The 69,629-nt window shown below is 53.8% G+C and overlaps 2 protein-coding genes across 8 annotated transcripts; one reads left to right on the forward strand and one right to left on the reverse strand.

Moving 5' to 3' along the window:
- Positions 1 to 9,655: 9,655 nt before the first annotated feature.
- On the reverse strand, positions 9,656 to 21,869 carry LOC140902400 (uncharacterized). 6 transcript variants are annotated; one of them, XM_073322409.1, is made up of 7 exons: positions 21,786 to 21,869; positions 19,586 to 20,551; positions 16,306 to 17,414; positions 15,974 to 16,100; positions 14,107 to 14,718; positions 13,452 to 13,609; positions 12,797 to 12,887 (listed from the first exon to the last, which is right to left on the reverse strand). In XM_073322409.1, exons 2-7 carry the CDS (start codon positions 20,214 to 20,216, stop codon positions 12,879 to 12,881), a joined length of 2,646 nt encoding a protein of 881 aa, XP_073178510.1. In that variant the 5' UTR covers positions 20,217 to 20,551; positions 21,786 to 21,869; the 3' UTR covers positions 12,797 to 12,878. The 6 variants fall into 6 exon arrangements, with proteins under 6 accessions (XP_073178514.1, XP_073178510.1, XP_073178512.1 ...); XM_073322411.1 differs by having other exon boundaries at positions 21,782 to 21,851; XM_073322410.1 differs by lacking the exon at positions 21,786 to 21,869 and adding an exon at positions 21,624 to 21,764.
- A 283-nt stretch (positions 21,870 to 22,152) lies between these two features.
- On the forward strand, positions 22,153 to 39,356 carry LOC140902446 (uncharacterized). 2 transcript variants are annotated; one of them, XM_073322532.2, is made up of 7 exons: positions 22,153 to 22,259; positions 23,518 to 24,243; positions 24,458 to 25,572; positions 25,778 to 25,904; positions 26,542 to 27,165; positions 27,724 to 27,881; positions 29,226 to 31,147. In XM_073322532.2, the coding sequence occupies exons 2-7, from the start codon at positions 23,670 to 23,672 to the stop codon at positions 29,232 to 29,234; spliced, it is 2,607 nt and encodes an 868-aa protein (XP_073178633.1). In that variant the 5' UTR covers positions 22,153 to 22,259; positions 23,518 to 23,669; the 3' UTR covers positions 29,235 to 31,147. The 2 variants fall into 2 exon arrangements, with proteins under 2 accessions (XP_073178633.1, XP_073178631.1); XM_073322530.2 differs by lacking the exons at positions 27,724 to 27,881; positions 29,226 to 31,147 and adding an exon at positions 38,660 to 39,356.
- Positions 39,357 to 69,629: the final 30,273 nt, after the last annotated feature.

Below are 69,629 nucleotides of genomic sequence, written 5' to 3' on the forward strand. Positions count from 1 at the left end.
CTTAATGCACTTTGAGCATTTTCTGTGGGGACACACACACTCGAATATATAAAACCGATTTTTAAAAAACCGACTTCTATAAATTCGACCTTATTCCGTAGTGTGGACATACCCTCTGGGTGGTCGGCCCAGGCTCTGCGCTGACTCAGCAAGTGTGGCTGACACCCGGGGCAGCTGCCTCCTCTCTGGGCGGTTGGCCCAGGCTCTGCGCAGACTCAGGCAGTGTGGCTGACACCCGGGGCAGCTGCCCCCTGTGACGTAGTGGGGATTTTCCCTTGTTATGTTGTATGTGAGTCTTATTGTTTGCATGAATGCTGTGTGTGCCTCAGTTTCCCTGTACATTGCACCAATGTCTAGGTGGTGGGAATAAGGGGGTGTGACTTTTGCAGAGGCTGCTCCAGCTGCCTGCACTGATGATATAGCTGCCCCTTCATAACCTGAGACCCAGGAGGGGGATGCAACTAGGTGACTCTTGGCCCAGGAAGCAAGACAAAGGCCGGAGGAGGCACAGCGAGCAGGGCAGGAGCCAGGCAGCTGGAAACGAGTCAGTCTTGGCTAGCTTGGGGTGCAGGGGGAGGACCAGAGCCCTGGCTCTGGGCTCCCCTCCCCACAAGATGGACTTGGCTGAAAGTCACTGATTTCTGTGCTAACAAGTTTTGCCCGATGCTATGTTCCTGTTGACTAATAAACATTCTGTTTTACCGGCTGGCGGAGATTCACTGCTGGCTGCAGAGTTGGGGTGCAGGGCCCTCTGGCTTCCCCTGGAGCCCCGCCCGGGCAGACTTGCTGTGGGAAGCGCACGGAGGGCAGAGGATGCTGAATGCTCTGAGGTCAGACCCAGGAAGGTCAAAGCTGTGTGAGTTTCTTGCTCTGGAGGCAGTATGATCAGAGACAGGAGGCTCCCCCAGAGTCCTGATTGGCTTCGTATGGAGTCGTTCCAGAGCATTGTGTCACAGACTCACAGGTTGTGCCCACTCTTGGCCCCGTACAGTCCTTGGGGAGAACCCCCTCCAGTGTGACAGCCCTTCTCGGGGGTCCACTCTCGGGGGTTAAGCCCCTCCACATCCTGGAACCACACTTCTCTGAGCCTTAGCATGCCTGTCTCTTGCCGTGGGCCTCCTCCGGGAGTCCACTTGCTCTGGACCTCCAGGGCCTCCACTCCCAGAGGGAATAATGCAACCCTGAACTCTAGACCGGAGTGACTCTCAGGCAGCATAAAACAGGAGGGTTTATTGAGCGTCTGAGCACAGCATAGGAAACTCTCCGGGCCTCAGGCCTGGCCTCCCTCAGCATTGTACATCTAAGTTTCTCCTGCATCCACGTGGGCTCTGCCTGCTATCTCTCTCCAGTCCCGAGCCCCCGCCCCGTGCTTTCGAGCTGGGCATCCGATATCACCTCCCGCAAGTCCTGCCTCTGTCCATTGTCTTCTATCCAGGTAAACAGGGTTGTTTGAGCCTCCTCTCCTCTTAGCCATCCTTTGCTCCCCTCTGGCTGGAACTGGCTGGTCAGGTCACTGGGGTTGTCATAAATATAAAGGGAAGGGTAAACCCCTTTAAAATCCCTCCTGGCCAGAGGAAAAATCCTCTCACCTGTAAAGGGTTAAGAAGCTAAAGGTAACCTCGCTGGCACCTGACCAAAATGACCAATGAGGAGACAAGATACTTTCAAAAGCTGGGAGGAGGGAGAAAAACAAAGGGTCGTGTCTGTCTGTATGATGCTTTTGCCGGGGACAGAACAGGAATGGAGTCTTAGAACTTAGTAAGTAATCTAGCTAGGTATGTGTTAGATTATGATTTCTTTAAATGGCTGAGAAAATAGCTGTGCTGAATAGAATGAATATTCCTGTCTATGTGTCTTTTTTGTAACTTAAGGTTTTGCCTAGAGGGATTCTCTATGTTTTGAATCTAATTACCCTGTAAGGTATTTACCATCCTGATTTTACAGAGATGATTAGATGTGGATAAATTGGAGAGAGTCCAGCGAAGGGCAACAAAAATGATTAGGGGACTGGAACACATGAGTTATGAGGAGAGGCTGAGGGAGCTGGGATTGTTTAGCCTGCAGAAGAGAAGAATGAGGGGGGATTTGATAGCTGCTTTCAACTACCTGAAAGGGGGCTCCAAAGAGGATGGCTCTAGACTGTTCTCAATGGTAGCAGATGACAGAACGAGGAGTAATGGTGTCAAGTTGCAGTGGGGGAGGTTTAGATTGGATATTAGGAAAAACTTTTTCACTAAGAGGGTGGTGAAACACTGGAATGCGTTACCTAGGGAGGTGGTAGAATCTCCTTCCTTAGAGGTTTTTAAGGTCAGGCTTGACAAAGCCCTGGCTGGGATGATTTAACTGGGAATTGGTCCTGCTTTGAGCAGGGGGTTGGACTAGATGACCTTCTGGGGTCCCTTCCAACCCTGATATTCTATGATTCTATGATTTTTTTTTACTTCTATTAAAAGTCTTCTTGTGAGGAAACTGAATGCTTTTTCATTGTTCTAAGATCCAAGGGTTTGGGTCTGTGGTTACCTATGCAAATTGGTGAGGATTTTTACCAAACCTTCCCCAGGAAGTGGGGTGCAAGGGTTGGGAGGATTTTGGGGGGAAAGACATGTCCAAACTCCGTTTTTTCAGGAACGCAGATAAAGTTTGGTGGTGGCAGTGGAAATCCAAGGGCAAAGGGTAAAATTAATTTGTACCTTGGGGAAGTTTTAACCTAAGCTGGTAAAAATAAGCTTAGGAGGTTTTCATGCAGGTCCCCACATCTGTACCCTAGAGTTCAGAGTGGGGAAGGAACCTTGACAGGGGTCCTCTCTTTGCAGCCTATTGTCCTCCCACTGGCCAGAACCGACTGTGACTCCTGAGCTGGGCCTCCCAGTCACCAGGTCACCGGTTGCTGGGATACCCATTCTCCAGGCCATGGCTGGGGTCCCAAGTTCCTTGGTTGGTCCTCTGTAACAACAAACTCCCTCTCCCATCACCTTGTTAAACCAGTAACACCCAGGGAAACTGCGTCCCACCCCGTCTACATGCAAACCATTGACAAAACCAAGAAAAAAACAAGAATGATCCGGTGACTCCATGACACCCCCTCTCCGGGCAGTCAGCCCAGTCTGTGCGCAGATTTAGGGAGCATGGGTCACACACAGGGCAGCTGCCACCTCTCCAGGCGATTGGCCCAGTCTCTGCCCAGAATTAGGGAGCGTGTGTCACACCTGGGGCAGCTGCCCCTCTCCAGGTGATAGTCCCAGGCTCTGCGCAGACTCAGGCAGTGTAGCTCGCACCTGGGACAGCTGCCCCCACTCCAGGTGATCCCCCAGGCTCTGCGCAGACTCAGGCAGTGTAGCTCGCACCTGGGACAGCTGCCCCCACTCCAGGTGATCCCCCAGGCTCTGTGCAGACTCAGGCAGCATGGCTCACGGTCAGGGAATCTGCCCCCTTTCAGGTCAATCGACCCAGGCTCTGCACAGACTCAGGCACTGTGGGGCACATTTGGGGCAGCTGCCCCCTCTCTGGGCCATTGGCTCAGGCTCTGTGCACACTCAGACAACATGGCTGACACCTGGGACAGCTCTCCCCTCTCCGGGCGATTGTCCCAGGCTATGCCCAGACTTAGGGAGTGTGGGTCACACCCAGGGCAACTGCCCACTCTCTGGGCGATCGACACAGGCTCTGCGCAGACTCAGGCAGCATGGCTGACACCCAGGACAGCTGCCCCCTCCCAGGGCGATCGACCCAGACTCTTTGCAGACTCAGGCTACATGAGTTACACTCAGGGCAGCTGCCTCCTCTAGGGTGATCGGCACAATCTCTACACATACTCAGGCAGAGTTCATAGAATCATAGAATATTAAGGTTGGAAGAGACCTCAGGAGGTCATCTAGTCCAATCCCCTGTTCAAAGCAGGACCAACCCCAACTAAATCATCCCGGCCAGGGCTTTGTCAAGCCAGGCCTTAAAAACCTCTAAGGACAGAGAATCGACCACCTCTCTAGGTAACCCATTCCAGTGCTTCACCACCCTCCTAGTGAAATAGTGTTTCCTAATATCCAACCTAGACCTCCCCCACTGCAACTTGAGACCATTGGTCCTTGTTCTGTCATCTGCCACCACTGAGAACAGCTGAGCTCCATCCTCTTTGGACCCCCCCTCCTTCAGGTAGTTGAAGGCTGCTATCAAATCCCTCCTCATTCTTCTCTTCTGCAGACTCAATAATCCCAGTTCCCTCAGCCTCTCCTTGTTTAAGTCATTTGCCCCAGCCCCCTAATCATTTTCATTGCCCTCCACTGGACTCTCTCCAATTTGTCCACATTCCTTCTGTAGTGGGGGAACCAAAACTGGATGCAATACTCCTGGTGTGGCCTCACCAGTGCCGAATAGAGGGGAATAATCACTTCCCTTGATCTGCTGGCAACGCTCCTACTAATGCAGCCCAATATGCCATTAGCCTTCTTGCAACAAGGGCACATGCTGACTCATATCCAGCTTCTTGTTCTCGGTAATCCCCAGGTCAGGTCCTTTTCTGCAGAACTGCTGCTTAGCCTGTCGGTCCCCAGCCTATAGCGGTGCATGGGATTCTTCCTTCCTAAGTGCAGGACTCTGCACTTGTCCTTGTTGAACCTCATCAAATTTCTTTTGGCCCAATCCTCCAATTTGTCTCGGTCACTCTGGACCCTATCCCTTCCCTCCAGTGTATCTACCTTTCCCCACAGCTTAATGTCATCTGCGAACTTGCTTAGGGTGCAATTAATCCCATCATCCAGATCACTGATAAAGATGTTGAACAAAACCAGCCCCAGGACCGACCTCTGGGGCACTCTGCTTGATACCAGGTGCCAACTAGACATCGAGCCATTGATCACTACCCGTTGAGCCTGACAATCTAGCCAGCTTTCTATCCACCTTATAGTCCATTTATCCAATCCATACTTAACTGGCAAGTATATTGTAGGAGACCTTATCAAAAGCTTTGCTAAAGTCAAGATATATCACATCCACTGCTTTCCCCATATTCACAGAGCCAGTTATCTCGTCATAGAAGGCAATCAGGTTGGTCAGGCATGACTTGCCCTTGGTGAATCTATGCTGACTGTTCCTCATCACCTTCCTCTCCTCCAAGTGCTTCAAAAGTGTTGGTCATGGGGTTCACTTTTGGAAGTTTTCTTTGCAGCCAGGAGTCTTCCCCACAAAGCAATGGGAGAACAGGCAGCAGGGGAAGCAAGGTAAGGCAACTATATCTTTGAGGTTTTGTCCCTGTGTAACAGTCCTGGTGCACAGGAATGCTCCAGGGCCTCAACACAGCCCGGGCTGGGACCAGCACAGCTGCTGGTGGTGCGCTAAGCCAACTCCCACAGCCCAGGACAGCGGAATGGAGACGGGGAACAATCAGAAGCAGGAAGTGTGGGATCCAGCCTCGGGAAAGATGCAGAAGGCTGGGGTGGGTGGCTAACAGAGCCATGAGTGCCATGTGGTGATCCCACTGGGGAGATTTGTCCTACAGTGAGTAGAGATGGTCCCTCATAAGGGATAATATTACAAACATAGGAATTTATAGATGTGCCCTGGAGTTGGGGGTTGGGAACACAGCATAGACAGTGGACACCAGCTGGAGGTGGCTGGAGGGCTGGCTCCCTGTAGTAGTGTGCTACTTATGGTGTACTGAGCATGCTCAGTAACATCCACTGAAGCCACTGCCCTTCACCCTGCCCTTATTAGCCATAAGATTCTGCAGAGGTTTAAAAGGGGCAAAGGGGGCAAATCAGAGCAGGGAGGTGGCCAGGGTCTGAGCAGGGGGCGGAAATTGACTAGTCATGGGGGTCAAGCAGTTGGAAGCAGGGTTAGAAGAGGGGCCAAAGGCAAAATCAGGGAGGGGGAGGAAGGAGCTGGGGTTGATCCCAGGGGTGAGGCACAGCCAGAGGGTGACAGAGGGCAAAACCCTGGCACTGGCAGAGGGGGTAACAGTTACCCCAGTGGACTGAGACACCAGTGGGGGAAAAATACAGTGCAGGGAGCAGAGGGGCTGTTTTATTTCCCCTCCCACAGACAGTATCTCTCAGCAGGGCTTCCCAGCGCTGGCTCTTAAAGGCACAGGCATTCCAATGCCCTTTTCTTAAAGGCACAGGTATCCGAATGCCTAGTCACTGCAGCTCCTCTTTGTCTGATGTAACCTACTGAAGTGCTACAACAGGGGACTTAATTCAGTAATGCCAGGCCTTCCCTACACCACCCCCTCAATTTCACCAACACCCCCCATTGGCCAACTAGTTACATGCAGTGTTGCCAATTTAGTCATTGATTGGAAATTTGAATTGAAATTGAAACATTAGGTATCCATTTGGGCAGCACAGCTCTGTCTGCTGATCAATTTTGGCTGGTTTTGGGAGTTTCTGTATTAAACATTTTTATTATAATTTTTACATGAAAACATAAGAATAGCCATATTGGGTCAGACCAGTGGTCCATCTAGCCCAGTACTCTGTCTTCCAACAGTGGCCAATGCCAGGTGCTTCAAAGGGAATTAACAGAACAGGGCAATTATTGAGTGATACATCTCCTGCCATCCACTCCCAGCTTCAGGCAAACAGAGGCTCTCAGAGCATGGTGTTGCATCCTGGCTAATAGCCATTGATGGACATATCCTCCATGAACTTATCAAGTTCTTTTTTGAATCCTGTTCTAGTTTTGGACTTCACAACATCCCCTGGCTAAAAGTTCCACAGGTTCACTGCCTTGTGTGAAGAAATATTTCCTTTTGTTTGTTTTAAACCTGCTGCCTATTAATTTCATTGGGTGACCCCTAGTTCTTGTGTTATGTAAGGAAGCTTTTCACTTTCTCCGCACCAGTCAAGATTTTATACACCTCTATCATATCCCCTCTTAGTCATCTCTTTTCCAAGCCGGAAAGTCCCCCAGTCTTTTTAATCTCTCCTTACATGGAAGCTGTTCCATACACCTAATCATTTTAGTTGCCCTTCTCTGTACCTTTTCCAACTCCAGTATATCTTGTTTGAGATGGGGCAACCAGACCTGCATGCAGTATTCAAGATGTGTGCATACCATGGATTTATAGTAATAGTGGAGGAGCTTGGTTTACCAGACTGATCAGCAAAGCCAAAGCTGATAAACTATGTGAAAAGGCTGCAAACTGTGAAATCCTCTGGATTGCATCACCATGCAGAAAGCCTTATAAGCCAGTAATTGTCAAAGCCAATTTTAGAAGTACTTAAAAAGAGACTGTTAAGAATGCTGGAGCCACAACACAGTTTATGCAAACAAAATGACTGTCACATCATACTTGCTCTTAAAGCAAGAGATACCATGCACACTACAAACTGGAGGCCAATGTTAAGAGCATTGTCATTTGTTAATCCTGAAGTTGGACACTGGTTCCAACCAAGACCAGCAAATGCTCACTATCTTTCTGCAAGAAACTCAGCTGACTGGTTAGAAGCATGCGGTGCTACAGTGAAAGACTGAGCAGTTGAAAAAGTAAAGAACTCTGTCACCGCATTCAGAAAATCTGCATACGTGGCTGATGAACACACCGATGTAAATCATAGAATAGAATCATAGAATATCAGGGTTGGAAGGGACCCCAGAGGGTCATCTAGTCCAACCCCCTGCTCGAAGCAGGAAGATAAATAGGTGTTGTCACGGACTCACAGGTCGTGCCGACTCTTGGCCCTGTACAGTCCCTGGGGGGAACCCCCTTCAGTGTGACAGCCCTTCTTGGGGATCCACTCTCAGGGATTAAGCCCCTTCACCTCCTGGAACTGCACCTCTCTGAGCCTTTAGCACACCTGTCTTTTGTGTGGGCCCCTTCAGGGAGTCCACTCACTCAGGACCCCAGGTGTCAAGTATTAAGTCACTGCCTATGCTATGTTGATATCAGTGGTAGGTCAGTAGATGAATTTCTAGATGTTCAGGTTATAGAAAACACATTGGCTGCACCTCTGACAGAGCCTGGGCCTGTGCAGAGCCTAAGCTGATCGCCTAGATAGGGGGCAGCTTCCCCTGTATGACCCACACTCCCTAAGTCTGTGCAGAGCCTGGGCCGATCACCCAGAGAGGGGGCAGCTGCCCCTGGTGTGACCCATGCTGCCATAGTTTGCACAGAGCCTGGGCCGACTGCCTGGAGAGGAAGCAGCTTCCCCCGTGTGTCAGCCATGCTGCCTGAGTCTGCGCAGAGCCTGGGCCGATCGACCTGAAAGGGGGCAGCTGCCCCAAGTGTGACCCACACTGCCTGAGTATGCACACCCACATCTGAGAAGAATTAAATGCTTGTCAATTGAACCCCAAACTGATATCTGTTTGTGCATTTGATGGAGCTGCAAACTTCTCTAGAAGACATAGTGGAGCACAAGCTTTGCTCAGAGAAAAGTAACTCTAATCTCTCCAATACACACTACAGAGGCCTTCTACTCCAACTAGTGCTAGTACAAGCTGCAGAATCTTCAAAAGGCATTTAAAAAGCTATATATTTAATGTTTTCATTATCCCCTGTTTCAGGACTAAATGTCTTGTAAAATATAGAAGATGCATTGGGACAGAAGTTCAAATTAGTCCAACCTGGGAAAATCAACTGGCTTTCTCATGAGTGATCCCTGGCTGTTGTCTTAAAATTACTACAACCATTATTGGCGGCTTTGGAAAGTATCTACTGAGATGGGACAGATCTAAGTAGTAAGGCTGGTGGACTACTTTTCCTACTAAATTCAGAGAACACAATCGCCACTCTCTCTTGTAAGTCTACTGTTGAAACCACTTAGGTCATTAAACAATGGCATCCAGGCATCTGCTACAATAGTAATAGATCTCTGTCCAGCACTGGAAGCTACACTTGGATCAGAGTGATATCCATTGAAAATGTACTGGAAGAAGCAAAGACTTCAGTTCAGAAGTTGACTAATTAAGGCACTTATATTAACTGCTTAAATGAAGAAGACAAGAAGTGTTTGTTAAGCCAGCTGAAAAAGTAAAGTACATGGACTTGATTCTTACATCTCTACACAACTACTTTTGGATTCCATCAACCTAGCTTTTACAGATGCCTGTCTTATAAAACACCGACAGTTATGTGGAATGAGGCACTACCAGCAATGGGGCTGCCATATGACCACTACAGAATAGAGAATTTGAACACAGAGTGGAATATCGTCTGATGAACGAATGTAGATTTGATTTCAACTTCATCATCATCATCACTAATGGTTCAACCCAATTTTTGTGCGGTTTCCTGGGATTAAAGAAGTAGGAATTCATCTCTTTCTACTCCCAGTCACAACAGCTACAGCTAAGTGTTCCTTTTCCTCATTGAATAGAATTTTGTGTTCTGAAAGAAATCGCCTTCTGCCTGATCATGAGCATATCATGAAGGACTGAAAGTACCTGACACGAGAAGCCACCAAAAATGAAAGCACTGCATTCGAGAAGGTCATTAACAGAGTTGTGAAAAATTATAACAAACCAAGAAGGATGTAGATATAGTGCTTCATAGTAGGCTTGTATAGCCAACTTTAATTGGTGTTATGATTTAAAAACGAGTTAAATCTAATAAAATGGTTGTGAAACATTTTTCAGTTTTTACTATGGTGCCATATAGCCCATCTTTGCCCTAAAAGTCTCACCCCTCATCAGTCCTCCCCCTGTATTTTTGAACACACCCCCTAATTTCAATTTCTGTGGAAAACACTGCAGTAAAACATTTTTTCTGTGCGATATTTGTTTATATCACATTCTGTCAGTTGCAATATTCAGCATCAATTATCCTCCTAATGTAAATAGCAGGGTAGGTTTGTTGATTTTGCTAAGCTGCTTCCATGGGAGAAGCCTGAATGGGGCCAGGGGTTTCCCTCCATGCACTCCTCCTGCCTGCAAGCACTGTCCCCACAGCTGCCATTGGCTGTGAACAGGGAGCTGTGGGCAATGGGAGCTGCGAGGGTGGTGCTTGCAGAGGGGCAGTGCAGAGAGTCACATGCTGTCCAGCTCCCTTTCCCCCCAGAGGCTGCAGGGGGCCATGGAGGGGCTTGTCTGTGCTGGGGGGCAGTGTCCCAGAGCAGTGAAGCCATGCAGACTTCATATGCCTGCTCGGAGCTCTGGGGAATTCCTGCAGGGGGCACCCCCGCTGAGCACCTCCACGGCTCCATGCCCATCGCCGTGTGTTGCAGTCGCCCCCCGCAGCTGTTCTGGGAGCAAAGCAGCGGTGGAGGGTTGGGGGAAGCAAAGTATTATCTGAGGGTGGAGAAATAGTTCCCTCCCCGCACTTATGTGGACCAGCCCCACCACGCCTGGCAAGGCCCTTCTGCACTACACCAAGGTCTACTGCCCCACTTGGCTGGGCTCCACTGGGCCCTCCTGCCCTGCCCAGTTCCACCCCACCTGGGGTCAGAGTCAGACGTTACCCTGCCGCTGGTTTGGAGAAACTCCCCCTCACCAGTCACGTCTCCAACTCCTCTACTCCTGTGAGGGGGTTAACAGCCACCAGTTAGCACAGTACTAGGGTGTTTCCCTCTGGCTGAACCCAAAGAAGTGTGTTTGCCATGGGGCCAGTCCAGCCAGGCATCCTCTGGCTGTGAAGCCCGGGTGGGCCAGAGGGGTGCTACAGGCCTGCAAGAGCATCTCTCTGCAAGAGGCCAGGCTGGCACAGTAATGACTGGTCCTAAACTCTGCCCCATGCACCTAGAGCCAATGTCCCAGTGCCAGGCAAGCAGGAGGCAGAGCCCTGGGCCAGCACGCTCCCTCCAGCACACCCTAACCCAGGCAAAGGCCCCAGGAAGGAATGTGTCGGCTGGACAGCTGCTGGCCCGCCTCCGAGGCAGCCAAAGTGTGGCACTAACCCCAGCACAGCCTGAGAGCCAGGTGGGTGTGTCCTCTCAGCTCTGAGCCACTTGAATCTCTTCTGCAGCCACAAGGGAGAAGTGACCTGGGCTGGAGAGAGCTGTAACCAAAGGGGCTCTCTGATGTTCCTCTGGGGGAGTCTGAGGGGTCCCTTCCCCCTATCTGCCCCACACATGGGTGATGCTCCTCTGGCACAGGGAGCCAATGGCATCCCTGGAATAAATGTGGTGCATTCTCCCATGCCACCACAGACCAGTCACTTTTAATGGGCAGGGTACTTGACTGGCTAAGGTTCTAGTGGGGTGTTCTGGGGGCTCTGGCCATGTGCTGGGGTCCATGCTCGTCACTGCAGGGGCCTTGGTTTGCAAACACCCTTCAAAGTCCATTCTCAATGAGGCCTCATGGTTTTGTTCCCACTCACTGCACTGCTGAATAGATCCCACTTTTACAACCTCCCTCAAATTGAATAACAAACGCCCTCCATGGCGCTGGCGGGGATTTCCCAGCCTTCCACCTAAAACAACATCCCAAAACACCCACCATGCCGCTGGAGGGATTCCCCAGCCTCCCCACTAAGCCAACGTCCACTGAACCACTGGGGGGGCGCGGGGGGAATTTCCCAGCTTCACCACTAGCAGTGTCCGAACCACCTGCTGTGCCACTGCAGCAATTTCCCAGCCTCCCCCCAATGCGGCCTCCAAAACGCCCGCTATGCTGGGAGAGGGATTTCCCAGCCTCCTGGCTAACACATCATCTGGAACCCCCCACCATGTCGATGGAGGGATTTCCCAGACTCCCAGCTAATGCAGCCTCCAAAATGTCCACCATGCTCCTGGAGGGATTTCCCAGCCTCCCCGTGAACACAGGCTCCTGCTTCTCTGCTCTGAAAAACATGACAGAGACGACACCACGTGTTGGTGGGCCATGCTTAACTCGACAGGCTCAACAAGCACCAGCTGAGTGGCTGGTGGGGGATGGATTGGCATGGAGCATGGTTAATTGGCAGGGAGAGGAGGAGAAGCAGCAGAGAGCCAGGACCCCTTCCCCAAGTCATCTGCTTTAATCCCAGCCCCTCAACCATCGGGGTCATCAATACCAAGGCCAGAAGGGATCATTGTGATCACCTAGTCTGGCCTCCTGCATTGCTCAGGTCACGAATGACCCCAACATTAGCCCTAGAACAAGAGCGTTTAGAACAGCCCATCTTGATTTTCAATTGACAGCAAGGGAGGAGCCACCATGGCCCTTGGGAAACAGTCCCTTGGATCTTTACTGTCACATTAAAAACTGACACCTTATTTCCAGGATGAATTAGTCCAGCTTCAACCTCCAGCCCCAAAATGGTGTTGGACCTTTCTTGGCCCTCTGCACAGTCCATTGCTGTAGAGTTGTTCCCCACATAGGTACAGACAGGCAGGGCTCAAGTCACCCCTGAACCTTCTCCTGGTTGAACTAACTGGACACTCCCCTGACAGGCTCCCTCCCCCAGCAGCGGCCAGTGGTGCACTCTGGCTGGGGGCTTCCCTCACCAACTGGGTGCCCAGAAAGGCAGGCTGGGTGCTGAGACCATGCCCTGCCATACCCAGGGAGATCAGGATGAGCCATGGTGCACTCGGGAGTCCCTGACACAGCCACTTCCTCCCATTTGCAGGCACCACGTCCCCGGGCCTGGAGCTCTGTGCATTGCTTTATTGAGACCAACCTGAGAAGTGAAGGGGAAGTAGAGGGTTTTGGGGACATTGTATCAAAAAGCTAGCGGAGTAGGAAAGGCTCCCTGGAAAGTCCAGTGATGAGACGCCAGCTCCCCTGGCTCAGCACAGGCCCCGCTGGATCCAGCTCCCAACACCCCCAGGCAGTCAGCCCAGTGCCCCATAGGTTCTGTCCAAGGCCTCCCTGCTGCAGGCTCTGCCACGAGTATGGGGCTTGATGTTAGCAGCTCTGGGATCTAGTGGGAGGTTGTCACCTTCTCCCTGGGGCTGCCGACGCTGCTGCTGAACGTGTGGGCTCCTTGGCGGTGGGCCACGGCCAGCTGCTCATCAGGCACTTGGGCTTCAGGAGAGCTGCGGGGAGTGACAGAGTGAGAACAGGAGTTGCCAAGCCTAGCCCATCAGCCCCCCGCTGGGCACTGGGGTCAGGTAATGAGTGTATCCCTGGTCATCATGCTCAGAGCCCTGCATCCACCAGCCACCATGCATGTCTCTGGGGGGAGACCGGCCCATGCTGCCGGGGGTCTCCCTGGCAGGGGAAGTTGATGATTCTTGGAAGCAATTGGAAAATTTTCTGTCAAACCACTGGAAATTCAGAGGAGAAAAGTCTCAAGCCCCTTGGCAGCAAGGGGCTTGGCAGATACCTCCCGGCCTCATGGAGTCTCATGGGCCCTCTCAATGCGCCTGGAGGGCGGGTTACTGTGGCACCACCATGGCCCTCCCAGGGGCTCCCCAGGCTGTGCAATGGCTGCTGGCCCTGCAGCCCAGAGGGAGAGCTGAGGCACTGAGGTCAGAGCCAGTACAGCAATTTGTGCACTATGGTGCCTTGCGCCAGGCTGGCCCCTGGCAGCCTTGTGCCCCAGCGTGCTCCTGCTGGGCAGGGCACCAGGGCAGCTGTTTGTCTGGCCAGGCACTTACATGTGTCTGTTGGGGTACAGCCATGCCGGGGCTCTCGGCCGCACCCCAGGGGGGTTTGTTCGTTGTCGGCCTCCTGTCGTTCAGGATGCGCGAGATGGTGCCCAGGGCCTCAGCCAGGCCCTGCAAGTGGGTGCCGCTCAGCCCGTACAGGGTGGAAGCTGCAGGACAAACACGCTGCATGGATCTTGCCCCGTGGCTGGGAACAGAGCCCAGTCCCATCAGCCCTGGGAAACAGCCTACTACTGCTGCCTGCTGATGAGAACCAGCAGATCGCTCACCATGCCCTGCTCAAATACTGGGATAACCACCCGCTACCACTGCCTCCTAATGGAGATACTCTGTTAGTGCATGTGCCAACTTGGGGCTGCGATTCTGTCTCTTTATGGACTGCCCCAGTGGTACCCCTATGGAGTAAATCTCTGAGCTCAGAAACCCAGGGCTGGGCCTTTGGCACCAAACTCACTCCCAACCTTGGCAACAGTGTCAACCTGGGCCTGCTCACCAGAGGTGCTGCCTCTTCCCTGTCCTGGCCTAATGGGCCTGCAGCTGCTGAGCCCCTCTGGGATCTGTTTGCTGCTGTCAGGCCCTGGCTGGTGACAGAGCAGCCCCTGATGGAAGCCTTGACCCCATGGGCTCCCCAGGGACCAGTGCCTACCTTGGGTGATTCTCAGCTCCTCCCGCGTGGCATCCAGATCAGCCCGCAGTACCGTGCAGCTCAGGCAGCGGGGCTGTGTCCCCAGACATGCTGTACCGCCCTCCGGTGCCCTGTCTGTGCTGCCCTCTCTGTCCCATGGGGAGTCCAAGGACGTCTCCAGGAGGGTCCCGAGCACGGGGCCATCCAGCTCCGGGGATGCACAGCCGGCGCTCCTGGGCAAGGCGCCGCAGGCCCTGCCGCCCTTGGAGCCGGTGCGCTCCATCCGCACGAGGCTAGCAGGTATCTGCTGCTCACATGGAGCCCCATTCTGAGCCTCTGAGATGCTGCTGCCCCCTTGAATGGTGGCTCTGCCCTGTAGCACGCCGTCCGTCCCCACATGCCCTCCTGGGCCAGCAACGCATAGCTCAGTCGCCTTCCCAGCTGCTGGGCGTGGCACTGGGGCAGTGTTCTTCTCTGCTTGCTGCAGGTGCCCAGCGCTCTGCAGCGGCTCTAAGCCATTCTCCACTTGCTGTCCCTGCCTGGAGCCCGCTCTGTTGCGCAGGGGCTGGGGAGCAGCTGGCTCAATCGCCCCCAGGCTTGGTCTCCGCACCAGCGGGGCACACGGCGTGGCAGCTGGGAGAATAAATCACCAAGAGTTATTGCTCGAGAGAGACAGGGTCCAGTCCGGGGCCAAGGGGTTGGGCATCAGGGAGCTGAGTTCATCTCGGCTGTGCCCAGACCTTGGGCCAGTCACAGAGGGTCACTGGCCTCAGCTCTGTAACGGGGATGAAAGCATGGCCCTGCCTCATGGGAGAGTCAATGCAGGAGACTTGGGACCTTCACACCACACAGGAACCGCCTGGAAAGCCCAGACCCCGGCAAGCAGGTCTATGGCACTCTCCTCTCCCTCAGCACCGGGAAGGACTTAAGACACCAGGGTTTCATTACAGGCGGAGCTGGCAGCTCCCTCTATAGCTATAGTTGCCCAACACTTCTCATTACAGGACCCTGTTTTCAGCTGCATGTATCTTTGCCAAACTGCAGGTTTCCGGGCTGGGGTTTCCTTGCAAGCTGCCTGACTCCCGCTGAATCCAGCGGGAACCGTTCAACCCTTTCCAGAAACGAGAGTGGGAAAACAGCCTGCTTCGCTCAGTTACCGAACCGGCCATAATATTCACATTGCTCCTGAGCATAGGGTGCCAGAGGTCCTAAGGCCAGAGACTGGGTAGGGGGTGCTGGCCCCAGGGAGGTGCCTTTGGCTTTTTCTATGAAACCCTGCTCACGCCCAGCCACATCTGAGCCTCTAGAAAGTGTCAAGTTTGCACATGCTCAGTAGAGATCTGTTAGAACTCAGTTGCTAAAATTACTAACATTCCAGTTACCTCAAGCACACTCCAGCCTTCCATACGACCAGCCTGTGCATGCTCCATCCCCTCGCATGACGGAGCACGTTTCAGCACCTTGAGCAACCAGCCTGTGCATGCTCCATCCCCCAGAGCACACTCCAGCCCATGTATGACCGGCCAGTACACTCCAGCTGCAGCGGTAAGCAGGACTTCCCTTGCTATAGCTGCTGCAGGCTGCCAGAGGCACTGTGGCTCCAAGCTCCAGAACGGAGAGCAGGGAGACATCTCCCCATTCTGTCTATGCTCCAGGGCCTTCAGCCTCAGTACAGTGACAACTACTGCAGCCTGTATTGGGGCAGAGGAGCAGGTTGGGTGCTGAGGGCACACCCAGCCAGCATGGGGGTGAACTCAGGGTATCTCCTGCTAGTCCCCCTGGGACCCACCCAGGCTGAGCCCCCAGAATCCAGAGACCAGCCCTGCGCTGGAGCCCAACCAGCGCTTCAGAGACAGCCGGATCCAGTGCTGGGGAACGGAGGCCTCACCCAACAAGCCGCAGTTCCAGCCGTTCTCCTGCCCGCTGGCCCTCTGGGGCGCCCTCTGCCGCTCGGCCGGCAGGGCCCGCTGCGCTGCACCGACATCCCTGGCCCCTTCCTGGGCTGGCACCCGCGCCTGAAACAACAGGTGTCTCTGCTTAGTGCCAGCTAGTCCAGGCACTGTCCCCAGCACCACACGGGCCCATGCTGTGGAGCCACAAAACGTCCCCTGCACCAAGGACCAGGCACAGGGCAAGCAGCAATCCTGGTGCCATCACCCCCCACACCACTCTGCTCCCAGGGGGCGAGGCCATGGGATGTGCAGCATCCCATGTGCTCACCTGGGGCTGCCATCCGGGCTTCTGGGGAACAAGCTGGAAATCCTCTGCCAGGGCCACGGCCTCCTGGCCGCTCTCTGGGCCACGCTCCCGCACCCAGCTCTGCATTTCCTCAGGCAGGAGGCTCAAGAACTGCTCGAGAACCAGCAGCTCCAGCACCTGCTCCTTGGTGCGGGTCTCTGGCTGCAGCCAGCGATGGGAAAGTTCCCACAGGCGGCCGTAAACCTCCCGCGGCCCTTCGGCGTCCTGGTAGCGGAAGCCCCTGAAGCGCTGGCGCTGCGTCTCTGTGTCGTGGCGGCGCAGGACAGCTCCCTTCACCTTGGCACCGTCACTGGCCTCACTGGCATCCAGGCTGGCGTGGGTCTGTTGGGCTTCCCCGCCGAGGGGAGGGAGGAGTCGGGCTCCCCGCAGGCCTTTGGGCCCCTGGCAGGTGTCAGTCACTCGTCTGGAGGAGGTGAGATCAGTCTCATTCTCACCCCCTTCTCCATCTCCCCGTGAGGCCAGGGGGCCCAGCAGCCCCTCCCGACACCGCTCGCCCCAAGGCTGCTGCCCATTCAGCGGTTGCTGCGGCACCAGCCAGCGCAGGATCTCATCTGCCGTCCAGTACTGCACGGCTGAGGGTACTTTCCCTGCTCGCTCCAAGGCTCCCGCAGGGGCGGGGCCGGCTGTCTCAGCATCCTGCCCCTTGGCCTGCACTTGCACTGCCTGCTCCAGTAGAGTGTGGAACTGGAGCCCAGCTCCCTCCCGTGCCACTGGCTCTGGCTCCTGCAGTGGGGGTGCGGGCTGGGCCAGGGCCCCCACCATCTCCAGCTGCTTCTGGAAGAGCTTCTCCAGGAGCTGGGCCTGGAACTCCCGGTCCTCCTGCCGCATCTCCCGGTCATGCTGGATGAACTCGGCCAGGCTCTGCCTCTCCTCTGCCCTCCAGGCGCCAGCACGCCTTGTCCGCTTCAACTCCAGCTGGCTGCGCCCATGCTTCTGGGTGGGGCCCCGTGCAGTCTCCAGTGGCCCATCCTCCCGCGCTTTGCGCTTTCTGGCCCGGAGGTGCACGAGCCGGTCCAGCGCCGAGACCAGCTTCCGGGAGGCCAGTTGGGGCTCCACCGATGCCGATGGGTCTGGAGAGAAAAAGAATGCAGAGTAAGGGCCCACAGCACACCTGGCTCGGCACAGACCCCGTTGTATTGGTATGGCCCACCCCTGCAGCTCCCTTTACTGTACAGCGTCTGCTCCCAGTCAGGCTGGGGCACCAAGAGCGATGGCGCATGGAAAGAGGGGCACAGTGCTACCCTCAGATGAAGCCGATGGTGCCCAGAACAAGGAGAGGGAAACTCAGGACCGCTTTCCCCCTGTGGGCAGGCAGAGGAAGGCCCCAGACACCAGGCACAGTCCAGTTGGGCCAGGCAGGGTGGCGGAACCATGCACACAAGCCAAGGCTAGTTTCCAAAGCATGCCAGGCCCTGGCACACTGAGTGACGATGGCCAGGACAGGAGAAGCACAGCCAGGCTGGATCGGTGCTAACACAAAGGGCTCGAGCTCCATGGCTTGCAGACAAGAGAAGACTGGGACTGGAGAGTAATGGAGTGGCCTTGGTGTGCCAGGGCTAATTGGTGCCAGGGTGACAAGTGGCTCTGTTCCGCCCATGCCCCCTTCAAGGCCTGCTCACAGAGACTTGGTGGGGGCAACAATACGGATCCCCGGGACTTCTAGGGAAAGGCTTCAGCCCAGAGCCTCTGCCCGCCACTGGTAAACCTTGTTAGTATATAGGTCTGTTTGTTACCCTAGGCTAGACTTTGGGTTTGACTTTTTGATACTCTTATGCTAAAATGTGTAAACAAGGGACAAAGACACTGATATTGCTTCTGCCTAGTCAGCTGGATTTGTTAGTACAATGGGAACAGGTAAGAGCTGTTAAAGTGTTACTCCAGAGCACACTAAGATTGTCTCAACCACTATTTCAAGGCAAAGTCAAGCAACTAGTCGGGAGGGGCAAAGGGGCTTGGGGGGTGGGAGGGGTATAAAGCACTAAAAGACTAAAGAAATGTGCATCCCTGACCAGAGCACAACCTCACTCCTTACCCCTCCCATGGGGTACAAAAAAGGGGTGGGATGAAGACCCCAGACACAAAATGGAACATGACCCTAAGTTGTAAGGGCTGGGAATGTGAGCATGCATTGCAGGTATATTTGGGCTTGCTAAGGAGGAGGTGGGAAATGCGGATTAGGGAATGGGGACACAAGCAAGGCTCTGCGGTGTCAGAGCTGGGAACGGAACACTGGGAAACAGACTCTGCTGGTGTGTAGAGCTATGGATATGCTTATTTGGAACTAATCCCAATAGACATCAAATTACCTGCACTTCGGACTTCTGATTTCTGTCTGCGTGACAAGAACCAGAGGAGAGCGTGAACGGAAAGCCCTCTAACAAACCTCAGGGTCCTCTGAGACACACAGACCCCAGCATGCTCCTGGGAATTCCCGGCCAGCACTGCGGGACCCCAGACTGATATACGAGACCCTGCTCTGTCTTCCCCTTGCTTGTATGTCCCTTCCCATCCCCCACTGGTCATCTCGTTGCTCCACTTTGACCCCAATCATGCTGCAGTGGAAGCCTGACAGGCCGAGATGGCCCAGCCAGCTCTGCCAGCCTGTGAAAGACAGGAAAGGAGAGGGGCCTGCTAAGACCAGCCAGGTGATGTCCCCCACCAGGGGTATGGTGAGCCAGAGGCTGGAGAAGAGCTGTGGTGGCTGATTCACCTGCCCAGCTCAGCCGCCTGCCTGCAGCTCCATCCAAATTAATGTAACAGTTTCCCTCCTCCCCCCACGTTTCTCTTCAGATGGCCTGGGGCTCCCTCTCCTAGCAGTAGGGGACTGGGTCCCTCGGAAAAGGACATGGCCCCAGTGCTGTGGGGGAGGGCCCCTGTGGAGAGCTCCCAAGAGAACCAGGCCAGGCGATGGCAGCGAGGTTACCCCACCCCCTCTACAGAGTCCCCTGGGCTAGGCACCTTAGGGGGAGCAGGGCTTAGCTGCACCAGCCCACAACAGGGGCAGTTTGTGGCCCCATGGAGCTCTGGTCTCAGCCTGCCTGCAGTTGTGGGACCCAAGGACCCCAGCTATGTTCCTACCCTGGGCCATGTTCCCAGCCACGAGGCCCTGACACAGAACTGCTGCTTGCCAGGATGGCAAGATTCTGGCATGGCTAGGACTCCAGGAACCAGGGCCAGTGGGCAGGGTCGGGCCCCTGGTGTGGCACCTCCCAGCAACCCGTTGCCAACAACAGGGGCTTACCAGGCTCAGGCAGCAGTTCATCTGCGGACGCCTCTTCCTCCTTCACCTGCACGGCCTGCACCTCGCCCAGCAGGGCTTGCGCCTCAGGGAGCACGTAGCCCAGTTCGTCAGCTCCCTGGCTCTCTGAGGCTGCAGCTTGGGACCCCCAATGGTCAGAGGCCGAGGCCTGGGACTCCCAGTGCTCAAAGGCAGCAGTGGCTTGGGAATCCCATGGCTCAAAGGATGGTGCTCCCCAGCTCTCCGGGGCAGCTGTGCCCTCCTGCCTGTCTGGGGCGCCAGGCCCCTCGCCACTCTCTGCCAGGAGGCTGGAGCGGGTACTGTCGCAGCGCTGCATGATCTGGTCCATCTCCTCGTAGAATGGGCAGCGCATGGGCGGCCTCCCGGCTGCATTGTTCTCTTTGGCCTTGCGATATGTCACCTTGAGGCCTTTCATCTTCTCCCGACACTGGTCCCCGGTGCGATAGATGCCCAGCTCAGCCAGGCGCTGGGAGATGCCATCATAGACAACCCTGTTCCTGCCACGGGAGCTCAGGTCATGTGAGGTGGCCGCCTCCGCCCACAAGGCAATTAGCACTTTGATGTGATCAGCTGGCCAGCTGGCAGCCCGTTCCTGAGGTTTGTCCCGACGCATCGCAGCAGGCGGTGGCTGGACCCGTGGAGGATCCCTAGGGAAAGGTTCCAGTGCCCAGCACCAGGCCAACGCAGGGACCTCACAACACGACACACCACGACCCAGCAAAGCCAGGCCGCAGGCCTGTGCTCTTTGCCCCTACTCCAGGTGTCAAACTGCACAGGCTGGCCCCAGGGTCCTCATGGACCAAGGCTAGGGAACACCAAACACAGGAGGTCCCTAGCACAGGGCTGGTGGTTCCTGATCCTCAGATTGGTATCAGCCCCAGAGACGCTACCATCGGTGCCAGTGCCACGGACACAAGCAGGACAAGGAGAGTGGCAGGAATGAGCGTCCTGTACAGAGCAAGAGAGATGATCAGTTTGCAGTTGCTGCCCGTTGCAGGCTCTGCTCACCAATGGCCAGGCCAGCCCCCTTAGGTGCAGCCATGCGGGCCCCAATGTGTCAGACCGAGTGGAAGAGGGGAAAGCTCGTATGGGGCCAAGTGCTGCGGAGCAAGGAGCCAAGCTTGGTGGGTCGGCGAGCTTGGTGCAGTGCCTAGCTCCCTTACCTGAGAACAGACAACTGCCTGCCCCCTCCTCACTTAACCCAGCTCCCTGCCTCACAGCAGACAACTCCCTGGCCCGCAACTCAGCTCCCTGCTCCCCAGCAGAGTCATCCTCCACTGTAACCCAGCTCCCTGCCCCCAGCACAGACAAGTCCAGCCCCCACACCCGTTGCCCAGCTCCCCGGCCCCAGCACAGACAGGTCCAGGTCCAGCCCCCGCACCTGCCGCCCAGCTCCCCGCCTCCCTGCACAGATAGGTCCAGGTCCAGCCCCCGCACCCGTCGCCCAGCTCCCTGCCCCCCAGCACAGACAGGTCCAGCTCCTGCACCCGTCGCCCAGCTCCCTGCCCCCCAGCACAGACAGGTCCAGGTCCAGGCCCAGCTCCTGCACCCGTCAGCCAGCTCCCTGCCCCCCAGCACAGACAGGTCCAGGTCCAGGTCCAGGCCCAGCTCCTGCACCCGTCGCCCAGCTCCTCACACCCCAGCACAGCCGAAGGCGCCCGTGTTCCGAGTCCCGTTGGGGGCTCTCTCTCCCCGGCCCCTGCAGGGCCGTTGCTTTACCCCCGAGTGCCCCGCTCTGCTCCGACACAGAGGAGCGGGCCGTTTCGCAGCCAGGTGGCGCGGGGCACGGCTACGCGAGCAGAGGCCACTGGGCCTGGAGGGCCCGCCCGGAAGTGGGGCAAGCCGCGCCCGGCAGCCCAGCGGGACTCACGCGGGGCCAGGGCCCCGCGGCTGGGGCCGGCTCCGGCCCGGGGCTCGCGGGGAGGGCAAGGGCTGGCCGGCCCGGGGCGGGCGGAGGGAGCCCGCTCGCCCGGAGCCCTGGCGCCTGGCCTGCCCGGGAGGGCGAGGGAGGAGTTCCTGCCTTGGCCCGGGGCACTGTCCCCACCGCGGGAACGGGACCAGGCCAGCGGCTCGCGGGGGGCGATCGGCCCCTGCGGAGCCGCAACAGTCCCGGCCGGGGCCTGGCCCCGGAGCCGCCCGCCCGCCCGCCGAGCTTGGGCAGGGCAGGACAGGACCCACCTACCGCAGCCTGAGCCCGCTTGAGCGGGGGGTCATCGCCTGCCCCGGAAGCTCTCAGCAAATGCCGCCGCTGCCAGGAGACCACCCGCTATTGGCTGACCAGTCATGAAGGAGAGGGAGCGTCGATTGGCTGATCGAGCGGCCAGTCAGGGTGCAGGGGCGTAGCGAACGGTCTTGTCCCTCTGTCAATTTTTGCTGACACCTCGAGTGAGGAGCTGGCAGAGATAGGTTGATCTTTTGGAGTTCATCCGATCAGCGATTGGTGAACAGACCTGTCAGAGAGGCGAATGTAGGCAGCGATTGGACAGGCTCTCGTGTCACACCGCGGAAGGGCTGGACTTCTCTTTGCCCGCCCCCCTCACCTCCCAAGAGCAGCAGCCAATAGGCAGAGCCGGGCCTGTACCTCTCGCTGCCTTGGGTTGAGGCCTGCCCCCGGAGACCAGGGGACCCCCCCAGGTCACCGCCTGGAGCCCCCCAGGTATCCGCGGGCGGGGCTGGTCTGCGCTGGGGCAGTGAACTGGGCGCTGGGGTGGGGAGGGACCCGTTTTGGCCGGGGGGCAGGGAGCTGGGCTGTGGGGGGCAGGGAGCTGGGTCGGGGGGCAGGGAGCTGGGCTGTGGGGTAGCGGGCTAGGAGGTGGGTTATGGGGTTGGGGCAGGGAGCTGGGTCCGGGGTGAATGGGCAGGGAAGGGCATGGCTTGGCCGGGGGTCAGGGAGCTGGGTTATGGGTGAGCCGCAGGGAACTGGGTAGGGGGGCTTGTCATGGCCAGGGAGTTGGGTTATGGGGTAGCGGGCCAGGAGGTGGGCTATAGGGCAGGGAGCCATGGGACGGGGCAGGAAGCTGGGTTATGGATTCAGGGAGCTGGGTATGGGGGAGGATGGGCAGGGAGGGGCATGTCTTGTCTGGGTGGGGGCTGGAAGTTGGGTTATGGGGTAGCGGGCCAGAAGGTGGGCTATAGGGCAAGGAGCTGGGTTGAGGGTCGGAGGAGCAGGGAGCTGGGTAATGGGGTAGTGGGCCAGGAGGTGGGTTATGGGGCAGGGAGCTGGGAGAAGGGGGGGTATCTATGGTGGAGGACAAGCAGTGTGGCAAATGTTGGCTGAGCTGTTCTAGCCTTTTCCTGAGTGTCCTGTGCTGATTCCTGAGTGTTTCCATCCCTCCTCTAGGAGGATGCTGCATTGGGCAGGAGAAGTGCTCCCTTCTCTCCGGTTGGCCTGCTGTCTATTTGTCCCACAGTTCCAGTCCTGCGTGGCCCAGCAGGGCGTGCGGCTGGTCGGGCTCCCTGAGTGCAGGTTGCATGTCTGGCTAGGAAGCTGCGGGCTGATTCCAGCCCCTGCTTTGCCATGGGCTGCAGCTGATGTGGTGCAGCCGAGTGCAAGTTTGCAGGCAGGGCAGGGCTGACTCAGGGTTCAAGTGACAGCTTTTCCCTCCCCTTGACTGGATCAGGGCAGGTTTGTAGGTAGCAAGCAGGGTTGTTAGGCCTCTGAGTGCTAGCCCTCACTGCACCGGCCCCTGCAGAGAATCCGTGTGGCTGCCTGGCGCTGCCCAGGGCCGGCTATCTGGATGCTTCCAGGTTACCTCCGTGTACCTGCCCTGCTGCCACCCCTGGGCATGCATCTTACTTGCGCGTTCCCCCCTGCCTCCCACTGCTGCTCCCAGGCACGCACCTTTCCTGTGCATACCTCCACTCTGTAGCCTCCAGCGTGTGCCTTACCAGCACATATTCTCTTTTCCCCCAAGGTGTACGTGTTACCAGCAAATCCGTCCTTCATTCTCCCAGTGTCTGTGTTACTAGCACAGACCCTCGTATCCCGGCCAGGTACAAGCTGTTTCCACAGCAGCCAGCTCCGTGCGGTGCCACCTGCTGAGTGATTCCAGTCCCAACCCCTGCGATGCGTCGGGACCGGCCCCCGGAGCGGGCGGCCAGCTGGCCGGCTGACCATGTCATGGTGCTCATCTCCTACTGGGCAGAGGCGGCTGCTGTGCACGATCTGGGCTCCCATGGTAGGAACAGGGTTGTCTACGATGGCATCTCCCAGCGCCTGTCCAAGCTCGGCATCTACCGCACCGGGGACCAGTGCCGGGAGAAGATGAAAGCGCTGAAGGTGGCTTATCGCAAGGCCAAGGAGAACAACGCAGCCGGGAGGCCACCCATGCGCTGCCCATTCTACGAGGAGATGGACCAGATCATGCAGCGCTGTGTCAGCACCCGCTCCAGCCTCCTGGCAGAGAGTGGCGAGGGGCTTGGCACCGCGGACAGGCAGGAGGGCACAGCTGCCCCAGAAAGCTGGGAAGCACCAGCCTCAGCCTCTGACCATTGGGGGACCCAGGCCACTGAGAGCTGGGGATGTGAGGAGCCAGGCTATGTGCTCCCTGAGGTGCAGGACCCACTGGGCGAAGTGCAGGCTGTGCGAGTGCAGGTGAAGGAAGAAGAGGCATCCGCGGATGAGCTGCCACACGAGCCCGGTAAGCCCCCTTGTTGGTGAAGGGTCGCTGGGTGCTGGGAATCCCTCCTGCACTGCATTAGAGGTTTGGGGTCCTGCGGGGGATCCCGGCCTGTTGCATAGAGGGGTTTTTGTTTCCCTGGCCAAGATGTGGGGGTGACCCATACTGGTACAGTGGGCTGCGTGCCAGGCCAGGTGCACTGTGGGCCCTCACTCTGCATTTTTGCACTCCCCAGACCCTTCCCCATCAGCATCGGCAGAGCCCCAACCGGCCTCCCGGAAACTGGTCTCGGCGCTGGACCGGCTCGTGCACCTCCGGGCCAGGAAGCGCAAGGTGCGGGAGGATGGGCCACTGGAGACTGCACGGGGCCCCACCCAGAAGCATGGGCGCAGCCAGCTGGAGTTGAAGCGGGCAAGGCGTGCTGGCACCTGGAGGGCAGAGGAGAGGCAGAGCCTGGCCGAGTTCATCCAGCATGACCGGGAGATGCGGCGGGAGGACCGGGAGTTCCAGGCCCAGCTCCTGGAGAAGCTCTTCCAGAAACAGCTGGAGATGGTGGGGGCCCTGGCCCAGCCCGCACCCCCACTGCAGGAGCCAGAGCCGGTGGCGCGGGAGGGAGCTGGGCTCCAGTTCCACACTCTGCTGGAGCAGGCAGTGCGAGCACAGGCTAAGGGGCAGGAGGCCGAGGCAGCAGGCCCTGCACCCGCTGGGGTCCCGGAGCGAGCGGGGAAAGTACCCCCAGCCGTGCAGTACTGGACGGCAGATGAGATCTTGCGCTGGCTGGTGCCGCAGCAACCGCTGAATGGGCAGCAGCCTTGGGGCGAGCGGTGTCGGGAGGGGCTGCTGGGCCCCCTGGCCTCACGGGGAGATGGAGAAGGGGGTGAGAATGAGACTGATCTCACCTCCTCCAGACGAGTGACTGACACCTGCCAGGGGCCCAAAGGCCTGCAGGGAGCCCGACTCCTCCCTCCCCTCGGCGGGGAAGCCCAACAGACCCACGCCAGCCTGGATGCCAGTGAGGCCAGTGACGGTGCCAAGGTGAAGGGAGCTGTCCTGCGCCGCCACGGCACAGAGACGCAGCGCCAGCGCTTCAGGGGCTTCCGCTACCAGGACGCCGAAGGGCCGCGGGAGGTTTACGGCCGCCTGTGGGAACTTTCCCATCGCTGGCTGCAGCCAGAGACCCGCACCAAGGAGCAGGTGCTGGAGCTGCTGGTTCTCGAGCAGTTCTTGAGCCTCCTGCCTGAGGAAATGCAGAGCTGGGTGCGGGAGCGTGGCCCAGAGAGCGGCCAGGAGGCCGTGGCCCTGGCAGAGGATTTCCAGCTTGTTCCCCAGAAGCCCGGATGGCAGCCCCAGGTGAGCACGTGGGATGCTGCACATCCCATGGCCTCGCCCCCTGGGAGCAGAGTGGTGTGGGGGGTGATGGCACCAGGATTGCTGCTTGCCCTGTGCCTGGTCCTTGGTGCAGGGGACGTTTTGTGGCTCCACAGCATGGGCCCGTGTGGTGCTGGGGACAGTGCCTGGACTAGCTGGCACTAAGCAGAGACACTTGTTGTTTCAGGCGCGGGTGCCAGCCCAGGAAGGGGCCAGGGATGTCGGTGCAGCGCAGCGGGCCCTGCCGGCCGAGCGGCAGAGGGCGCCCCAGAGGGCCAGCGGGCAGGAGAACGGCTGGAACGGTGGTTTGTTGGGTGAGGCCTCCTTTCCCCAGCACTGGATCTGGCTGTCTCTGAACTGCTGGGTGGGCTCCAGCGCAGGGCTGGTCTCTGGATTCTGGGGGCTCAGCCTGGGTGGGCCCCGGGGGGACTAGTAGGAGAGACCCTGAGTCACCCCCACATCGGCTGTGCATGCCTGCAGCACAGGTCAGCCAGCAGTGGGTGTCGCTGTACTGAGCCTGATGGCTCCGGAGAGTAGGGAGGGCAAGTGGCAGTGAGGTGGGTCTCTGACTGATCCAGCCCCCCCCCCCCCCCCCCAATGTTGCTGAGTGCGCTATGGAGAGCTCCAGGGAGGTGGGGGAGGGTCTTTGTACATGTGCCCTGCATGAGGCGGTGTCAGGGAGTGCGCTCCCTGGCACCCACTCTCATTAACTTTTGGAGAATGTCCCAGGGCAACTTCACTGTGAGTTCCTGAGATGACCCTCCCATGAGGCAGAGCCATGCTCGCGTCCCGGTTACAGAGCTGAGGCCAGTGACCCTCTGTGATTGACCCAAGGTCCCAGAGAGTCTGGGCACAGCCAAGATGAACTCAGCTCCCTGATGCCCAGCACCTTGGCCCCGGACTGGACCCTGTCTCTATTGAGCAGTAACTCTTGGTGATTTATTCTCCCAGCTGCCACACCGTGCGCCCTGCTGGCACAGAGACCGACCCTGCGGGTGATTGAGCCACCTGCTTCCCAGCCCCTGCGCAACAGAGTGGGCTCCAGGCAGGGACAGCAAGTGGAGAATGGCTTAGAGCTGCTGCAGAGCACCGGGCACCTGCGGCAAGCAGACAAAAACATTGCCCCAGTAGCTGGGAAGGTGACTGAGCTATGCGGTGCTGACCCAGGAGACCACGTGGGGACGGATGGCGTGCCACAGGGCAGAACCACCGTTCAAGGGGGCAGCAACATCTCGGAGGCTCAGAATGGGGTCACACAGCAGCCTGTTCCCTGCGCCCCATGTGAACAGCAAACACCTGCTGGTCTTGTGCAGACGGAGCGCACCGGCTCCAAGGGTGACTGGACCTGCAGCCCCCAGCGCAGGAGCTCCAGCCGTGCTTCCCCGGGGCTGGACGGCCCCTTGCTCGGGGACGTCCTGGAGACGTCCTTGGACTCTCCGTGGGATGGAGAGGGTAGCGCAGACAGAGCACCGGACGACGGCGCAGCCTGCCTGGGGGCACGGCCCCGCTGCCTGGGCTGCACGGTGCTGCGGGCCGAGCTGGACGCTGCGCGGGAGGAGCTGAAAATCACCCAAGGTAGGCACTGGCCGCCAGGGGAACTGTGGTTGGGGGGCTGTGTGCTCAGCCCAGGAGTCAGATGCTGCCATCAGGGGCTGCTCTGTCATCAGCCCTTGTCTGATTGCTGCACCCTTGGGTTTGGTTTCACAAGGGGCCGAGCATCCACGGGCTCCTGGGCCAGGGAAGAAAGAATTGAACCCCACACCTCAATGTTAAAGGCCAGGCTCTGGGTCCCTGAGCTGTCAGTCACTGGGGCAGCCTGCAGAGACGAAAGAGCAGAGCTCCTGAGCCGGTGTCCAGCCCCTCAGCTGCACCCCACCCTGCGAGCCAGCTAGTGGAGTATCTCCAGCAGCAGGCAGTGTTAGCCAGCTGCTCCGCTAGTGGCTGGGGAGGGTGCTGTGCTGGTTTCCATCAGCAGGCGGCAGTGGCGGGCTATTTTCCTAGGGGCTGCGTGAGGGAAGGGCTGGTTCCTGTGAGCAGGCAGCAGTAGTGGGCTGTTATCCCAGGAGCTGATGGGGCTGGGCTCTGTTCCCAGCCACAGGGGGGCAAGATCCATGCAGCGTGTTTGTCCTGCAGCTTCCACCCTGTATGGGCTGAGTGGCACCCACTTGCAGGGCCTGGCTGAGGCCCTGGGCACCATCTCGCGCATCCTGAACGACAGGAGGCCGACAACGAACAAACCCCCCTGGGGTGCTGCCGAGAGCCCCGGTGTGACCATGACCCAACAGACACACGTAAGTGTCCAGCCGGACAAACAGCTGCCTTGGTGCCCTGCCCCCCCCTCCCCCCCCAGCGGGAGTATGCAAGGCTGCCTTGGGTCAGGCAGCACGGACCCACCAGAGTTCAGCCTGGCAGAGGACGCCATGGTGTGGAAGTTCCCCATCTCTGCCCCCCATTGGCTTCCTGCCGGTCACAGCTGAGTCAGTTCCTTGCCCCTCCCTCCCTCCATACTCGGAGTCTGGCTCATCCCGTCCTTCCCCTTCTAGGGTCCCCCTCTGCCTGGTAGCGCCCATCCCCATGGCACCTGGGCCTTGCGAGGGAGGACTGGGCGACAGCAAGCTCAGAGCTCAGCTCTGGGAGTGCCTGGAATGAGCCCAACCTGCAGAGTCGTACCCCAAGAGTGTCCTCCCCACACCCACCTTCCCCTGGGTCTGTGCTAACCCTGTCCCCCGTCCCCCCCCTTTTGCTCCTGGCAGCTTGCCCTGCTGCTAGCAGGTGCCATCTGTGCTGGGAAGGCTGGGTGGATTTCCTGGCAAGTCGGGACCATTCCTATTGCCCAGCCTGAGCCGGCATGACCCGGCCAGAGAGAGCCCCCAGGACTCCTGCCCCAGCCCTGCTCAGCTCTCAGTAGATGCAGGTTTTCCTGAAGGACAGGGCTGCAATGAGGGCCTTGATCATCAGATGCTCAGCCCCAGCCGCTCTGTGGGATTGTCCAAGCTGTGGGTGCTCAGCCCTTTGCATCAGGGCTGGGCCTGGAGGGGATCGGAGATCTGTGGCTGCTGCTAGCTAACAGGGCTCCCCCCTGGCTCAGGGGCTGCCAGTGGAGTGGGAACTGAGGGCATGGGGGTCTGGCCCTGCCTCCCTAGGAGCATGTGCTGATGTTGCAGTGACTGTCTGGGGGGTTGTTCCAGGCCCCCTCCTCTCTGCTCTGTCTGTGCAGGTCCCCACCGAGCCAGGGAGTCAATGGCATTTCCTGCATCCCTAGCAGTGTGTATTTCCTTCTCTGGGGCGAGTGTTGCTCTTCACTCAGAGCTGAGCTCTGAGCCCTGCCAGAGTGCCTGCTCTGCCCCCTCTGTCCTGGCGCCAGCGTCCATGTGCAGACGCTCCAGAGCAATGCCACAGGCAGCTGGAGGGCAGGCCAGCGCTGCCTGCTCGACGGCCTCCTCCCTGCATCCTCCCAGGGAAGAGCTGGTGGCCAGCACACCCCAGCAGTGTGGGCCGGCTTTCCCACCCGAGACGTGCTCAGTGACTGGTGGATGCAGGGCTCTGAGCGTGATGACCAGGGATACGCTCGTTGCCTGTGCCCAGTGGCGGGCTGGGCTTGGCAACTCCTGTTCTCACTCTGTCACTCCCCGCAGCTCTCCTGAAGCCCAAGTGCCTGGCGAGCAGCTGGCCATGGCCCACCGCTGAGGAGCCCACACGATGTTCAGCAGCAGTGTCGGCAGCACCAGGGAGAAGGTGACGACCTGCCACTCGATCCCAGAGCTGCTAGCATCAAGCCCCATACTCGTGGCAGAGCCTGCAGCAGGGAGGCCTTGGACAGGACCTGAGGGGCACTGGGCCGGCTGCCTGGGGGTGTTGGGAGCTGGATCCAGCGTGGCCTGTGCTGAGCCAGGGGAGCTGGCGTCTCGTCACTGGACTTTCCAGGGAGCCTTTCCTACTCCACGAGCTTTTTGATACAATGTCCCCAAAACCCTCTACTTCCCCTTCACTTCTCAGGTTGGTCTCAATAGAGCAATGCACAGAGCTCTGGATCCGGTGTGTGCAGAGCACGGGCAGAGAGAGCCCATGGGTCTGTGCTGACTGCGGCTGTTGCTCTGGGACAGACTATTTAGCTGTATCTCCATTGGCCCAGCAGCAGCCTGTGTTCTCAGTGGGAGTGCTGGGTGGTGAGTTCTTGTTACCATCTGACCCGTAGCACATAGCCGCACTCTCTCAGCCTGTCACTGTGATGGGGTGGAGGGGTTAAAGGTGAATCCCAGCTCCTAGCACTACAAGGCATGTGGGACAGTGCTGGCTCTGTCCCTTAGCGTGGCATGCACCAGCCTGACCTTTCTTCCAATGGATCCACCTTCCTGGGAGATAGAGCCTGGGGTGCCAGCTGCCTCCTTGCCTGTCAGTGCCCAATACCCTCAGGGCAGACCCTGCAGTCTTCATCCTTCTCCAGCCAGAGGAACCCATCACTTTCCCGTCTCTAGCCACCCTCACTACAGGGGGAGGAGAGAATGGGTTTGTGCTGAAGGGCTGAGAATGGGTTTGTGCTGCTCTCCTCAGGGAACCCAGAACCATGAGCTCCTGTGTTACTTCTCCACCTCAGCAAGCGGGAGCTTTGCTGGAGCTTCAAGTATGTAGCAGCTCCCTGCCACCCCAGTCTGTCCGCCTCACCAGCAAATGCCTTGAGACTCTGCCAGTCTAAACCTTGCCTTGCACTCCAGTCCCCCAGAGATGTGTCTGCAGTGTCCAGTCCCTCCTACTGGCCGCTCATAGAAACTAATTTCGCTCCCTCCAAAGAGACAAAGCCTGCACCTGCTTGTTAACTCAGCTGAGGTCTCACCCTTGAATGCACAGTACTGAGATGGTTTTGTAATAAAACAAGAAGTTGATTATGAAAGAACACATATTGAAGTGATACTAGGCAGGAATAAGAGCTAGAAAAGGATTGCAAACAAAATAAAAAGATTATGCTTTTTAGTGCCTAAAACTTAATTCTAGCAACCTCGATCTTTGCCTAAAACAGTTTCTGGCTCCCAGCAACTGCTGCCCTTCAGGCCCAGAGGATCTGCCATTCACAAGCCCAGAGGGTGCTGTCCCTATGTCCCCTAAGTGGTAGATAGCTGAGGGGCTCTTTTCCTCCCTTTTTATAGTCCGGTGAACCTTTGAAATGTTTTCCATTGATGCGTGGTCCTACATACAGATTTTTCTCCCCTGCTGTGCATGCAGACACCATGTTGTCCCCCTACTCCTTGGGTCAGTTGGCTTCTCCAATTGGCTCAATTGCTCCGTCTACCTTAGATGCAAGTGTATTGCCGTTGTCTCTGGTGTTGCCCTGCTTAGTTTGCAGTGGAGCACAGGTAAACAGGCCAAACGTTTCTTGTCTAAGGCCATCTTATGTACCCACTGCCTCCAAAACGGATTTTAAGAACATATTTCCAGCACCCACACATATGGAACTTGTTCCACACAACCTGCCATACACCACACAAAGAAACTTGTGACCAGTGTGTCACCAGTTTTTATCTGATACCTACAGGACATATTTCAGAGTAACAGCTGTGTTAGTCTGTATTCGCAAAAAGAAAAGGAGGACTTGTGGCACCTTAGAGACTAACCAATTTATTTGAGCATAAGCTTTCTTGAGCTACAGCTCACTTCATCGGATGCATACTGTGGAAAGTGTAGAAGATCTTTTTATATACACACAAAGCATGAAAAAATACCTCCTCCCACCCCACTCTCCTGCTGATGATAGCTTATCTAAAGTGATCACTCTCCTTACAATGTGTATGATAATCAAGTTGGGCCATTTCCAGCACAAATCCAGGTTTTCTCACCCCACCCCCCCCACACACAAACTCACTCTCCTAGCTAAATATTCTTAGAATGTGGTGCTGTGCACCCTTTACCAGTTGGAATAGTGGGTCTCTTAAGGGACACACCTCCCCTCTCTTAGCGTACTCCAGAAGCATCAGCCAAATGGCTGAACTGGAGGTTGTGGGTCAGAACCCTTGTTCCAGGACAGGGCATCTGCTGCTACATTTTCTCTCTCTTTAATGTGCACAACTTCCATGGCATATGCTTGTGGTGTCATGCTTCTCCCAGCAGTTTGGAGCTGGTGCCTTTGGTTTTGTGTAACCTCACCAGTGGAGAAAGGTCAGTTAGAACCTGGAATTTTGTGTTAAGAGATAGGGCCTGAGTTGGTTGATTTCCCATAAAATAACCTTTCTTTTATGTGAGAGAGTAATTGATGTCCCCTGAACAGTTTCTTGCTCAAGAATACAAGGAGATGCTTTGTTACTTCCCCCGGCTTGCACTGATACTGCACTTAAACCACTGACTGGTTCAGCTGTATGGAGTTCAAATGTTTTGTCAAAATCTGGAATGGCAAGAACGGGTTGTTCAGACAAGACTTTCTTTAGCAAAATCCTCCTGACGAGGCTTTGTCTACGCGACTTTGGTTTTGTTGTCTTGCACAAGCCCGCCATGGTGAACACAATGTCACTCAAGCCATGCACAAAATCGTCAGTAACAGTTAACGAAGCCCATGAAAGGCTGGACCTGCTTTTTGGTCTAGGGCACAGGCCAGTTAACAGTAACTTCCACTTCCAAGGGAGCAGGAAAGAGTTAGCCGCCCTCTTCCCAATGTCCAAAATAAGGAACCATTGCTGTTCCTGTTTTACATTTACATGCTTTTACCATAAGACCTGCATCTCTGAATTTTGAAAATTCAGTCCCCAAGTGTTTCTTGTGAAGTGACCAGGGGTTGCTGATGTTGCTAGATCAGAGATATATGCTCCTGCAAAGTCTTGTAATCTGCTTAACACATGGTTGATTGACAGTGACTCCTTCAGTAATTAACCCAAAAAGTAACGTTTTAAACTCATGAAGTCCCATGTCTGTAATAAAAGCAGATTTCTTCTGTGCCTTATTGTCTAAAGGAATCTACCTTTCAACAGGTCAGTCATACTTGGATATTTTGCTTTGCCTAAAACATCTAGCATGTCATCGGTTTGGGGCATATGGTATCCATCAGGAACTGTGGCAGCATTAAGTTTTCTATAAATGCAGAATTTTGCAGACTTGTCTTTCTTAGGGATCAACACAACAGTAGATGCCCAGGAGCCATCAGACACTTTACTTATCCCTGTTTCCAGTGTACCCTGTATCTCAATACGAATTTGCTCCTTTGATTTGCAAGGGGTTCTGCGTGCCCTGTTGGGGTGCAGTTGGGATCCTGCAGTGTCAATCCTGTGAACCATCTTATGAGTCCATTTCCTGGCATGTTAGGAAAACCTGCTTGTGACTTTGCAGCACAGCCATGATCTCTGCCCTCTCAGTCTGCGATAGCTCTTTGCATCTCCCAAGTAACGAGTCATCCAGACATTCAGCCACCCGATACTGAGGTCCCAGCCTCCCCTTCAGCACAACAAATCCCAGTCTCAAGGGTTTCTCGATTGTGGTAGGCTTTGATTTAGTCACGTGCAGTGTCTGTGGGGCAACTTCACTGTGGGATTTTTTACACTACATGTGGCTTCATCCTCCCTTTCCATGAACCTGGTATGATCCCTCCCATGAGTTTTGCATGTTGTGCCTTTTTCCAGGGAATGGCCCTAGCACTAAATCCCCCAACCTTGAGAAGTCTTCACAAGCATCCTGCTCATACCAGGCCTGCTGTGGGGCCTGGCTACCAGTGAGGTGAGTTTGAACCACTTCCATGATGTTCTTTAACTCTGAACCTTTGTACATAGTCCCTGGTTCCCCCCTCCCCAGAGTCCCGGATGAGAGCCAAGATCCCTCCCCTTTCTCCCATACAGGAGATCAAATGGTGGTGAACCCTGTAGATTCCTAGAGAACGTACCAATAGGCAAATAACAGATAGGGTAGCACTTCATCCCAGTCGTTCTCCCACTTGTTTGCATATAACCCTTGTGGCTGGGTCTGGGGATCTGCTCCCTCTCATCCAGTCTAGTACCCTCTCTTCAGGACTTAGAGTACTCTCTCTATGTGACTTGGCCATGTGGCCAGGTCACTGTATAGCTTTCCCCTTTTGGGGCACCAAAGCCTGTCCAGACAAACTGCCTGGCTGCTGTCTCAGGCAATCATCCATGCCAATTCCAAGTGTGCACCACTTTCCCAGTGCGGGATTGGGGAACCTGGCTCACCTCTGGGCTCTAGCCCATATGCCCCATAATCATAGAATCATAGAATATCAGGGTTGGAAGGGACCCCAGAAGGTCATCTAGTCCAACCCCCTGCTCGAAGCAGGACCAATTCCCAGTTAAATCATCCCAGCCAGGGCTTTGTCAAGCCTGACCTTAAAAACCTCTAAGGAAGGAGATTCTACCACCTCCCTAGGTAACGCATTCCAGTGTTTCACCACCCTCATAGTGAAAAAGTTTTTCCTAATATCTAATCTAAACCTCCCCCACTGCAACTTGAGACCATTACTCCTCGTTCTGTCATCTGCTACCATTGAGAACAGTTTAGAGCCATCCTCTTTGGAACCCCCTTTCAGGTAGTTGAAAGCAGCTATCAAATCCCCCCTCATTCTTCTCTTCCGCAGACTAAACAATCCCAGTTCCCTCAGCCTCTCCTCATAACTCATGTGTTCCAGTCCCCTAATAATTTTTGTTGCCCTTCGCTGGACTCTCTCCAATTTATCCACATCCTTCTTGAAGTGTGGGGCCCAAAACTGGACACAGTACTCCAGATGAGGCCTCACCAATGTCGAATAGAGGGGAATGATCACGTCCCTCGATCTGCTCGCTATGCCCCTACTTATACATCCCAAAATGCCATTGGCCTTCTTGGCAACAAGGGCACACTGCTGACTCATATCCAGCTTCTCGTCCACTGTCACCCCTAGGTCCTTTTCCGCAGAACTGCTGCCTAGCCATTCGGTCCTTAGTCTGTAGCTGTGCATTGGGTTCTTCCGTCCTAAGTGCAGGACCCTGCACTTATCCTTATTGAACCTCATCAGATTTCTTTTGGCCCAATCCTCCAATTTGTCTAGGTCCTTCTGTATCCTATCCCTCCCCTCCAGCGTATCTACCACTCCTCCCAGTTTAGTATCATCCGCAAATTTGCTGAGAGTGCAATCCACACCATCCTCCAGATCATTTATGAAGATATTGAACAAAACCGGCCCCAGGACCGACCCTTGGGGCACTCCACTTGATACCGGCTGCCAACTAGACATGGAGCCATTGATCACTACCCGTTGAGCCCGACAATTTAGCCAGCTTTCTACCCACCTTATAGTGCATTCATCCAGCCCATACTTCCTTAACTTGCTGACAAGAATACTGTGGGAGACCGTGTCAAAAGCTTTGCTAAAGTCAAGAAACAATACATCCACTGCTTTCCCTTCATCCACAGAACCAGTAATCTCATCATAAAAGGCGATTAGATTAGTCAGGCATGACCTTCCCTTGGTGAATCCATGCTGGCTGTTCCTGATCACTTTCCTCTCATGCAAGTGCTTCAGGATTGATTCTTTGAGGACCTGCTCCATGATTTTTCCAGGGACTGAGGTGAGGCTGACTGGCCTGTAGTTCCCAGGATCCTCCTTCTTCCCTTTTTTAAAGATTGGCACTACATTAGCCTTTTTCCAGTCATCCGGGACTTCCCCGGTTCGCCACGAGTTTTCAAAGATAATGGCCAATGGCTCTGCAATCACAGCCGCCAATTCCTTCAGCACTCTCGGATGCAACTCGTCCGTCCCCATGGACTTGTGCACGTCCAGCTTTTCTAAATAGTCCCTAACCACCTCTATTTCCACAGAGGGCTGGCTCTCTTCCCCATTTTGTGATGCCCAGCGCAGCAGTCTGGGAGCTGACCTTGTTAGTGAAAACAGAGGCAAAAAAAGCATTGAGTACATTAGCTTTTTCCACATCCTCTGTCACTAGGTTGCCTCCCTCATTCAGTAAGGGGCCCACACTTTCCTTGGCTTTCTTCTTGTTGCCAACATACCTGAAGAAACCCTTCTTGTTACTCTTAACATCTCTGGCTAGCTGCAGCTCCAGGTGCGATTTGGCCCTCCTGATATCATTCCTACATGCCCGAGCAATATTTTTATACTCTTCCCTGGTCATAAGTCCAACCTTCCACTTCTTGTAAGCTTCTTTTTTATGTTTAAGATCCGCTAGGATTTCACCATTAAGCCAAGCTGGTCGCCTGCCATATTTACTATTCTTTCGACTCATTGGGATGGTTTGTCCCTGTAACCTCAACAGGGATTCCTTGAAATACAGCCAGCTCTCCTGGACTCCTTTGCCCTTCAAGTTAGTCCCCCAGGGGATCCTGGCCATCCGTTCCCTGAGGGAGTCGAAGTCTGCTTTCCTGAAGTCCAGGGTCCGTATCCTGCTGCTTACCTTTCTTCCCTGCGTCAGGATCCTGAACTCAACCAACTCATGGTCACTGCCTCCCAGATTCCCATCCACTTTTGCTTCCCCCACTAATTCTACCCGGTTTGTGAGCAGCAGGTCAAGAAAAGCGCCCCCCCTAGTTGGCTCCTCTAGCACTTGCGCCAGGAAATTGTCAGCCAAGGTCTACATGATCTCAGCCCTCATTTCTGTCCCTGGGCTTCTCCCTACTCTGCTTTCTTCCCTGCAACTCCTCTGGCCCCTTCCTGCAGGGCTAGGGTCTCAGGGGGATTCTTCCTACCTACCTCTCTGTACTCAAACAGGAACTGCAGACTCCTTCTGCTGCCAGCTTCCTGGCTTTATACACCCTCAGCCTGCCCCTGCCTAGCTGGGCTTCATTATCAGTTAGCCTTTATCAGTCCCAGGCTCTCCCCAGCTGTGGCTCTTCTGAGTCACCTATTCAGGGCTAGGCTGGGGTGAGCATCCCATCACACCAGGCCATGAAATGTGACCCATGAGCTGACAAAATAGTTGGCTGAAAATAGTGATGGGAAGGGCTTTGGCCACAGTCTCAGCCTTTGTGTCAGAGCTACCGGTGCTGGAGAGCATGCTCCATAACCCACTACCACCAAACTGGAGCTTTCCCCTCTGGCTTGGCTAAAGCAAAGGGCCCGAGCTCCCTATTGCCACCCAAAATCCTGCTTCCTTGTTGGCAGGTGAGGGCTGTAGTGGGGCACTGGGGGACCCCAGAGGCCTCTTCCGCTCCTGAGGAAAGTCACAAGGCTTGCACTCATCTCCCACCTCTTCCTGAACAGCAGCCAGTACAAATCCCTTTTCAGCCTTCCATAACTTCTCTGTGTCCCTAGATGCCCTGCCAAAGAACAGCCAGGGGCTAACATTAGCTCCCGAACAGTCATAACAGGCACCACCAGCTGCTTGTGAGGCTTCCCAAGCAGCCTGTTTTTCCCTGCAGGAGCCTCCCTGGACAATCTTCCCTCCTCCTCAACAAACCTTGACCCATTTCCCTAGCCAGGGAACTCTGGAGATGACTCCCCTTGTGCTTTTTAGGGCTGGGTCCGCTCTGCTGCAAATTCCTCTAATTCACCCTGTTGGCTGCTCCTCTGTCTTTAGCCCTGGAGAGACTCCCTCGGCTCAGGCTCCACAGTTCCCTCAAGGCATCATAGCCCTGGTCTACACTAGGACTTTAGGTCGAATTTAGCAACGTTAAATCGATTTAAACCTGCACCCGTCCACACAGTGAAGCCCTTTATTTCGACTTAAAGGGCTCTTAAAATCAATTTCCTTACTCCACCCCTGACAAGTGGATTAGCGCTTAAATCGACGTTCCCGGCTCAAATTTGGGGTACTGTGGACACAATTCGATGGTATTGGCCTCCGGGACCTATCCCAGAGTGCTCCATTCTGACCGCTCTGGACAGCACTCTCAACTCAGATGCACTGGCCAGGTAGACAGGAAAAGAACCGCAAACTTTTGAATCTCATTTCCTGTTTGGCCAGCGTGGCAAGCTGCAGGTGACCATGCAGAGCTCATCAGCACAGGTGACCATGATGGAGTCCCAGAATCGCAAAAGAGCTCCAGCATGGACCGAACGGGAGGTACGGGATCTGATCGCTGTATTGGGAGAGGAATCCGTGCTATCAGAACTCCGTTCCAGTTTTCGAAATGCCAAAACCTTTGTGAAAATCTCCCAGGGCATGAAGGACAGAGGCCATAACAGGGACCCGAAGCAGTGCCGCGTGAAACTGAAGGAGCTGAGGCAAGCCTACCAGAAAACCAGAGAGGCGAACAGCCGCTCTGGGTCAGAGCCCCAAACATGCCGCTTCTATGATGAGCTGCATGCCATTTTAGGGGGTTCAGCCACCACTACCCCAGCCGTGTTGTTTGACTCCTTCAATGGAGATGGAGGCAATACGGAAGCAGGTTTTGGGGACGAAGAAGATGATGATGAGGAGGAGGTTGTAGATAGCTCACAGCAAGCAAGCGGAGAAACCGGTTTTCCCGACAGCCAGGAACTGTTTCTCACCCTAGACCTGGAGCCAGTACCCCCCGAACCCACCCAAGGCTGCCTCCTGGACCCAGCAGGCGGAGAAGGGACCTCTGGTGAGTGTACCTTTTAAAATGCTATACATGGTTTAAAAGCAAGCATGTGAAAGGATTACTTTGCCCTGGCATTCGCGGCTCTCCTAGATGTACTCCTAAAGCCTTTGCAAAAGGTTTCTGGGGAGGGCAGCCTTATTTCGTCCTTCATGGTAGGACACTTTACCACTCCAGGCCAGTAACACGTACTCGGGAATCACTGTAGAACAAAGCATTGCAGTGTATGTTTGCTGGCATTCAACCAAAATCCGTTCTTTATCTCTCTGTGTTATCCTCAGGAAAGTGAGATATAATTCATGGTCACCTGGTTGAAATAGAGTGCTTTTCTTCAGGGACACTCAGAGGTGCCCGTTCCTGCTGGGCTGTTTGCCTGTGGCTGAACAGAAATGTTCCCCGCTGTTAGCCACAGGGAGGGGGGAAGGTTGAGGGGGTAGTCACGCGGTGGGAGGAGGCAAAATGCGACCTTGTAACAAAAGCACATGTGCTATGTATGTAATGTTAACAGCAAGGTTTACTGTTAGAAAGAGTGTAGCGACTGTTTTATAAAATGTGTCTTTTTAAATACCGCTGTCCCTTTTTTTTTCTCCACCAGCTGCATGTGTTTCAATGATCACAGGATCTTCTCCTTCCCAGAGGCTAGTGAAGCTTAGAAAGAAAAAAAAACGCACTCGCGATGAAATGTTCTCCGAGCTCATGCTGTCCTCCCACACTGACAGAGCACAGACGAATGCGTGGAGGCAAATAATGTCAGAGTGCAGGAAAGCACAAAATGACCGGAAGGAGAGGTGGAGGGCTGAAGAGAGTAAGTGGCGGGCTGAAGAGAGTAAGTGGCGGGCTGAAGACAGGGCTGAAGCTCAAATGTGGCGGCAGCGTGATGAGAGGAGGCAGGATTCAATGCTGAGGCTGCTGCAGGACCAAACCAGAATGCTCCAGTGTATGGTTGAGCTGCAGCAAAGGCAGCTGGAGCACAGACTGCCACTGCTGCCCCTCTGTAACCAACCGCCCTCCTCCCCAAGTTCCATAGCCTCCACACCCAGACGCCCAAGAACGCGGTGGGGGGGCCTCCGGCCAACCAGCCACTCCACCACAGAGGATTGCCCAAAAAAAAGAAGGCTGTCATTCAATAAATTTTAAAGTTGTAAATTTTAAAGTGCTGTGCTTAAAGTGCTTTGTGGCATTTTCCTTCCCTCCTCCACCACCCCTCCTGGGATACCTTGGTAGTCATCTCCCTATTTGTGTGATGAATGAATAACGAATGCATGACTGTGAAGCAGCAATGACTTTATTGCCTCTGCAAGCGGTGATTAAAGGGAGGAGGGGAGGGTGGTTAGCTTACAGGGAAGTAGAGTGAACCAAGGGGCGGGGGGTTTCATCAAGGAGAAACAAACAGAACTTTCACACCGTAGCCTGGCCAGTCATGAAACTGGTTTTCAAAGCTTCTCTGATGCGTACTGCGCCCTCCTGTGCTCTTCTAACCGCCCTGGTGTCTGGCTGCGCGTAACCAGCAGCTAGGCGATTTGCCTCAGCCTCCCACCCCGCCATAAACGTCTCCCCCTTACTCTCACAGATATTGTGGAGCACACAGCAAGCAGTAATAACAGTGGGAATATTGGTTTCGCTGAGGTCTAAGCGAGTCAGTAAACTGCGCCAGCGCGCCTTTAAACGTCCAAATGCACATTCTACCACCATTCTGCACTTGCTCAGCCTGTAGTTGAACAGCTCCTGACTACTGTCCAGGCTGCCTGTGTACGGCTTCATGAGCCATGGCATTAAGGGGTAGGCTGGGTCCCCAAGGATACATATAGGCATTTCAACATCCCCAACAGTTATTTTCTGGTCTGGGAATAAAGTCCCTTCCTGCAGCTTTTGAAACAGACCAGAGTTCCTGAAGATGCGAGCATCATGCACCTTTCCCGGCCATCCCACGTTGATGTTGGTGAAACGTCCCTTGTGATCCACCAGAGCTTGCAGCACTATCGAAAAGTACCCCTTGCGGTTTATGTACTCGGCGGCTTGGTGCTCCGGTGCCAAGATAGGGATATGGGTTCCGTCTATAGCCCCACCACAGTTAGGGAATCCCATTGCAGCAAAGCCATCCACTATGACCTGCACATTTCCCAGGGTCACTACCCTTGATATCAGCAGATCTTTGATTGCGTGAGCTACTTGCATAACAGCAGCCCCCACAGTAGATTTGCCCACTCCAAATTGATTCCCAACTGACCGGTAGCTGTCTGGCGTTGCAAGCTTCCACAGGGCTATCGCCACTCGCTTCTCAGCTGTGAGGGCTGCTCTCATCCTGGTATTCATGCGCTTCAGGGCAGGGGAAAGCAAGTCACAAAGTTCCATGAAAGTGCCCTTACGCATGCGAAAGTTTCGCAGCCACTGGGAATCGTCCCAGACCTGCAACACTATGCGGTCCCACCAGTCTGTGCTTGTTTCCCGAGCCCAGAATTGGCGTTCCACAGCATGAACCTGCCCCATTAGCACCATGATGCATGCATTGGCAGGGCCCATGCTTTCAGAGAAATCTGTGTCCATGTCCTGATCACTCACGGGACCGCGCTGACGTCGCCTCCTCGCCCGGTATCGCGTTGCCATGTTCTGGTGCTGCATATACTGCTGGATAATGCGTGTGGTGGTTGATGTGCTCCTAATTGCCAAAATGAGCTCAGCGGCCTCCATGCTTGCCTTGGTATGGCGTCCGCACAGAAAAAAGGCGCGGAACGATTGTCTGCCATTGCTCTGACGGAGGGAGGGGCGACTGACGACACGGCTTACAGGGTTGGCTTCAGGGAGCTAAAATCAACAAAGGGTGTGCCTGTACATCAAGGAGTATTTCAGGCAGGACTGCACGAAGGGTTCCAATAAGAAATGGTGCACCTAAGTTATCGTTGTTATTGGAACAAGGAGGTTAGCCTGGCCTCTGATTGATACATGGCTAGATTTACCTCGCTGCACCTTCTCTGTGAGTGACTGCAGTGTGATCTAGACAGGGGAGGAGGAAAATGAGTACAAAACAAATCTGATCTATTTCTTGTTCTGACCCACTCCATCTATCTTTTACATCTTTGGCTGGCAGCAGACGGTGCAGAAGGACTGCATGCCATCCACATCTCATGGCTGCTTGGCAGAAGATGGTACAGTACGACTGCTAGCCATCTTCATCTCTTGCCTGCCTGGCATAAGATGGTACAATACGACTGCTAGCAATCCTCATCTCTTGCCTGCCTGGCAGAAGATGGTACAGTACGACTGCTAGCAGTCCGTATCGCCTGCCCGCTCACCATAAGACGGTTCAATAGGACTGCAGGACTAAAGAGAATGACCTGGTCAAGTCACTCCAAATTTAGTCCCTGCGCCCATGTCTGCCCAGGCGCTCCCAGCCGACGTGGCCAGGAGCACCTCGGACACAACGAGGACGACTACCAGTCGTATTGCACCATCTGCTGCCAGAAGGCAATGGGTTGCTGCTACTGTGCAGCAAAGCCGTACCGCGTCTGCCAGCACCCAGGAGACATAGGGTGACGGTTACCTGAGCTGGCTCCATGCTTGCCGTGGTATGGTGTCTGCACAGGTAACTCATGAAAAAAGGCGCGAAATGATTGTCTGCCCTTGCTTTCACGGAGGGAGGGAGGGAACGGGGGCCTGACGACACGTACCCAGAACCACCCGCGACAATGTTTTAGCCCCATCAGAGTGCTCCATTGTGAGTGCTCTGGACAGCACTCTCAGATGCCCGATTGTTTGCCATTGCTCTGACGCTGGGAGGGGCGCTTACAGGGTTGGCTTCAGGGAGCTAAAATCAACAAAGGGGGTGGCTTTACATCAAGGAGTATTTCAGGCAGGACTTCACGGAGGGTTCCAATAAGAAATGGTGCACCTAAGTTATTGTCGTTATTGGAACAAGAAGGTTAGCCTGGCCTCTGATTGATACATGGCTAGATTTACCTCGCTGCACCTTCTCTGTAAGTGACTGCAGTGTGATCTAGAAGAATGAGTCCCCTAGACAGGGGAGGGGGGGAAGCAAATCTGGTCTATTTCTTGTTTTGATCCACTCCATCTATCTTTTACATCTTTGGCTGGCAGCAGACGGTGCAGAAGGACTGCATGCCATCCACATCTCATGGCTGCTCGGCAGAAGATGGTACAGTACGACTGCTAGCAGTCCGTATCGCCTGCCCGCTCACCATAAGACGGTTCAATAGGACTGACTGCAGGACTAAAGAGAATGACCTGGTCAAGTCACTCCAAATTTAGTCCCTGCGCCCATGTCTGCCCAGGCACTCCTGATCGACCTCACAGAGGCGACCAGAGGCGACCAGGAGCACCTCAGACATGACGATGACGGCTATCAGTCGTACTGTACCGTCTGCTGCCACAAGGCAAGGGGTTGCTGCTACTGTGTAGCAATGCCGTACCGCGTCTGCCAGCACCCAGGAGACATAGGGTGACGGTTACCTGAGCGGGCTCCATGCTTGCCGTGGTATGGCGTCTGCACAGGTAACTCAGGAAAAAAGGCGAAATGATTGTCTGCCCTTGCTTTCACGGGGGGAGGGAGGGAACGGGGGCCTGACGATATGTACCCAGAACCACCCGCGACAATGTTTTAGCCCCATCAGGCATTGGGATATCAACCCAGAATTCCAATAGGCAGCGGAGACTGCGGGAACTGTGGGATAGCTACCCACAGTGCAACGCTCCGGAAGTCGACGCTTGCCTCGGTACTGTGGAAGCGCTCCGCCGAGTTAATGCACTTAATGCACTTAGAGCATTTTCTGTGGGGACACACACACTCGAATATATAAAACCGATTTCTAAAAAACCGACTTCTATAAATTCGACCTAATTTCGTAGTGTAGACATACCCATAGAGAAATGTTCCTTATGGCTGGGGGTGCTATGTTACCAGCCTTAGCCGCAGCTAATAGGTGGTTGAGCACTCCTGCTGGAATGCAGCCCAATGCACCAATTTCCAAAAGGCCTTGTAGCCCTTCCCCCTACAGGCAGAGTGGTTTTACATTTCTCCCAGGCCAGGAGTTTCACATTTCCCCCAAGTACCATGTCCGTCTACTTGACCATGCCTTCTCTGAGTAGAGAGATCTGGGCACCAGCATCCCTCCACCCCAGGCGTTCTATGTCATTCACTTTGGCAACCTTAAGAAAGTCAGTAGGACCCTCCAATGGGTCACACTGTATACAATTCATCAGGAACCTCTCCCACACTTCTGTGGGCCCTGGGTTTACAACAGCTGTGTTAATCTGGGCTGGACGGCATGTGGGTTAGGGTTCCCTTTGCTCACGGCAGTTGACCCTCCAGTGTTCAGTGGAGTTACATATGAAACACCTTCTTGGGCTGTCCTCTGTCTCAGAAGGGAGTCTGCAAATGTGATTTGTTCTGGGGAGGTGAGTGCCTGGTCTCCAAACCACCCTCCCTTTTTCCAGGGGTAAAACAGGGTCCCCTCTTTACACTGGGCTTCTGCCCTTCTCTTTTTCACTGGACTCTCTGGCTTCTACATAGGAAATAGCTAGATCTGCTGCTTCCTGTTCAGAACCCAGGGATTTATCCCAAACGGCTTTTCTGATCTCCGCAGAGCACGTGTGCAGGAAATGTTCCTGAGCAAAGTGATCAAATTACTGGTCATAATTCTCTGCTCCTTTCCCCTTTCCCCATTTTGTCATCAAGTCACACATCTTGTATACCTATTCTCTGTGGCTCACTTTATCCCACATTCTGAGGTTTCTGAACCTTAACCTGTATACCTCAGGGAACATTTGAAACCTCTGCAATACGGTCTTTTAAAATTCAGCATATTTCAAAGCCCGTTCAATTTCCATTTAATCAAATATATGTAATGCTTTACCCGAGAGCTTTGCAACTAGTGTGGGAACCGTCTTGTCTTCTGGAATGTCATGAACTGTGCAGAATCTTTCAAAAGTAGGAAGGTATTTCCCCCTGCCGTCCGATTGGTGGTGTGTGGAGCACAGCTTGTGGCCCTCAGGGAGGACTGATTACTGCTTGAGGATTTTCTATTTTTAGTTCCCATATCTTGAGCTCCCATTGGCATTGCTTCTCTTTCTCCTCCATGGTTCATTGTTGGGCAGCTATTTCCACTTTCAGCATTCAGTGGTCTGCTGCTGCTGCTTCTTTTCTGTCTCCTACTCTCTCTGGATTTCATTTCGGCTACAGTGTAGACACTCACTACAGTGATGGGAGGAGTTCTCCATTGGCATAGTTAATCCACCTCCCCAAGGCCTGGTCTACGATACGAGTTTATGTCGAATTTAGCAGTGTTAAATCAAATTAAACCTGCACCCATCCACACAACGAAGCCATTTTTTTCGACATAAAGGGCTCTTAAAATCGATTTCTGTACTCCTCCCCAAGGAGGGGATTAGCGCTGAAATCGACATTGCCATTTCGAATTAGGGTTAGTGTGGATGCAATTCGATGGTTTTGGCCTCCAGGAGCTATTCCACAGTGCACCATTGTGACCGCTCTGGACAGCACTCTGAACTCAGATGCACTGGTCAGGTGTGCAGGAAAAGCTCCGGAAATTTTTGAATCTCATTTCCTGTTTGGCCAGGCGAGCTCATCAGCACAGGTGACCGTGCAGTCCCAGAATCAAAAAAGAGCTCCAGCATGGACCGAATGGGAGGTACTGGATCTGATTGCTGTATGGGGAGAGGAATCCGTGCTATCAGAACTCCGTTCCAAAAGACGAAATGCCAAAACATTTCAAAAAATCTCCGAGGCCATGATGGACAGAGGCTTCAGCAGGGACGCAACACAATGCCACGTGAAACTTAAGGAGCTCAGACTAGCGTACCAGAAAACCAAAGAATCAAACGGATGCTCCAGGACAGAGCCCCAGACACGCCGCTTCTACACTGAGCTGCATGCAATTCTAGGGGGGGCCGCCACCACTACCCCACCCCTGTCCATAGACTCCGATGTTGGGGTACTCTCCACCATGCCTGAGATTTTTGCGGACGGGGACGATGAGGAGGGGGAGAAGAAGGATGAGCTTGAGGAGCACACAGTACACCGTTCTCCCCGACAGCCAGGATCTTTTTATCACCCTGACTGAAATACCCTCCCAACCCATCGAAGCCGTGAGTGTACCTTTTTAAATATAATACATGTTTTAAAAGCAAGCATTTTTTAATGATTAATTTGCCCTGAGGACTTGGGATGCATTTGTGGCCAGTACAGCTACTGAAAAAGTCTGTTAACATGTCTGGGGATGGAGTGGAAATCCTCCAGGGACATCTCCATGAAGCTCTTCTGGAGGTAATCTAAAAGCCTTTGCAGAAGGTTTCTGGGGAGAGCAGCCTTATTCCGTGCTCCATGGTAGGACACTTTACCACGCCGTGCTAGTGGCAAGTAATCTGGTATCATTGCATGACAAAGCCTGGCAGCGTATGGTCCTGGTGTATGATGGCATTCAAGCAACATCTGTTCTTTATCTCTCTGTGTTATCCTCAGGAGAGTGATATCGTTAATGGTAACCTGGTTGAAATACGAGAATTTAATTAAGGGGACATTCAGAGGACTGGACTGTTTGCCTGTGGCTGAAAAGAAATCCTCCCCACCGTTAGCCAAGTGGTGGTGGTGGGGGGGCATTGGCGCTGAGTTGTTCACGTTTGGCTAGCAGGGATCTTCCCTGATACCAGCCACGTGGTGTGGGGAGGGGCAAAGCAATCATCCCAGATAATTGGATTGGGGCCGGGGGGTAGTTTGGTTTCTGCTGCTGCGCTTTAACACGAGAACCGCAGCACTAAATGGCCAACTCAACGGGCTTTGCTTGGTATGGGAAAGGAGGGCGCTGCTGTTATGAAGGTTGCAGAAGCCGAAAGACTATGGCATACCATGGCCGCCTGCAAGCCGAATTCTGTTGCCCGGCACTGCGTGTGTGATCTCTAACACCAAAGCCGCAGGCACTCGATATAAGATGCAAAATGCGACCTTGTACCAAAATCACATGTGCTCTGTAATGTGAATAGTGTTGTTCACCGTGAAAGAGTATAGCCATTGTTCTGTAAAATGTATCTTTTTAAATACTTCACTCCCTTTTTATCCTCCCACAGCTGCAAATGTTTCAAGCCTCCCTCCGCCGTCCCAAAGCCTATCTCAGATAAGGCAGCGAAAAAAATGCACGTGCGATGAAATGTTCTCTGAGCTCATGCAGTCGTCTGGCACTGACAGAGCTCAGCAGAATGTGTGGAAGGACACAGTAGCACAGTTCATGAAAGGACAAGGACAAGGGCAGTAGATGGTCCAGTGGTTAGGGGACCAGCCTAGGTCTCCAGAGGCCTGGGTTCAATTCCCAGCTCCACCATGTTGTGGGGGGATACTACCCAGATCCTACTAATGCGGGCCATATATAAGTACCCAAGATAAACGGATATGGCTCAAGAGCTCTCAGTCAGGTATGGGGGGGAGAGATAGCTCAATGGTTTGAGCATTGGCCTGCTAAACCCAGGGTTGTGAGTTCAATCCTTGAGGGGGGCCATTTAGCGATCTGGGGCAAAAATTGGGGATTGGTCCTGCCTGAGCAGGTGGTTGGACTAGATGACCTCCTGAGGTCCTTTCCAACCCTGATATTCTATGAAAGCGGCCAATGAATGTGAGAACAGGAGGGACGATCGAGATGAGAGGTGGTGGCAGGAAGGTCAGAGGAGGCAGGATGCAACGCTGGGGCTACTGTGGGATCAAACGGACATGCCCCAGCGTCTGGTGAAGGTTCAGGAATGGCAGCAGGATCACAGGCTGCAGCCCCTGTTTAACCGCCCTCTCTCCTCCCCAAGTTCCATAGCCTCCTCACCCAGAAGCCCAAGAACACGGGGTGGGAGGCTCTGGGCACCCAACCACTCCACCCCAGTGGACAGCTCAAGCAACAGAAGGCTGTCATTCAACAAGTTTTGAAGTGGCCTTTACCTTCCCTCCTACCCTCCTCCCACACCCCACCCGGGCTACCTTGTGAGTTATCTCCCTCTTTTTATAATCAATTAATAAAGAATACATGTTTTTTAAACGATAGTGACTTTATTTCCTTTACAAGCAAGCTGTGATCGAAGGTGGGAGGGCGGGTGGCTTTCAGGGAATTAGAGTCAACCAAGGGGGTGAGTTTTCATCAAGGAGAAACAAACAGAAGTGGTCACACGGTACCCTGGTCAGTCATGAAACTGGTTTTCAGAGCTTCTCTGATGAGCAGCGCTTCCTGCTGTGCTCTTCTAATCGCCCTGGTGTCTGACTGCGCGTATTCAGTGGCCAGGCGATTTGCCTCAACCTTCCACCCCGCCATAAACGTCTCCCCCTTACTCTCACAGAGATGGTGGAGCACACAGCAAGCCGTAATAACAATGGGAATATTGGTTTTGCTAAGGTCTGAGTGAGTCAGTAAACTGCGCCAGCCACCCTTTAAACATCCAAATGCACATTCTACCACCATTCTGCATTTGCTCAGCTTATAGTTGAACAGCTCCTTACTACTGTCCAGGGTGCCTGTGTACGGCTTCATGAGCCAGGGCTGGGTCCCCAAGGATAACTATAGGCATTTCAACATCCCCAACAGTTATTTTCTGGTCTGGGAAGTAAATCCCTTCCTGCAGCTGTTTAAACAGACCAGAGTTCCTGAAGACGCGAGTGTCATGAACCTTTCCCGGCCATCCCACATTGATGTTGGTGAAATGTCCCTTGTGATCCACCAATGCTTGCAGCACCATTGAAAAGTGCCCCTTTCGGTTTATGTACTGGCTGCCCTGGTGGTCCGGTCCCAAGACAGGGATATGCGTTCCATCTATAGCCCCAACAGAGTTAGGGAATCCCATTGCAGCAAAGCCATCCACTATGACCTGCACAGTTTCCCAGAGTCACTACCTTTGATAGCAGCAGCTCAATGATTGTGTTGGCTCCTTGCATCACAGCAACCCCCACAGTAGATTTGCCCACTCCAAATTGATTACTGACTGAACAGTAGCTGTCTGGCATTGCAAGCTTCCACAGGGCTATTGCCGCTCACTTGTGAACTGTGAGGGCTGTTCTCATCTTGGTATTCTTGTGCTTCAGGGAAGGGGAAAGCAAGTCACAAAGTTCCTTGAAAGTGCCCTTACGCATGCGAAAGTTTCAGAGCCACTGGGAATTATCCCAAACCTGCAACACTGCAGTCCCGCCAGTCTGTGCTTGTTTCCCAGGCCCAGAATCGGCATTCCAGGGCATGAACCTGCCCCATTAACACCATGATCTCCAAATTGCCGGGGACCGTGGTTTTAGAGAAATCTGTGTCCATCACTCTCATCACCATGCTGCCGTCGCCTCCTCGCCTGGTTTTTCAGGTTCTGGTTCTGCATAAACTACACGATAATGCATGAGGTGTTTACAATGGTCATAACTGCTGCAGTTAGCTGAACGGGCTTCATGCTTGCCGTGCTATGGTGTCTGCTCGGGCAATCCAGGGAAACGGGCGAGAAATGATTGTCTGCCGTTGCTTTCACGGAGGGAGGGTTGACTGATGACATTTACCCATAACCACCCGTAACAAATTTTTGGCCCCACCAGGCATTGGGAGCTCAGCCCAGAATTCCAATGGGCAGCGGGGACTGTGGGAACTATGGGAACTGTGCACCACTTGGAATGTTGATGCCTGCCATGGTACTGTGGACGCACACCGCCGAATTAATGTGCTTAGTGTGGACGCATGCACTCGACTTTACACAATCTGTTCCCAAAAATCGACTTCTGTAAAATCGGAGTAATTTCGTAGTGTAGACATACCAAGAGGCAGTAGCTGGGTCGACTGAATAATTCTTCCATTGACCTAATGCTGGGTTGGCATGACAACATCTCCCAGGGATGTGGATTTTTCACCCCCCAAGAGACGTGGCGATGCCAACATACGTTTCTAGTACAGATCAGCCCTCAGAGTATTGCTAGTCACCTAGTCAAGAATCTCTCATAACCTGCACATGTATAAACTTCTTTCTCCCTCCCAGCCTAGTTAAAATAACTCCAAGTTACCAAGCAAGGGTCACACCCTGCTTTCCTATGCAAAGTGGCCATTGTACACTGAGTGGATCAAGAAGAGATGGGTGGGGAAGCTGCAAATTAAACTAGAAATGTGGCTGTAAGATTGAAGGTCAACCTGGACAAGCTGTTCCCCCAAGAAATCCAAGCCACAGGTTTTCACCCCAAATTACGAAGTATACATGGTGTTCCTTGTACATCAAATAGACTGTGAATAATCTTTCACCCCAAATTAAAATCTGCACATTTGTTTGCCTTGTGATTCAGATCCACATCCTTCTGTACGTGGAAAATGTCTCTTGTTCTATTAGGGCCTGGCTACACTTGCAGACGTAGAGTGCTGTGAGTTAAACCCTCCTTGAGAGAGCGCAGTAGGGAAAGTGCTGCAGTCTGTCCACACTGACAGCTGCAAGCGCACTGGCGTGGCCACGTTTGCAGCACTGGCAGCGGCATTGGGAGCGGTGCATTGTGGGCAGCTATCCCACAGAGCACCTCTTCCCATTCTGGCGCTGTGGCTTGTGGGAAGGGGGTGGGGGGTGCGGGGCATTCTGGGTCCTGTCCCAATGCCCCGTGATGCATCGGTTCACATCCCAGCAATCCCTGTGCTTCCCTCCACATTTGGCACCATCTTTCAATGGTTTTTGTGCTGCATGCTCTGCCTTCCCTTTCAGTCTGCGGGAATGGACTCTGAACTGCTGAGGAATATGCTGATGAGTCTCGCCAGCGTGTCACATTTGACAGTTTAGTTATTCCTTATGATCCAAAGTGACAGTGAGGGCTCCGACGACAATATCAACTTGAGTAATGCAAACGACACGAGTTTGCTTGTGGCATTCACGGACATGCTCACCACCGTGGAACGCCACTTTTGGGCTCGGGAAACAAGCATTGAGTGGTGGGATCACATCATCATGCACGTCTGGGATGATGAGCTGTGGCTGCAGAACTTTTGGATGAGAAAAGCCACTTTCATGGGTCTGTGTGATGAGCTCGCCCACATCCTGCGGTGCAAGGACACAAGATTGAGAGCTGCCCTGACGGTGGAGAAGCAGGTGGCTATTGCAATCTGGAAGCTGGCAACTCCAGACAGCTACCGATCCGTCGCTAACCAGTTTGGAGTGGGGAAGTCGACTGTTGGAATTGTGTTGATGCAAGTTTGCAGGGCCATTAATCACATCCTGCTCAGAAGAATCATGACTCAAGTTGCAGTGGGGGAGGTTTAGATTGGATATTAGGAAAAACTTTTTCACTAAGAGGGTGGTGAAACACTGGAATGCGTTACCTAAGGAGGTGGTAGAATCTCCTTCCTTAGAGGTTTTTAAGGTCAGGCTTGACAAAGCCCTGGCTGGGATGATTTAACTGGGAATTGGTCCTGCTTCGAGCAGGGGGTTGGACTAGATGACCTTCTGGGGTCCCTTCCAACCCTGATATTCTATGATTCTATGACTCCTGGTAACGTGCATGACATTGTGGCTGGCTTTGCACAAATGGGTTTCCCTAACTGCGGAGGGGCGATAGATGGGATGCATATTCCAATTCTGGCACCAGCCCACCTAGCCTCCGAGTACATTATTGGAAGAGAAGATTGAAGGTCTGGAGCAACAGATAACGACCCTGCGTTGCATACGAGAAACTGAGGATTTTCTGGACAAAAGTCAGGATATGCTTCTACGGGCACAAAGCTCTAAAGATTTAGAGCAGGTTGCACAGCGGAGCCAAGAGGCCAGTGAAAAAGCTTGGCAACATGTGACCTCCAGAAGAAGAAGGGGGAATGTCCAGGTTCCAGCAACACGAACACAAGTAACTAACCGCTTTCATGTTCTCTCCACAGGTACCTTTGCGGAGAGTGGACCAGATGATATGTCTGGGTGGAGAAAGCAGAAGGAGACTCCGCTGGTTGGAAGGCATGAGATGCACTGTCCTGAAATGGGGGGTTCCATGACCACTACTCCCAAGAGAAGGAGGCGGGTGGTGGTGGTCGGGGACTCTCTCCTCCGGGGGACTGAGTCATCTATCTGCCGCCCTGACCGGGAAAACCGAGAAGTCTGCTGCTTGCCAGGGGCTAAGATTCGCGATGTGACGGAGAGACTGCCGAGACTCATCAAGCCCTCGGATCACTACCCCTTCCTGCTTCTCCACATGGGCACCAATGATACTGCCAAGAATGACCTTGAGTGGATCACTGCGGACTACGTGGCTCTGGGAAGAAGGATAAAGGAGTTGGAGGCGCAAGTGGTGTTCTCGTCCATCCTCCCTGTGGAAGGAAAAGGCCGGGGCAGGGACCGTCGAATCGTGGAAGTCAACGAATGGCTATGCAGGTGGTGTCGGAGAGAAGGCTTTGGATTCTTTGACCATGGGATGGTGTTCCATGAAGGAGGAGTGCTGGGCAGAGACGGGCTCCATCTGACGAAGAGAGGGAAGAGCATCTTCGCGAGCAGGCTGGCTAACCTAGTGAGGAGGGCTTTAAACTAGGTTCACCGGGGGAAGGAGACCAAAGCCCTGAGGTAAGTGGGAAAGCGGGATACCAGGTGGAAGCACAGGCAGGACCGTCTGGGAGGGGAGGGCTCCTGCCTCATACTGAGAATGAGGGGCAATCAGCAGGTTATCTCAAGTGCTTATATACGAATGCACAAAGCCTTGGAAACAAGCAGGGAGAACTGGAGGTCCTGGTGATGTCAAGGAATTATGACATGATTGGAATAACAGAGACTTGGTGGGATAACTCACATGACTGGAGTACTGTCATGGATGGATATAAACTGTTCAGGAAGGACAGGCAGGGCAGAAAAGGTGGGGGAGTAGCACTGTATGTAAGGGAGCAGTATGACTGCTCAGAGCTCCGGTATGAAACTGCAGAAAAACCTGAGTGTCTCTGGATTAAGTTTAGAAGCGTGAGCAACAAGAGTGATGTAGTGGTGGGAGTCTGCTATAGACAACCGGACCAGGGGGATGAGGTGGATGAGGCTTTCTTCCGGCAACTTGCAGAAACTACTAGATCGCACGCCCTGGTTCTCATGGGTGACTTTAATCTTCCTGATATCTGCTGGGAGAGCAATACAGCGGTGCATAGACAATCCAGGAAGTTTTTGGAAAGCGTAGGGGACAATTTCCTGGTACAAGTCCTAGAGGAGCCAACTAAGGGGGGAGCTTTTCTTGACCTGCTGCTCACAAACAGGGAAGAATTAGTGGGGGAAGCAAAAGTGGATGGGAATCTGGGAGGCAGTGACCATGAGTTGGTTGAGTTCAGGAACCTGACACAGGGAAGAAAGGTAAGCAGCAGGATACGGACCCTGGACTTCAGGAAAGCAGACTTTGACTCCCTCAGGGAACGGATGGGTAGGATCCCCTGGGGGACTAACATGAAGGGGAAAGGAGTCCAGGAGAGCTGACTGTATTTCAAGGAATCCCTGTTGAGGTTACAAGGACAAACCATCCCGATGAGTCGAAAGAATAGTAAATATGGCAGGTGACCAGCTTGGCTTAACAGTGAAATCCTAGTGGATCTTAAACATAAAAAAGAAGCTCACAAGAAGTGGAAGGTTGGACATATGACCAGGGAAGAGTATAAAAATATTGCTCGGGCATGTAGGAATGAAATCAGGAGGGCCAAATCACACCTGGAGCTGCAGCTAGCCAGAGATGTTAAGAGTAACAAGAAGGGTTTCTTCAGGTATGTTGGCAACAAGAAGAAAGCCAAGGAAAGTGTGGGCCCCTTACTGAATGAGGGAGGCAACCTAGTGACAGAGGATGTGGAAAAAGATAATGTGCTCAATGCTTTTTTTGCCTCTATCTTAACTAACAAGGACAGCTCCCAGACTGCTGCGCTGGGCATCACAACATGGGGAGTAGATGGCCAGCCCTCTGTGGAGAAAGAGGTGGTTAGGGACTATTTAGAAAAGCTGGACGTGCACAAATCCATGGGGCCGGACGAGTTGCATCCGAGAATGCTAAAGGAATTGGCGGCTGTGATTGCAGAGCCATTGGCCATTATCTTTGAAAACTCGTGGCGAACGGGGCAAGTCCCAGATGACAGGAAAAAGGCTAATATAGTGCCAATCTTTAAAACAGGGAAAAAGGAGGATCCTGGGAACTACAGGCCAGTCAGCCTCACCTCAGTCCCCGGAAAAATCATGGAGCAGGTCCTCAAGGAATCAATCCTGAAGCACTTACATGAGAGGAAAGTGATCAGGAACAGTCAGCATGGATTCACCAAGAGAAGGTCATGCCTGACTAATCTAATCGCCTTCTATGATGAGATTTACTGGTTCTGTGGATGAAGGGAAAGCAGTGGATGTATTGTTTCTTGACTTTAGCAAAGCTTTCGACACGGTCTCCCACAGTATTCTTGTCAGCAAGTTAAAGAAGTGTGGGCTGGATGAATGCACTATAAGGTGGCTAGATTGTCAGGCTCAACGGGTAGTGATCAATGGCTCCATGTCTAGTTGGCAGCCGGTGTCAAGTGGAGTGCCCCAGGGGTCGGTCCTGGGGCTGGTTTTGTTCAATATCTTCATAAATGATCTGGAGGATGGTGTGGATTGCACTCTCAGCAAATTTGTGGATGATACTAAACTGGGAGGAATGGTTGATACGCTGGAGGGCAGGGATAGGATACAGAGGGACCTAGACAATAAGGATAAGTGCAGGGTCCTGCACTTAGGACGGAAGAACCCAATGCACAGCTACAGACTAGGGACCGAATGGCTAGGCAGCAGTTCTGTGGAAAAGGACCTAGGGGTGACAGTGGACAAGAAACTGGATATGAGTCAGCAGTGTGCCCTTGTTGCCAAGAAGGCCAATGGCATTTTGGGATGTATAAGTAGGGGCATAGCGAGCAGATCGAGGGACGTGATCGTTCCCCTCTATTCGACATTGGTGAGGCCTCATCTGGAGTACTGTGTCCAGTTTTGGGCCCTGCACTACAAGAAGGATGTGGATAAATTGGAGAGAGTCCAGCGAAGGGCAACAAAAATGATTAGGGGTCTGGAACACATGACTTATGAGGAGAGGCTGAGGGAACTGGGATTGTTTAGTCTGCAGAAGAGAAGAATGAGAGGGGATTTGATAGCTGCTTTCAACTACCTGAGAGGTGGTTACAGAGAGGATGGTTCTAGACTATTCTCAGTGGTAGAAGAGGACAAGACAAGGAGTAATGGTCTCAAGTTGCAGTGGGGGAGGTTTAGGTTGGATATTAGGAAAAACTTCTTCACTAGGAGGGTGGTGAAACACTGGAATGCATTACCTAGGGAGGTGGTAGAATCTCCTTCCTTAGAAGTTTTTAAGGTCAGGCTTGACAAAGCCCTGGCTGGGATGATTTAATTGGGGATTGGTCTTGCTTTGAGCAGGGGGTTGGAGTAGATGACCTCCTGAGGTCCCTTCCAACCCTGATATTCTATGATTCTATGATTCTACATTAATCGGAAGGGCTATTTCTCTGTGGTTCTCCAGGCGCTTGTGGATCACCGTGGGCATTTCATTGACATTAATGCAGGCTGGCCTGGAAAGGTATGTGACACACACATCTTTCGTAACACTGGCCTGTTCAGAAAGCTGCAAGCCGGGACTTTTTTCCCAGACCAGAAGATCACAGTAGGGAAAGTCGAAATACCCATTGTGATCCTTGGAGACCCCGCTTACCCTTTAATGCCGTGGCTCATGAAACCCTACACAGGGAGCCTTGACAACAGCAAGGAGTGGTTCAGCAGGCTGAGCTGGTGCAGAATGACTGTGGAGTGTGCTTTTGGCCATTTAAAGGGTCGCTGGCGCTCTCTGGATGGGAAGCTGGACCTGGCCGATAACAGCATCCCCATGGTTATATCCGTGTGCTGTACCCTCCGTAACTTTTGTGAAGGGAAGGGTGAAAGACTCACTCAGGCATAGAAATCAACACCTGGAGGCTGAATTTGAACAGCCAGAGAGCAGGGCTATTAGAAGAGCCCAGTGTGGGGCTGCAAGGATTAGGGATGCTTTGAGGGAGCAATTTGAGGCTTAAGGCGAACAGTAATGTCTGGTGTGGCACAGGAGTGAAGTGCGGTAGGAATCTGTGTTTGCTACATATGATACACTGACTTGCAGTGCCTGTTACTTTCCTGGGCTAAGGTTTCTTTTACATTATGCAATAATAAAGAATGTTTTCAAAGCCAAAAAGTCAATTTATTGAAAAGAAACACAATACAACTGCTTGGGAAACACAAAGGGCAAGGGGGTGGGGTGGGGAACGGTACAATCACAGATTTGCGTATGTCCTGTCTAGAGTGCTGTGCAATGAGTGCTGCACTTCAGGATGGCTGCACTGCATGGTGATGAGGGCTGAGTGCAGTGGGTAAGGGTCGTATTTTTCAGGGCTGGGTGGTGAAGCTACAGGTGTTGGAGGCAGCGGGTGGTGGTAAGAACCCGGATGTTGGGGAAAGTGGTTTGGAGGTGACATGGTGGCACAAGGGAAAGAGTTTTGGGACAAGGGCTGCAGGGGTGGGCGGGCACAATAGTGCTCCATCTGCATGGCTACGAGCGCCTGGATCGAGTCCACTTGGTGCTCCATGATGCTTATCAGCTGCTCTGTGCTTTGGTGCCAGTGAGCCGCATTCTGCTGGTGGATCCTCCTTTCACTCTCCTGCCACTCCTGCACTTTTTTATTTTCATTAGTTGAATGCTGCATGACTTCATGCAGCATGTCCTCTTTCCTTCTATGTGGCCTCTTCCTGATTCTTTGCAGCATCTCTGCCGTTGATAACACGGTAGGCTGAGATCTCAAGGTTGCATCTGTAAAGGCAAAATGAAACACTTAACAGAGGCAGCATTATTCACACCAGACAGAGCAATGATTCCCCCGTACTCAAGGGCAAGCACAATCTGCACAATAGCATAATTTGCCCATCCCAAAGCAAGCGCACATAACTGACGGGAGCCCCAAAATGGTGAGTAAGCACAGGGTCAAGCGTGACTGATTGTTTCACGGCTGTACTGTCCTCTGGGTTTCTGTGCCTTGGGGAGAGCCAGCAGCAGCAGGGGGCCCCTATACTGAACACTGTCCCCACGCTGCTGAGGGTGACCTGGGAAGCAAGGGAGGGTCTTCTACTGCAATGCAGCTTCCGCCCTGGCCCATCTGCAGCTTGCCTGTGTGCAGCAATGGTCCCCCCACTCCTCCCGGCACAGTGGCACGGACATGGTAGCCTGACTGGGACAGGACCACAGTGGCTCTCTTGAGAAACCTGCGCAAGCGCACTGCCCCAGTTCTGGATGAGACCTTTGAAGAGATCACTGAGGCCGATTGCCGTGATGTGAGAGAGCACATCAACGCCCTTTTACGCATCTAGGCATGCATACAGCCCTAACCCTCCTCGCACCAAGAGCCCGCACCGAATAACTTCCTTCCCAAAATAAAAACCGCTTACTGGGAACCTCTTCTGGTGTTTGTCCTTCCCCAAGCATCGCCCAGCACGACTGGCTACCTTCTTCCTGGCTTGAGAAAGAGCTCCTGGCTGCATGCGTCTAGGGATTCCGGTGTGTCTTCCTCCACCTCAGCACCCTCACTCCCGCTTTGTTTCTCCTCCTCCTCCTCCTCCTCCTACTGCCTTGTTGAACTGGACTCTGAAGTGTCTGTGGTGGTACTCGGCATGGAGGTGGGGTCGCCCCAAAGTATTGCATCCAGCTCTTTGTAAAAATGGCAGGTCATGGGGGCAGCACTGGAGCGGCGGGTGGCCTCGCGGCTTTGTGGCAGGCATTCCGCAGCTCCTTCACTTTAACCCTGCACTGCAGTGCATCCCAGTCACAGCCCCTTTCCATCATATCCCTTGATATCTGCCCGAAGGTATCGTAATTCCTGTGGCTGGAGCACAGCTGGGACTGGACAGCTTCCTCCCCCCAGACACTGATGAGGTCAGCACCTCGCCATTGCTCCATACTGGGGATCGCCTGGCGCGTGGAGGCATGATCACCTGGAAAGATTTGCTGAGAGCACTCCTCGCCTGGCTGAGCAAACAGGAAGGGGATTTTCAAAATTCCCAGAGAATTTAAAGGGCAGGTCTGACGGTTGGTCACCTGAGGGCAGGGCAGTAGAGTTCAAAGTGATGACCAGAGTGGCTAGCACAGGCATTGTGGGACATTTCTGGAGGCCGATCAGAGTACACTGTAGGACCAGGGCATCCAGACTGGCACCGCGGCGCTCCAGCGGGGGTGCAGCAACCGTTATTCCACTCGCCGAGGTGGAGTACCAGCTGCGCTGTAGCCATGGAGACAGAGCACTCTACGTGCCTTGCCAGTGCGGACGGGGAGTGAGCTAGGGCGCCCGGGGCTCCTTTATTGTGCTGTAACTCGCAAGTGTAACCAAGCCCTTAGAGAGACAAGGTGGGGGGTGGGGGGGCAGTATCTTTTATTGGACCAACTTCTGTTGGTGAGGGAGGAAACATTCGAGCTACACAAAGCTCTTCTGTTGTAAGTCCTAAATAATGTGAAATGCTTTTGTATAAGCAAAGACTGTACTGAGTCTGTCCTCCAAATTGAGAAGATTATAAGGGGTTCATTGGTTTTCATTGTAAATAACTGTTGCACTCTAGAATAATAGGCAGCAGGGGGTGCAGGCCCCGGGGTGGAAGTGGCTGATTTGTCTCCTCCGGGATCGACCACGCCAGCCAATCGCACTGGCTTGCGGGGTCCCCCCAAGAATGGGCATGGGCGGTGGGTATAATAAGCCAGGGAAGACCTTGCCTTTCCTGGTGCTGCCTCCACACTGGTGCCGGACATGTGGGCCGCGGTGGCCCCAGCCCTTCCCCGAGACCCCCACTGCCTCCTCCACTCCACACCACCTCCCATCCCCACTGCTCGCTGCATACCTCCTCCTCTGGACGAGGGAGTGAGGAGAGATGTGGAGAGCCAGCAGCCGGCAGACTGAGCAGGCTTGGCCGGGTTCTGGGGCCAGCAGCTCAGTGTGGGGCAGGAGGAGCTGGCGCTAGGGGGAAGACGGCTTGGCCTGGCCTGACTCTGGCAGGGGGGGTCAGTGGCTTGACCCAGTGCTGTGGGAGGTCGGTGGCTTGGCCTTGCCCGGCGCTCGGAAAGCTCAGGGAGGCTGGTGGCTCAGCCCAACTCTGGCTGGGGGTGAGCATCAGGGGTGGGGAGGCTGGTGGCTCGTCTTGGGGGGGGGCGATGGCAGCAGCTCACCTGGTGTGGCTGGGGCGGGCAGGCCAGAGCTCTTCCTGTCTCCTCAGAGTCAGGGCTTCTCCTTTTACAGGGTAGGAGGGAGGTTTCGGGACCTTGGGTGGAAGGGGTGGGGCCAGCTGGCTTGCCTCCCCAAAGCGGGGGGGTCACCTGCCTCCCATGAGGACAGGGCCCGGAGTGGTCGTCCTGATTCGCCCTACCCAAGGGACGGCTCTGATAGGCATTGTCTGGCACACGGACAGAGAAATGTTGAAAGATATCAACCAGGGTAGAACTTTGGGCTATCAAGAGAAATTTTTTAAAAGGGGGATCCCAACTGACAGCAGGAGCAAGTAATGAAATACAATCCTTGAAAAGAATCAAACTTAAAATACCTTCGGTAAGAAAAGGATTGAAGAAATCTGTTAGACACCATCGCCAGCTACTGGATACCAATGGAAGCAGCAAAGAAAATGAAAGCTAAAACCTAAGCACTCCCTTGGCACGTGCCAGTGGGAATCACGGGGTGGCCCCCTCTCCAATGAGCCCTGAAACCAGGGCATGTAAACTGAGGTCAGCAGGTGCTTAGGAGAGTTGACTGAGCCCAACACAAGAAGCTGCAGAATCCTAAATGCGAGCGACTCCTGGAGCAGCTGTGTGGAAAGGACTCTTCCCAACCCCAGTGTCAAGTGGATAAGTGGAGATTCCATCTCAAACCCCTTCTGTTCTTAATATCAATACTTGTGGGTTATTTTGCTGAGTCTACGCTCCCTAGCGAGATGGGTGGCGAGCTCTATGGGCCCGTGGTGCCTGGGCACCAGGAATATTCCTGGCCCACGGCTGGCTCCAGCACTGTCTGAGGCCGGGTCTCTCCCTCGGCCCCGCCTTCCACCCCGGGGCATTTAAAACAGTCCGGGGCCGCAACTCACCACCGGCAGTGCAGTCGAGCCCTGCCTGCTCCCTCCACGTGGCTGCTGGCCCCTGCCTGCAGCCCCTGGGCAGGGTGGGTCTGTGTCCCGCCCCTGCGGCCAATGGGAAGCTGCGGGGGCAGTGCCTGAGGGTAGCAGCACATGGAGACTCCTGGCCCGCCCTGCCTAGGAGCCCCAGGGAAGCACCACATCCTCCCACCCCCTCCCAGAGCCTGCACCCCACCTTTGGCCCCCTAACTCCCTACCAGAGCCTGCATCCCCTCCCTCCCTGCACCTCCACCCCAGCCCAGAGCCTGCACCCAAACTCTGTCCCAGAGCCTGCACCCCTCACCCCCACCTCTTGCCCCAGCCCAGAGTCTACACCCCAAACTCTGTTTCAGAGCCTGCACCCACTCTGTCTGAACCCCCTCCCTCTGCACCCCCTCCCATCCCCAAACTCCATCCCAGAGCCTGCACCCCTCACCCCCTCCTGCACCCCCACCCCTTGCCGCAGCCCAGACTCTGCACCCAAACTCCCTCCCAGAACCTGCACTCCAGCCCTTTACACTCCCTCCCAGAGCCTACACCCAAGCTACATCCCAGAGCCTGCACCCTTCACCCCCTCCTGCACCCCCACCCCCTGCCGCAGCCCGGAGCCTGCACCCAGCACCCAAATTCCATCCCAGAGCCTGCACCCCAGACCCCTCTCACCCACTCACCCAGCCAAACTCCCTCCCAGAGCCCAACCTCTCACCTGTCCTGCATCTCAATCCCCTGTCCCAGCCCAGGGCCTGAACCCCAGACCTCCTCTCCCCCCCTCAATTCCTCCCAGAGCCTTAGGCAGGTGGAGTGGAGTGGGGGTGGAGTTTGGGGGGGGCGGGTTCTGGGCACCACCAAAATTTCTACAAACCTGCTGCTTTTGTGTAACCGTTCTGCCCGTCAGAGTTGGTAGCAACAAGGGCCGGGTTCAATATCTAGGGGATCCATTCCAATAACACAATGCAAACCGGCTCGAGCCCCCACCCAGTGACCTGGGACAAATATATACCACCCCCGCTGGGCGCCTCCAAGAGGCAATACTTCCCCTCTCGCAAGCACCTAGTCTGAGTGTAGCAAAAAGCCTTTTAATAACAGAGAGAAACAATGTGGCATTATGTTGGGGAAACACCACCAACAGGATTCATAACACAACCCATGAGCAAAAAACCCACCCCAAGCAAATTGCAGCATGCCCTTTCCCTTTGGTTCTTGAGTCCAGCAACCCCAAATCACCCAAAGTCCCAAAAGTCCAATGACCCAAAAGTCTCTGTCCCTGGTCAGGGCAGCCCCAGAGTTCAAAAGTTTATCTGCAGAGCTTTACCTCCCAACCTGGGTGGAGGTGGGGATAAAAGGCACCTTACACGATCTGAAGCTGACTGCCCCACAGCTCCATAGGCCTTTGCTCAGCTCCGCGTCCCACCAGCAGCTCCCGCCGTCCTATGAACTGCTCCACCAGCCTGTCCACAAGGCACTCCAGCCATCCCACAAACTTCTCCACAATATATCTTCAGGCTCCCCCCCCCCCCCCTACTTAACACAACACTCAGTGATTTCTGCTCTTAGTCAGTTCAGCTCGTAGTTAGGGGAGTCTCAGTGCTGGTGCACCATTAGCCCAAAGTGAGCTCAGCAGCTTGTAACTAGACTCCTAATGAAATCAAAATTAGCTCTGATATTCCACAATAGAAAGAGAAGGAAGTGCAATTAGCATATAAAGCCCTCACCAAGTGGCCCATACCACCAAATATTAACACTTGCCCCCAACCTCTCTCAATTGAAAGAGCTTTGGAACCCATGACCCTTGCCTAGTGAGTGCTACTTAGTTGATGGTGAGTCCCTCCATCATACTAAAAGGCCAAGTACAGTTCCAAGCACAGTTCCCATAATCAGGGTAATAACAATTTATTCTTCCTGCCCCAATAACAGAGACACTGGGGATCCCACAGCAGCCAAAGTGACCATTTGGGCAGCTATGGTCTCATTCTAGGCGGGGTGGGTGTGCCTATGCAAATGAGATCGGCCCCTGAAGTTCTTTTCCACAACTTGCCACACCTCACCACCAGATGTCAAGGTGGAGCTCATCCTGACACTGCTTACATGTGTAATCAGGAAAGCCAAGGCACAATTGGAGTTGCGGCTAGCAAGGGATGTGAAGGGTAACAAGAAGGGTTTCTACAGGTATGTTAGCAACAAGAAGAAGGTCACAGAAAGTGTGGGACCCTTAATGAATGTGGGAGGCAACCTAGTGACAGATGGTGTGGAAAAAGCTGAAGTACTCAATGCTTTTTTGCCTTGGTTTTCACGGATAAGGTCAGCTCCCAGACTGCTGCACTGGGCAACGCAGTATGGGAAGGAGGTGAGCAGCCCTCAGTGGTGAAAGAACCAGGTTAAGGACTATTTAGAAGAGCTGGACATTGCACAAATCCATGGGTCCTGATCTAATGTATCCAAGGCTGCTGAAGTAGTTGGCTGATGTGATTGCAGAGCCTTTGGCCATTATCTTAGAAAATTCATAGCAATCAGGGGAGGTCCTGGACAATTGGAAAAAGGCAAATATAGTGCCCATATTTTAAAAAGGGAAGAAAGAGAACCTGGGGAACTACAGACCTGTCAGTCTTACTTCAGTCCCCGGCAAAATCATGGAGCAGGACCTCAAGGAATCCATATTGAAGCACTTGGAGGAGAGGAAGGGGATCAGGAACAGTCAACATGGATTCACCAAGGGCAAGTCCTCCCTGACCAACTTGATTGCCTTCTATGATGAGATAACGGGCTCTGTGGATATGGGGAAAGCAGTGGATGTGATATACCTTGACTTTAGCAAAGCTTTTGATACGGTCTCCCACAGTATGCTTGCCAGCAAGTTAAAAAAGTATGGATTGGATGAATGGACTATAAGGTGGATAGAAAGCTGACTAGATTGTCGGGCTCAACGAGTAATGATCAACAGCTCGATGTCTAGTTGGCAGCCGGTATCAAGCAGAGTGCCCCAGGGGTCGGTCCTGGGTTTTTTTTGTTCAACATCTTTATCAACAATCTGGATGATGGGATTAATTGCACCCTCAGAAAGTTCATCAATGACACTAAACGGGGGGAGAGGTAGATATGCTGGAGGGTAGAGATAGGGTCCAGAGTGACCTAGACAAATTGGAGGATTGGGCCAAAAGAAATCTGATGAGGTTCAACAAGGACAAATGCAGAGTCCTGCACTTAGGAAGGAAGAATCCCATGCACTGCTACAGGCTGGGGACTGACTGGCTAAGCAGCAGTTCTGCAGAAAAGGACCTAGGGGTTACAGTGGATGAGAAGCTGGATATGAGTCAGCAGTGTGCCCTTGTTGCCAAGAAGGCCAATGGCATTTTGGGATTTATAAGTAGGGGCATTGCCAGCAGATGGAGGGACGTGATCGTTCCCCTCTATTCGACATTGGTGAGGCCTCATCTGGAGTACAGGTTTGGGCCCCACACTACAAGAAGGATGTGGAAAAATTGGAGAGTCCAGCGGAGGGCAACAAAAATGATTAGGGGTCTGGAACACATGACTTATGAGGAGAGGCTGAGGGAACTGGGATTGTTTAGTCAGCAGAAGAGAAGAATGAGGGGGGATTTGATAGCTGCTTTCAACTACCTGAAAGGGGGTTCCAAAGAGGATGGCTCTAGACTGTTCTCAGTGGTAGCAGACGACAGAACAAGGAGTAATGGTCTCAAGTTGCAGTGGGGGAGGTTTAGGTTGGATATTAGGAAAAACTTTTTCACTAGGATGGTGGTGAAACACTGGAATGCGTTACCTAGGGAGGTGGTGGAATCTCCTTCCTTCGAAGTTTTTACGGTCAGGCTTGACAAAGCCTTGGCTGGGATGATTTAGTTGGGTATTGGTCCTGCTTTGAGCAGGGGGTTGGACTAGATGACCTCCTGAGGTCCCTTCCAACCCTGATATTCTATGATTCTATGATTCCTGCCAAGGATTCCTCTCCTCTCTCTTGGTCTTCATCGCGCCACTTGCCAAATCTAAGAGAGAACCCAGGTGAGAGCCACTCCCTCTGCAGAGGAAAAGGGAAGAGTAAGGGGAGTGCCAGAAATGAGCTGCAGCTACTGAGACTCAAAACCCACCATTCCTGAGACTTTCCATTGAGATTGGAGATCTCCTGCTAGTGAAAGGGTGGAGCAAGGGAAGGAATATGTGCATTGGCAATGCGTTCTATGGACCAGTGGTGCCTGGCACAAGGAATATTCCTGGCCTAGGGCCCAGCTCCAGCAATGTCTGATGCCGGGTCTCTCTTTCGGCCCCACCTTCCGCCCCCGGGCACTTCCCCGCCCACACGTGTCCCCTGGGCAATGTAAAATGGCCCAGGGCCCCCACCCACCACCGGCATTGCAGCGGAGTTGAGCCGTTTCCTGCCTGCTCGCTCCATGTGGCTGCTGGCCCTTCCCTGCAGCCCCTGGATGGGGTGGGTCTGTGTCTGTGTCTACATGTGCTGCTCCTGCCCCAAGTGCCCCTGCAGCCAATAGGAAGCTGCAGTGGAAATGCTTGGGGGTAGTAGCGCGTGGAGGCCCCACAGCCCACCCTGTCTAGGAGACCCAGGTAAGCGCCACACACCCCTCCCCCTCCCAGATCCTGCACCCCCACCCCTTTCTCACACACCATCTCCTGCCCCCAAACTCCCTCCCAGAGCCTGCACCCCTCACCCGCTCCTGCACCCCCATCCCCTGCCCCAGCCCAGAGCCTGCACCTAGCCCCCAAACTCCATCCCAGAGCGTGCACCCCAGACCCCCTCCCCCACCCAAACTCCCTCCCAAAGCCCAACCTCTCACCCCTTCTGCACCCAAACTCCCTCCCAGAGCCTGCACCCTGCACCCCTCCTGCACCCCAATCCCTTGCCACAGCGCAGGGCCTGCACCCCAGACCTCCTCCCCCCACCCAAACTCCCTCCCAGAGCCTTAGGCAGGTCGGGAGCAGAGTTTGGGGGCGGAGTTTGAGCACCACCAAAATTTCTACAAACCTGCTGCCCTGGGTGGGGAGAGAGAGGGCAAGGTGGCATTGAAAAAGGGGAATCTGTGGCAGGGCACAGAAGTCCAGAGATTGGGGTGGAGGCAGAAGGTAGTAATCCTGGTTGAAGAGGTAGGTGGAATAAGCTTCCAACAGCCCCTTCTCCCTCCCCTTCAGGAGTGCCAAGACTGGAACAAATGCTTCAGAAATAGTCTCAGTTCATCTGCATGCTCTAACTTCTTCCTTCTGAGAAATGCAGCCTCCTCCCTCTGTACGCCCAGCACTCTCCTGATAATGTGGTTAATGAGCAGAGCTTCTCTGGCTGCAAGGTAGACTCTACAAAGCAGGAGGCCAAGCCTCTTATAACGTAATCGAGGTTCACAACTCTATCCTAGGCGAATGATGAGTTCAAGTCTCTGCTTCCTGCTCCCAGAAAGTTAGGAAAGAGAAGATCCCTGGGGCTTTCACTTAGCCCTGGTCTACACTACGAGGTTAGGTCAAATTTAGCCATGTTAGGTTGATTTTATAAGCAATGCGGCTACACAACCAACCCTGTTCTGTCGACATAAAGGGCTCTTAAAATCGACTTCTGTACTCCTCCCTGGCAAGAGGAGTAGTGGTAAAATCGACCTTGCTGGGTCGAATTTGGGGTAGTGTAGACGCAGCATTGTGCAATTCGACGGTATTGGCCTCTGGGAGCAATCCCAGAGTGCTCCAAAGTGACCTCTCTGGACAACACTTTCAACTCCGATGCACTAGCCAGGTACATAGGAAAAGCCCCGGGAATTTCCATATGCTCCTCACCCAGATGCCCAAGAATGTGAGTGGGGAGGCTCTGGGCACCCAGCCACTCCACTCCAGAGGATGGCTCAAGCAACAGAAGGCTGTCATTCAAACACCTTTGATTTGTAGTGTGGCTACAATAAGCAAGGTGGCCTTGTCCTTCCCTCCTCCCCCACCCCACCCCATCCCAGCTACCTTGTCAGTGATCTCCTTTTTTTTTTTTAAATAAATAAAGAATGCATGAATTCAAAACAATAGGGACTTTATTTCCTTTGCCAGCTGTGGTCGAAGGGGGGAGGGGGACTGGTTTACAGGGAAATAAATTCAACAAAGGGGGCAGTTTTGCATCAAGGAGAAACACACACAACAGTCACACTGTAGCCTGGCCAGTCATGAAACTGGTTTTCAAAGCCTCTCTGATGCGCAGCGCGCCTAGTTGTGCTCTTCTAATCACCCTGGTATCTGGCTGCTCAAAATCGGCTGCCAGGTGATTTGCCTCAACCCCCCCCTCCCCCGGCCATAAATGTCTCCCCCTTACTCTCACAGATATTATGGAGCACACAGCAAGCAGCAATAACAATGGGAATACAGGTTGGGCTTAGGTCTAACCTAGTCAGCAAACAGCACTCGCTTCTCAACTGTCAGGGCAGCTCTCATCTTGGTATTCCTGCACCTCAGGGCAGGGGAAAGCAACTCACAAAATTCCAGGAAAGTGGCCTTATGCATGCGAAAGTTTTGCAGCCACTGGGAATCATCCCATACCTGCAACACTATGCAGTCCCACCAGTCTGTGCTTGTTTGCCAGGCCCAGAATCGGCGTTCCACTGTATCAACCAGCCCCACTGCTGCCATGATGTCCCAATTGCCACATCCCGTGCTTTCAGGAATGTCTGTGCCCATGTCCTCCTCACAATCATCCTTGTGCTAGTGTCTCCTAGCCAGGTTCTGCACATACTGCAGGATAATGCGTGAGGTGTTTACAATGCTCACAATAGCAGTGCTGAGCTGAACGGGCTCCATGCTTGCCATGCTATGGCATCTGCACGGGTAACCCAGGAAAAAAGGCATGAAACAATTGTCTGCCATTGCTTTCACGGAGAGAGGGAGGGGAGACTGAAGACATGTACCCAAAACCACTCGCGACAATGTTTTTGCCCCATCAGGCATTGGGAACTTAACCCAGAATTCCAGTGGGCAGCGGAGACTGCGGGGACTGTGGGATAGCTACCCACAGTGCAACGCTCCGTGAGTCGATGCTAGCCACAGTATTGAGGACGCACTCCACTGACTTAATGCGCTTAGTGCGGACATACACAATCTACTTTATAAAATTGCTTTCTAAAGATCGATTTCTATAAAATCGACCTAATTTTGTAGTGTAGACATACCCTTACTGGACTTCTTCTTACTATGAAAGGACACTCTGGGAGAAGTCAGCTCAGTGTCACAGTGGGTCCATGACTTACTGAGAGTATCACAAAGGCCCTGCCTCCATCACCCCCCACACAGCCAGAGAGATGAGAAGGGATGGAATTGGGAAGCTCACAGCTGCTTTGCTGGGATCCAAGCATTTCCCTTCATTCACTGATGTTGAGAGGCTGTCATGAAGTGTGGGGGAGTCAGGGCCCTGCACCCCCAACATTCTGCGATGCTTTTTGGCTTGGGGAGTGGGCCAGTCTCTGATTGCCTCCACCTTGGCTGGTTCTGGCTTTAGGCAGCCGCTCCCCACCCAGTGGCCCAGGTAAGATACTTCAGCCATCCCCACCTTGCATTTCTCAGCTTTTATGGTCAGCCCAGCCTCCTGGAGTCGGTCCAGCACTTGTTTAACCTGGGAGACATGGTCCTCCCAGGTCTGGCTAAAGATACAGATGTCATCAATGTATGCCACGGCAAAACCCTTCGCCCCCCTCAGTAGCTGATCCACCAGGTGCTGAAAGGTAGCAGACGCCCCCTTGAGGCTGCAAGGCAGGGTCAGGAACTCATAGAGCCCCAAAGGGGTGATAAAGGCAGATTTCAGCCTGGCATCTGCATCCAGTGGCACTTTCCAGTAGCCCTTTGTAAGATCCATGGTGGTAAGGTACCACACACCACCCCCCAGCCTCCCGTCTCTCCCCCAGCTTGTCTAGGAGCTCATCAGGCCTGGGCATGGGGTTGGTATCAGATACGGTGATGGCATTAAACTTCCAATAGTCCACACAAAACCGAATCAACCCATCCTTTTTGGAGAACAAAAGCCAGCATGTCACTGACCTCTCTTTCCAGGTCCTGAGCAGTTTTCTCTGTAACTTGGAAGGGGGAGCATCTTATAGGCATGTGCTATCCTGTCTGCACCTGGTGGACAGTCAGATTAGTGTGTCCAGGCTGATTGAAAAACAGCTGTTGGTACAAATGCAACACCCCCTTTGAACTGAGCTTGCTGTGCAGGGGTTAGATGATCAGAGAGGGGAACTGTTTCCAGGGAGGAGCCAGCTCCTGTCTCAGGGAATAGATCTACTAAAAGATCATCTCCCTGCTCCTTCCAATGTCCACACACAGCTAACACCACATCCCCCCTTTCATAATATGGCTTCATCATATTAACATGGTACACCCAGTGGTGGTGTGTCCAGTTAGACAGTCCCACACACAGTTTACCTCATTTAGTTGCTTGACAACCTTGAAAGGGCCATGCCAGGCGGCCAGTAGTTTGTTTTTTCTCTCACAGGGATGAGAACCATCACCTGGTCTCCAGTGGTGTAGGCATGGGCCCGCGCCGTGCAGTCATACCAGACCTTCTGTTTCCTCTGGGCTCTGGCCAGATTCTCCTTGGCCAAGCCCATGAACTCAGGAAGTCTTTCTTGGAAGAACTGCTTTCCTTTCTTGGAAGAACAGCTTCCCTTTCTTGGAAGGTCAAGACTTATTCCAGCACTGATTCTCCATCAGGAGTGTTCTTCCTGCCCCCGATTTGTCTCGCATCAGATCCAGGGGCCCCCTTATCCTTCTTCCATATAACAGTTCAAAAGGTGAAAACTCGGTAGACTCCTGGGGCACTTCCCTGTACATGAACATCAGATGAGGTAAGTACTTGTCCCAATCCGGCGGGTGCTGGTTCATAAACGTTTTCAGCATCATCTTTAGAGTTCCATTAAACCTCTCCACCAGCCAGCCAGTAGCTATAAAATCCCTTTTAGTAGCTCTTCTGTAGTTGCTCTACCTGTAAAGGGTTAAAAAGTCTCACTGCTATGCATAGGTAAAAGGAAGTGAATGGGCACCTGGCCAAAAGAGACAGTGGGAAGGCTAGAACTTTTAAAAATTGAAACGACTCCCCTTTTGTCTGTCTGTGGTTCTCCCAGGGAGAGGCGGACAGGGACCAGCTATGCTGTAAGAAGTTTGGGCCAGGCATGAAAAAAATCATCAGTATCATACCTAGAAACTACTCATCTAAACCCCAGCTATGTAAGTAGACCAGGAAATGTCTAGGAAGACGCGATTAGGTTTATCCCTTTTATTTCTTTATGGCTTGTGGATTCCTCTGTGCTAACCCCAGGTGCTTTTGTTTTGCTTGTAACCTTTAAGCTGGACCTCAAGAGAGCTATTCTTGATGCTTAATTCTTGTAATTGACCTTTTAAAATCTAGCAATAGCTGAAGTTCCCAGATGTATTTATTTTCTTTCTTTCTTTCTTTCTTTCTTTCTTTCTTTCTTTCTTTCTTTCTTTCTTTCTTTCTTTCTTTCTTTCTTTCTTTCTTTCTTTCTTTCTTTCTTTCTTTCTTTCTTTCTTTCATAAAATTTACTTTTTTTAAGAACAGAATTGGATTTTTGTGTCTTAAGAGGTTTGTGCACATGTTGTTTAATTAGCTGGTGGCAACAGTTGATTTCCTCTTTTTTTTCTTCTTCTTCTTTCTCAGCTCTTCCCAGGACGGGGGGTGAAAGGGTTTGAGGGCACCCCACAGGAAGGAATTCCCAAGTGCACCTTCCTGGGCTCTCAAAAGAGTTCTGCATTTGGGTGGTGGCAGTATCTACATATCCAAGGTCAGAGAAAAGCTGTAACCTTGGGAGTTTAATACAAGCCTGGAGTGGCCAGTATTAATTTTTGAATCCTTGTGGGCCCCCACCTTCTGCACTCGAAGTGCCAGAGTGGGGAATCAGCCTTGACACCTGGAGACTAAGAGGTCCACCCCAGCTTGGCAGTCAACCAGTTCTGGTCAGTGGGAGAACAATGGGCTGAGGGGAGAGGACTCTGGTGACCTGACAAACCAGTTCCAGCCAGAGGGGAACAAAGGATGGATGAGAGAGGGCCCCAGTGACCTGTTTACCTGGAACGGAAGACAAAGGACGGGTGATACAGAGTCACTGGGCGATGCTCTGGAACTACTCTGTATAAAGCCAGCCAGGACTCTGGAGGAGCCTCCTCTCTCTGAGCATACTGTCTCCAGGGCAAGAAGCTTCCACAGCTGCAACCTTCCTGGGTCTGACCTCAGAGCATTCAGCATCCCCTTCCACACTTTGTGCTTCCTGCAGCGAGTCCACACAGGCGGGGCTCCTGGGGAAGCCAGAGGGTCCTGCACCCCAACCCTGCAGTCAGACGTGACTCTCAGCCCGTCGATAAAACAGAAGGTGTATTAGTCGACAGGAACACAGTGTAGAACTGAGCTTGCTATTACGGATGTAAGCAGTGTCAGGATGAGCTCCACCCTGACATCTGGTGGTGAGGTGTGG

Source organism: Lepidochelys kempii, chromosome 24 (assembly GCF_965140285.1).
Source record: "Lepidochelys kempii isolate rLepKem1 chromosome 24, rLepKem1.hap1, whole genome shotgun sequence".
NCBI classification, from domain to species: domain Eukaryota; kingdom Metazoa; phylum Chordata; order Testudines; family Cheloniidae; genus Lepidochelys; species Lepidochelys kempii.

Bases quoted from the DNA above. Each gene is read 5' to 3' on its own strand.
- LOC140902446 (XM_073322530.2), top strand. From the start codon at position 23,670: ATGCGTCGGGACCGGCCCCCGGAGCGGGCGGCCAGCTGGCCGGCTGAC. The intron at 24,244-24,457 runs GTAAGCCCCCTT...TGCACTCCCCAG, and splicing joins TGAGCTGCCACACGAGCCCG to ACCCTTCCCCATCAGCATCG. The intron at 25,573-25,777 runs GTGAGCACGTGG...TTGTTGTTTCAG, and splicing joins AGCCCGGATGGCAGCCCCAG to GCGCGGGTGCCAGCCCAGGA.
- LOC140902400 (XM_073322409.1), bottom strand. From the start codon at position 20,216: ATGCGTCGGGACAAACCTCAGGAACGGGCTGCCAGCTGGCCAGCTGAT. The intron at 17,415-19,585 runs GTAAGCCCCTGT...TTTTCTCTCCAG, and splicing joins TGAACTGCTGCCTGAGCCTG to ACCCATCGGCATCGGTGGAG. The intron at 13,610-14,106 runs GTAGGCACTGGT...TTTGTCCTGCAG, and splicing joins GGAGCTGAGAATCACCCAAG to CTTCCACCCTGTACGGGCTG.